At 53.6% G+C, this 70599-nt stretch overlaps 1 protein-coding gene across 1 annotated transcript; it reads right to left on the bottom strand.

Moving 5' to 3' along the window:
- Nucleotides 1-23372: 23372 nt before the first annotated feature.
- LOC148218057 (uncharacterized) lies at nt 23373-66202 on the bottom strand. Its single transcript, XM_088158041.1, has 4 exons — nt 66144-66202; nt 62199-63372; nt 54410-54418; nt 23373-23962 (listed from the first exon to the last, which is right to left on the bottom strand). Exons 2-4 carry the CDS (start codon nt 63343-63345, stop codon nt 23373-23375), a joined length of 1746 nt encoding a protein of 581 aa, XP_088014167.1. The 5' UTR covers nt 63346-63372; nt 66144-66202.
- Between the last annotated feature and the right edge of the window lie 4397 nt (nt 66203-70599).

The following is a 70599-nucleotide window of genomic DNA, read 5'->3' as shown; positions in this document are numbered from 1 at the left end:
AGTGAGTAGTGTGTACCTGCTGACCCCACAAGCTGAGCACTGCTTTTGTGGAATCCATCCACATGAAGTGGAATTACTTTGCTCTAAGATCCACCAACAGGCAAGGCCCAAGAAACAGGAAACAAGAAATCCCTCGAGGCAGCCAAACTGCTGGACCAGATGCTGAGTGATCTGCAGAGACGCCGTGGTGGGTGCATTTCCCTCAGCCTTCTCCTGACACTCAGCAGCCGGGGGCTTTCTCTGCACATCTGGGCACGCCGTGCCCGGCACAGCGGGAAGGGATCCATGGCAGCCTCGCTGTCCCACTGCTGCTGTCACAGCCTGCAGGGCTGTTTCCCAGCCTGGCCTGGCTGCAGCTTCTCCCCAGCCTCTGCAGGAAGGCTTTTGGCATCATCTGACAGGGATCCCAAAGTGTCCCACAGGCCATGCACACCCTGAGATCCCTGAAATTTCCTGGCCTCAGGCTAGATCAGGAGGGGTGGCTGTTTGGAGGAGGGAGGGCCCCGTGGCAACCCCAAGAGCCTGGGCCTTTTCCTGATCCTTATCCATGTCTTTGACAAATATTACTTACTGAAGATGCCCCCTCCCCAATGGGGAACGGTTCCATCTGATCCAGCTGCGCCTCTTCCTTTCTCCAGAGGTGGACCAAAAGGCCTTGGTGAAGGCAGCGCTTCCTGGAGGAAGCAATGGCTCCGTGCCACCCCCTGGTACACAAAGGGAGGAGATGCCAGTGTCAGGAAAATTAATCCACAAACACCAGAGGTTTATGTCCAAAAAGGAGACAGAGGAGTCCTTTTTGCTTTTTTCGAATAAAGGGAGAGGCCATGGGACATTCCCCTGCGATCTCTCAAATTTTTGCAGGACGCAGCCTCCTTTTTATCCTATTTTCCCGGCCGCATTTCCCTCTTTCTTTCCCCATTGGCTGAGGTACTTGAGAGGCACAGACTTCCCGGAACGCCTGATACCTGAAATTCCCCTCTAATGTATAACACTCCCTTTTAATTTTTAATTCTTATAGAATTCATAGTTTTCCCTCCCATTGCTTCTTTCATCTTTCGATATCCAATTTCATTTATCAGCAGCCCTACAGTTTGTTTGTAAAGGCAAATATCTTTTTCCATTCATCAATCAGTGGAATCCATCCCATTGTTTCTTTTATCTCTCAGTGCTAGCCTTATCTATAGGCTGATCCACAACTCATTTGTAAAGACAAATTCAACATTCCTCGCAGTTGTGAATATTCAACCTCTTTCAAAACTGATGCTTCAGCTGTCATCACAATTCCTGCAATATAAGCTGAATCTGTAACCAAATTAAAGGGATCAGAAAAATTTTTAAAAGCGCTGACAACAGCAGCTAGTTCAACAATTTGGGGAGACCCCTCAACTGTGGACACATCTGATTTCCGAGCACCAGGTGAGGGATTTCTTCCATACCACCACTGATTTATGAGAGCGACCATAACCATCTGTAAATACTGTTAAAGCTTTAAGTGGGACTTCACTTCTCTTTGGTTTTTCTATCAATTGGAATAAAGGGGTTAAAAGCTTATGTTTTGGTGGGTGTATTGAAATTTGCCCGCTGAATTCAGCAAAGGCCATCTGAATAGCCTCAGATTCCTGAAATATCCAATCCAAATAAAAGGTGGTAATAGGCATGTAAATAGTGGAAAAATCCACTCCTGCCAGGGAAGTTAGTCTCTGTCGGGCTTTAACAATCAGCTGTGCCATCATTCCATGTTGGGTACTGATGGCTTTGGTTGCTTGGTGTGGCAAAAAAATCCATTCCATGATAAACAAAGGGTCTGGTTCATCGGAGTCCCATTGAAGTATCAAAGCATGAGGCTGTTTAGCTGAGCCCAAAATTATGAAAAGAAGTGCACATAGTGCAGCTTGCCGTTTTGCTAAGCTCTGCCCTGCAGGGCTTGATGAGTTTGTGAATTGAGTCTTCTAGGTGATAAAAGGTCTGAGTCTCCTTTTAGCAGTTCAAACAAAGGACTCAGCTCTGCATTTGTGTAAGAGCCAGAAATGAGGGATGCGGGGCTCCAGGTGGCTCTTTCAAATGCTGTTTATTGTATCCAGATGATGCAGCAATTCACGGGTCATGGAGCCTTTTCAGCCACAGCTGTAGGTTCGTCTGAAGCATCTCTAGTTCTGGTTACAATGCATTCTATACCTTTCATTACAGAGCATCTCAGTACATGACACCCAATCGATACCTTTACTCTTACCTATAGCCTGTCCTTACTACTAACATAACCATATTCATGTTACTATTGTCCAATCACAAAAGGTTACTATGTTACAGTTTAAGCTAGAAGTTCTTTTTCAGTTTTCTTGCAGTGGAAAATTCTGAGATATTTTCTCTACTTGCAACATTGGCTTTCTTGTTTGTCTGTGAAAATCTTTTTGCTTGGTAAAAACTTTTTAATCCAAAATCTTTTGTTTGAGGTGGTTTATCCTTTGCTCTAAATCATAAAATCCCCCTCCAACTCACTTGCTCTTTGCCTTCGAGTTACCCAGTCAGACTGGCTCAGCAATTCTTTCCTTCAACATCAAAATTTGCTATGATTTTCATTCCTACTTCAGATTCTACATTCAAATACCTTTCTGTTATACATACATATCTGTGAGACCTTCCTGTCAAATCCTTATCCTTTCCAATGCCTGTCGCTTCTCACAAGTCCACTATTATATTTTTTATTTTAAAATGGTAAAAGTGAGCGTCCTTTCTCACATGCTGCACTGCCGGGGTAGGAGGTGCAGCTGGAAGGAGAGAGGAGTGGGGGAAAGCTGGTTTGAAGGGTCTTCATTTACTTCTCATTATCCTGCTCTTGAGTTTTTGGAATTTTCTTCCAAAAATCTCTCCCGTCCACTCATCCACAGGGGTTTGGGGCAGTTTTCCCTTTTGGGGGGAAATTAAAGCCATGCACAGACGGTCCTAATTAGGGGTAGCGGTAGTGAGGCTCCAGGGCTTCCCGCTGAGCCGGAGCCAGCGAACACGCGGGGCTGGGAAAGGCGTGCCGGGAGCTGCGGAGAACTTTGTTTGTGTTTCCAGGCCAATGGCGGCTCGGGCCCGGGCCCGTTCCAGGGCTGTTCCTCATCTCCGCCTTTGCCCTCCCACAGCCCGGGGGGCCCTGAGAGCGCGGGCCGAGGCTGGGCCGTGTGCAGAGCCCGGCCCTCGCTGCCATTGGCTGATTGTGCCAATGTCACTCCTGGTTGTCGCGCGCTGATTGGGCAGAGCAGCAAAGGCGCCATTGTGGCAGCGTCTGTGCGGGCCCGGCAGCGGCGGCAGCGGCCGGAGCCCGGGGAGGCGGCGGCGGAGCTCGGAGGCGGCCCCAGCGCAGGTGGGAGCCGCGCTCGGTTGTGCGGGGGCTCGGGGCTCGCTGCGGGCCGAGGGGGCGGCAGGGGGCTCTGGCGGGTTGGTTGTGCCGGTGCCGGCCCGTGTTGGCGCTGGGCTGAGGGCGCTGCGGGAGCGGCTGCCCGCGGTCTCCTTCCCGCTGGGGCCTCGGCAGGAGCCGGTGCCGGAGCAGCGCTGGCTCGTCCCGGTTGCTGTGGGTGGCACAGAGGTGTCTGCCCTGTGTCCGGGGCTGTGCGGGAAAATTCCCGTGGCCAGAGGTTTGTGTGCCCGCAGGAGACAGAGGAGTCCTGTAAAAGTGACTTTATTGATGAACAAAGAGAAAGGCCATGCGGCATTTGCCATGCGGTCTCTAAAGCGCCGCCTCCTTTTTATCCTCATTTTCCCTTCTGCATCTCCCTCTCCTATTCCCTACTGGCTGAGGTACTTGGAGGGTTCAGACTTCCCGATCCACCTACTGCATGTCCCTCCTAATATGCACTCCTACTACGATATTAATCTTACTGCTTTCAATCCCTCCTTCTCTCATTTTTTCAAGAATTGCCTTTACTAACTTTTAATTTCCATCGACTCAATCTCTTTTCCTGCATCCTCTTTGACGCAAGGTGTCGTGCATGGTAAAAAGCTGAGAGTTTCTGCAGCACGTCAGAGGAGGAGCAGCATTCGTTTAAGCCATGGTCTGCCAGGAAACCACGAAAACGTGTCCCATTCCCTTCCTTTCCACATTTGACCGGAATATGAGCTACTTTCTCACTTCCTTTGTTATCTGTTTCACCACTTTTCCTTTGTGATCTGTTTGCAAACAGCAGTTTGAGTCATTTAATTTTCCACAAACTTCTCCACTTTCTGTTAATAGATCATCTGATTCCATTCCATCGGGAAACGTTGCATTCCTCATCTGAGTGGATTGGTCGGGAAGAAGGTGAGGAGCTGGAGCTGTCAGGTTGGGTGTTATTTTGAGGACATTGTGTAATCTAATTATGCCATCGAAATGATAAATGACTTCTCTGTCTCCTGATATGAATTCGTTAGGGCTCCCAGGGGCTGGTCCATGGTGGTGTAGGATTTGTTCTGGTGTCTGTTCATCTTTTTTCCAGTTTTGGGGTGCTCCCTGCAGCCAGGGCTGCATCAATTGACCACGTTAATCTTATGAAATCATCAAATACTTGGATCCCCAACTGGTTTCTCTGGATTAGCAAAAACACCCCAGTGCTCTGGAGAGAGGGATGATTCCCCACACACACTATTTTTCATGAAGGTTGCACAAAATTCTGCGTTTGCTGTTTCCCTTTGCAGCTTAACCAATTTCTGTTGCAGTCAGATATCCTCACTATGGGCTCTGCCTTTAGTTGTGCAAATTCCATCTGTGCAAGCAGGCAGAGCTTGGGATGAGGGGCAGATGGAATCAGCCCAATTCCTCCCCCAGGCTAGAAGAGTTTGGTACATCTTGCACACATTGCCCTAGCAGTGTTAGTTTGCATTTCTAATTAAATCGCCACATACTCGAATTTCCAACTCATTTCCCTGAACTTGTGGCTGCAAAAACACCCCAGTGCCCCAATACACCCTATATAACCTGGACAGTGACAGCACAGGTTGGAGTGAGGAGAGGGATGATTCCCCCCCGCTGTTTTTCATGAAGTTTTCCCAACATTCTGCGTTTGTTGTTTCCCTTTGCAGCTTAACCAATTTCTGTTACAGTCAGATATCCTCACTATGGGCTCTGCCTTTAGTTGTGCAAATTCCATCTGTGCAGGCAGGCAGAGCTTGGAGTGGGGGACAGAGGAAATCTGCAAAATTCCTCCCCCAGGCAAGAATAGTTTGGTAAATTGTCCATACATTTCTTCAGCAGAGTTAATTTGCATTTCTAAAGCTGCTCTCCTGACTCTGCCTGGAATGAATCTTATAAAAGTAGGATTATTAAGAAAAAACCTTCTAATGGTGTAGTCTTGTCACCAAAACTGCGGGAAGAACTAAAACTCTTCAACACCATTTCTACTGTTAGAGAATCAAGGAATTGCTTGATTCTGGCCAGGATATGTAGCAGAAATCATTTCATCCACAAATAGCCCGGGTGTGCAGAGAAAATCATTCCATGACACGTGAGTTTTACTAGATTTTCCCTTAACTTTTTACAGTTTGAACCCATAGAAATCCATTGGTTTAATGTTCATTGCTTCCAAGTTGTGTAGTTGTTACTATTTAATTTCCTATCGGACCCAAATTTCTTCCCCTCTATATTAATAAAGTCCGCACTCCTGGATTTCCTTCTCAGCCTTTTGCAGACCAGGCATCTCCAACTATGCCAGGGGCAGTGTCTGGGGTGGGTGTTCCTTGATGTTTGCTGATGGCCTTAAGGGTCGTTATCTTTGTGAGTATCTTTTGGGCTATTCCCAGTCTATTGAGATGTTAAACTCATCTCTGTTGAGTTTAAGGAGGAACATTCCTTAGAAATCTCTTTCAAATTCGTTTCCCCAATGCAAAGCACATGAAGCCTGAGTAGAGAAATAGATTTTTAAAATTACACTCGGTATATTTTCCGACCATGGAATCCCCGGCAGCCCAGTGTGTGAGTGTAACTGAGGGGCAGAGTGGAATTGTGCCGTTGTCTTCCCCAGCAGCTGTGGCAGTGCAGGCACAGAAAGCAGCGAAGCTCCAGCAGTGGCAGCAAGGATTGGCCCCAGTGTGTGGAGATGCCAAAGGAGGGTGCCCAGGCAGAGGATTTCAGCAGAGGATCTGTGGGCAGGCCCAGGGGCTTGGCCCGATGTGGAGCCCTGGCTGCTGCTGCATTGCCTTCAGTGCAGGGTCAGTGGTGCCCTCCCATGCTGCTCCTGCAGCCGGGAAGTCCAAATTCCTTTGGCATGGCCCTGTTTAACATCCACATCCCATTCCAATTTCTTTTCTGAGTCTGGTAGAGCCATGGCTGTGGCGTCAATCACTTTGTTTTTTCATTTTGTCAAGTTTTGTTCTTTTTCTTATGTCCATACCATAATACTAGGGCTGTCTGGGTTTAAAAAGTCGTACAATATTCGGGCTGGAACAGAGAATCCTCAATGCAGGTTCTGCAAATCCCTGTTAATCCTCAGAATTGTCCCAGCTGTTTTTTAGTGCTGGGTAATATTGCTTCTGAGATTCCCTGGTCCCTCTCTGGGTTAATACACCACAAACCTTGAGTAAAAATATGTCCGAAATATTTTATTTTTTCTCCACCATTTGCGCTGTTTTTTCAAATAATCAAAAATATTTTTTAGCCTGAACATTCAGCCATTTCACAGAGGCTTCTTCTACCACTTCTTGTCCTCCTGATTGCAGCAAGTCATCCACATCCTGCATTAACCCAATCCCTGGGGGTGGGGTAAATTCTTGTGATACTTTCTGCAAAGCTTGCTCGAATAAGGCTGTTCCTTCCCTGCATCCCTGCAGATGGACTGTCCATGTCTTTTCCATTTTTCCTTCTACCTCTTGTTCCCACTCAGAGGCAAAATCCAGTTTACCATCCTGTGTCAGTGGGCATCCCCAGAAAGCATCTTTGCCATCAAGGACTGAATGGTGTCAGTGTGAGGAGGGCACCTGGTTGAAGATGGTGTAAGGATGTGAGAGCCCCTGGGTGCTGGGGCCCCCTTGGGCCCTGGGGTTCATCCCTCAGGGGCTGTAGAAACTCTGCCATGACCTTTGCATTCCCATTGGCCTTTTCCTCCTCCCTTCTTGCATTCCCCTGCTGTGTCTTTGTGACCAAGTGCTCCAGGGGCTTCTTCTGCCCCTCCTGCAGCCCCCTCAGTGCCTGGGGGTGCTCATCCTCTGACAGCTGCTGAGCTTTCTGCTAAATCATTCCTTTCTGCAGTGACCCAAGGAAAACGCTTAAAAGCTAATCTGGATGCTTGCACGTCCAATGCCCATTTCCCAGCTGTTCCTTCGTGCTGCTCCTTGTGCTGTGGCTGCCGTGGCCAGCCCGTATCCCAGAGCCGGTGCCTGTCCTGCCGCAGTGTCCAAACGCGGCCCCCCCGGCGGGCAGGGCCGGCAGCTCCACGGGGCCGGGCAGCGGCCGGGGCGTCCCGCAGCCTCCTGGGGGCCGGGGGCCACTGCCGGGCCTGCAATTGCCGGGGGGTGCTGGGCTCAGGCAGCGCCCGGCGCTGAGCCCCGGCTGCCCCACAGCCCCGGCCCGGCCCCGCAGCTCCCCACAGGCCCCCAGCCCGTGCTCCCGGTGCCGCCCCTCTGCGCCCGCTCCTGCCGCTGCCCAGCACAGAGAAACCCCCTGCAATCCTGACCTCCTTGTGTGCCTGTCCTGGCAACCGGGGATAGAAAAGATGTGAGTCAGCTGGCAACTTTCCTTCTTCTTGCCGGAACCATATTCCTGCACACTGCCCTTCACCCAGTCCCTTTCTAGCACACCAATAGCATCCATCCCCTGTTGTGTAAATCCCTTCTGGACTTCTCTTCATGCCTCCCTGGGTGTCCCTGACCTTGATTACGTCTGGGAGAATGTGCAAACTCTCTCAACATGCTCCCAAGGGCCCCTTGAGAGATATTTTGGGATCATCAAACCTTTGGTCAGGAGCCCTTCCTGGCTTTCACTTTCTACCCTCCACGGGTGCCCTGCCATATTTAGTCCCCGAAGATGCCACTGTAGTCACTGCTGAGATTTTCAGTGCTCTCTGGCTGCCGACTCTTCCCGGCCCCCCCCCCCCCCCCCGACCTGTCACTCGTCTGTCTCCTGGCCCCAGCGCCCCCCGGCAGGGGAATTTGGGGAGGTGGGAGGGGGGGAGCGCCAAGGCCGGGCCCCCCCGCGCTGTGGTGGCGGCAGCGGCTGCAGTGGGGAGCGAGTGCGGGCGGGAGCGGCCGAGAGCCCAGCGCTGCCCCAGCCCGAGCTGCCCCAGCTCCATCGCTGCCCCTGCGCTGGGATGCTGTGGGTTTGGGGGGAAGAGGGAGCCTGCAGTGGGTGCTGGGCCTGGGGGCAGCAGGAGAAGGGAAGGAGAAGCAGGGTTGAACAAATTGGTCAAATGCTGCACGTGGGAGGAGCAGGTGGGATTGTGCAGGAGAAAGAGGACTAATGGGAGGAAGAGGAGTGTGAGGAAGAGTAGGGACACCAGAGGAGGAGCAGAAATGGGAAGCGGCACAATGTTCCACTCCTCCCTGTATCTGCTGCCTCTCCCACAGCCCCAGGAGCGTTGCTCCCCCCACCTGCAGCAAGTGACTGAAGATGATGATCCATGATTTTCACAGGGGTGAAACTTGGTGTTTGTGAGTTCTATAGGGCTAAATGTTGGTGCTTTTGTTTTTGCAGGGGCTGAATCTTTATATTTTAGAGGAGATTTGGGCTGAAACTTGCTTTTTGGGGAGGTTTTGATCTGTGTTTTGATGTTTGGATAGTTTTTTTGCTGAATCATTGTGTTTTGGAGGTTCTTATAGACACAAGATGACCAATGACTTCCTGAGATGAACTTTGGAAGGAGGAACCCCCACCCCAAGGTGCTCTCTTGTGTTTTCCCCCAAACCAGGATTTGTCATTCCAAAGGCGTGGGTGGATGGAGGAGGAAGAAAAGCCTCGGAGATCTCTCACAAGGAGGGGCTGCAAACCCAGCACAGGGGGCTGCAAGGAGGAAAGACCCTCCCTGAGCCGGGAAGGCGGCCGGAGATCCAGGCAGAGCTCAGAGCTGGTGGAGAAGCCTCATGGAGGGGAGAAGCCCCAAAAGTGCTCAGAATGTGGGAAGGGTTTCAGCTGGAGGTCTGAGCTGATCCGACACCAGAGGATCCACACTGGGGAAAAGCCCTACGAGTGTGGGAAATGCGGGAAGAGTTTCAGCACTATTTCTTATCTGATGCATCACCAGGTGATCCACACAGAGGAACGGCCCTACACCTGCTTGGAATGTGGGATGAGCTTTGGGTGGAGCTCTGCCCTGAAATACCACCAGCGCATCCACACTGGGGAGAGGCCCTACGAGTGTCCCAAGTGTGGGAAGAGGTTTCACACCAGCTCCAATCGCCTCAAACATGAGCGGATTCACACAGAGGAGAGGCCCTTCCGCTGCCCCGACTGCGGGAAGGGCTTCAAGCACAAGTCCACCCTCATCAGGCACAGGCGCATCCACACTGGGGAGAGGCCCTACGAGTGTCCTGAGTGTGGGAAGAGCTTCTCACAGAGTTCAGCCTTGACCAAACACCAACAGAGGCACCACTAAGGGAAGCCCTGAGAGTGTCCCGAGTGTGGGAAGAGCTTCGTGCTCTGTTCCAGCTCCATCCCCCATGGGAAGATTTGTGTTGGATGATTCCCCAGTGACCCCCATTGGGCAGAGCCCTGGTGAATCGTGGTCCTGGTTATCCCCGTTTGGTGGTGGAAGTGGCTGGAGAGATTTCTTTCCCTTCTCTTGGTGCTGCTGTGATTTGGTTAGTAATAAATTCCCTCGCTGTGCCCAGGCTGGCTCTGTTGTTCCCGTGCTGGTGCACGAGGCCCCGGGGATGGGCACAAGAAGGGCTGACGTGTCTCGGGTGATTCCCAGGGAGGTTTTGAGGGGCTCCAGGGTCATTCCCAGGGCAGGGCCCGAGGGGGGGACACGCTCTGCCCCACGCTCACCTCTGCGCTCCACGAGGAACGGGCTGGACAACTCGTAGTTGTGCCGGCAGTGCCTGTCCACCGCAGCCCGTCTGTACTCCATCCATTGCGGGTCGCTGTTCCAGTGCCTGGCAGCCTTGTCCCCAAAGGAGGTGTCCCCACGTGCAGCCCCACATCGCTGCCCAAGTGCAGGAACTGCTCCCGGTTGGAGATGTTCCTCTCCACGAACCTCAGCCGGTCGGTGCCGTGAATGAAGTGACACTCGGACTAAACCATCTCCTGGAACAGCTCTGTGTGTGCAGGACACAGGTCCAGGGCCCCCCCCAGCAGCCCACAGTAGCCAAGAGCTCCGGGGCAACCCCGACCTTGCACCCCCAGTGCCCCACGGCCGCCATGGGACCCTTCTTCCCGCAGTCCCAGTTCCTCTTTTCCAGGTTTCTCTGTATTTTCCTCCCCCTTTCCCAACACTCCCCAGTCACCAGCCCTCCCCAACATCTGTTTGGGGGTTCCACCTCCCCATTTCCCTTTCTCTCCCCACCGTTCCCACCACTTCCCTTCCCGCCCCTCCCGCTCACCCGAGAGCTCTGCGCCCCCAGCCCGGGGGGCTCCCAGTGGCACCAGTAGGGCCCCAGCTGCCCCACACGCCCCATGGCCAGCGCCGGGCAGGGTCTGACACCTCCCCCCTGCTGGAACCCTGGAAACTGAGGGGTTTGGGCTTTCTCTGCTGACAGGCATTGAACCCCAGGAAAACACTGCTTTTGACCTGAGGCCGTGAAAAAGGCTTCCAAAATTGAGTGATAGAACTGGAATCACTGGTGTGTAGTTTGAATAGAAGTGTGTAATGTCCCATGGTGGAAAATTTAGGGCTTGGGGTTTTAGAATATATTAATATATATATATATAAAGCAAGATAGAGATTTCAGGGTGGCGGATTCTTTCTTCTTCACGGGTCTAGGTGGTACTTTTGTAATTGGATAGATAATTCCCCATTTCAGGTCACAGCTGATTGATTGTTGGGTTAATAGTAAAAAGAATTTAGGTGTCTGTTCTTAATTGGACAGATTGGCCCTTAAAAGGCCTTGTAGAGAGAGAGAGAGAGATACGTGTCCATTTTTAGCCTGTTATCTGTAAGTGCTGTAGAACTCACTGTAATATAGATAAGAATTAATAAACATCTGAGTCCGAACACGAAATTCCATGTCTAGAGCATTTAATCCTCACTCTGGAACAACAAAAAAGAAGATAATACACGATATCCCCCCTCCCCAAATTCTCCTGGCGGGGGGCGCTGGGGGCGGGGCGCGGGTGGAGTCCAGGTGAGGAGCTCTGGGCGCTCTGGGACTGCCTGAGGAGTCGTCAGCGCCGCGCGCTCTGATTGGCTCAATTATTTTGGTGCCTTCTCTGATTGGCTGAGGAGAGGCCCGGGAGTTGAGAGGAGGACCGGGAGAGATCCTGCCCCAGGCTAGCGGTGGAAGAACATCCAATTAACAAGGCATGCAGATCATTTCCCAGCGGTGCCCACACTCCTGTAGGAACTAAATGCACCGAGGATCTCACGAGGGTCACCAACTCTCTGGCGGCCAAATCCAGCCCTGCGCTCCCTGCGGGTGCGGGCACTCTGGGAAGGGCTCAGCTGCGGGTCAGATGGCCGGAGAGTGGCTTGGTGGTCACCTCGTGTGTGAGGCAGTGATGGGCTGGGGAGATGCGTGGACACCACATGATCAGAGAGCTGACTGGGTAAAGGGACACGGCAACAGCGACACCGCAGTGACAGGCAGCCAATGTGGGCTTGTTTCAGTAAAGTTTGGGTTAAGTTTGGGTTAAGTTTCGAGTATAAAAAGCCTCAGTTGGTTACAATAAACGATCTTCTTCGGAGCAAGCAATCAAGTCCGTGTGTCTTTGTTCCTCATTGCTACACATGACCATGAGATGGCCATGACGATGACTCAGCTGTGATCCTGACATGACCATCATATGATTGTGGCCATGAGTTGACCACAAGACGAGCACAAGATGAGCATGACCATGAGATCACCATGACTTGGGGGTTGGCTTTCTCCTTTCCTCTCTGCCTATGGATTTTTTTTCCCATAGACATGCCAACAAGCACTGATGGCTAGGTTTCAGCAGTGATGGTTAGTGACAGGGGGAGGCAGAGCCTTCTTGGTATTTTGGGGGTTTCTCTTGGAGTGCCAGGGGAGACAGGGGGGAAGGAAAGGGGGAACACTGTGGAATTAGAAGCAGGTAAAGGAGGGTGGGGGGCAGTTGCTGGCTCTCGCTCGCTTTTGGCTCTCGGAGCAGAAAGGTCATTGCTACCCCCCCACCATCCCAATGCCGGGAGCTGCCTCTCTGTTTTGGACCCTGCAGCCCTGCTTGGACGCCCTCCTGCTTCAGCTTGCTGTTTTCCCAGCATCCTGCCTCTCCTCCATCCCTTCCCATCTGGGACACAGCTGCCATCACCCCAGTGCCCCTGCAGCCGCACGGGGATCGTCGCACCTGCCCATCAGGAGCCTGCCAGAGCTCACTGCCAGCTGTGACAGCAACTGCACCAAAGGGGAAAGTGCCCGTGGCCCAGAGACTGGAACTGGGCTCCTGTTCTGTTTGTTGTTAATTTCATAGTTGCTGTTATTCCTATTTCCATATCATTGCCTGAGAGCCCCTTAATTTCAAAATTATACAGAGTGTTTATGACCCTCTAAAACTGGTGGAAAGCAGCAGGATCTTCCCTAATATCGCCTTCTGTGCTAGTTTCACCTGGGGAGAAGAAACTCAAGAGAGAAATTCTCTCTGTGAGAACTCCCTCTGGGAGTTGATGGGACCAATTGGAGGCTGGTTTGGTTACTGACAGCCTGAACAACCAATTGGAGAAAGTTAGTTCGCTCGGTGAGCACACATTTTGAAGGCGGTAACCCGGGAAAAAACTCTCATTTATTTCCGGTGGCTGAGCAGGTAACAACGGCCCAGCCCGGGCTCCCTCCCATGTGGGGGGAGCTCGGGAAGCCGCTGGGCCCCGTTTGCAAACCAGGGAACCCGATGGCCGGGGGGAGGAAAGGCTCATTGATGAGACCTTAGCCCGGCTTCCTCCCCTACGAGCCCGCGGCTCTGGGGGGGCCCGGCTCCTGCTGCTGGCCCGGAGCAGCTTTGGAGGGGCCGAGCCCGCCCAGCCCCCGCACGGCCTGGGGGAGGCAGCCGGGCCCTGTCTGGAAGCAGGGGTGGCCATGGGCAGTGCGGGGCTGCAGCAAGCTCCAGAAAAGCTGATTAACATCTCAGCCGCCCCCACACCCAGCGCCGTGACTTCTGTGGGAAACTTTAACTCTTTAGTGCTCAGGTAAGATTTTGCAGACCTCCGGCTTTCCTTTGAATATGAGAGGGTGAAAAGGAGATGCTCCAAAGTCAATGAAGCAAGAGCTAAGTTTCTTTAGAGGGAAGGAGAATGAGGAGATGCTGTGAAGATGGCTGAAAAATCCTTTTGTAAGATTGTAGGTATGAACTGATGTACTGAATATTCCTATAAACCATGGAGAAAGACATGGGGGGTTGGAGATGTTCCATTTGATAGATTGTTAATCAAAGGCATCTGTGTTGAGAATCCTTCACCCCGAGGAGAAAAGGGGATCTCTTTTTCTGGAGATGAAACATGAACAGAGAGAAAGAGAGATAAAGAGAATTTTAGTTTGGAACAGTTAATTCTTAAAACTAAATACCTCATGGGTTTAACATGGCCCATAAGCACAGCTTTGGGAAAGCTGTGAAAATGGGAGGAACTTCACGACTTTGCAAGTTTTTTCCCGGGCGGATGCAAATCCTGAAAGTGAAACCACGAGAGGACTGGTTTTTTCCCTTCTTGTGGTGAAGTCCCTATGGCCTGACAAGAGGAAACTTCTCTCTCCAAAGTGAACTGAAAAGGACTATTTAAGTTGGGAACTGACTGAAGTAGTTTTTTGTATGTTTGTTTTGTTGTTATGAAGGTTGGGAGAGGGAAGGAAGGAGTGGTCTGAAGATATTCTGAATTTGCTTTTCTTTCTCTTTCTTTGTGTAGTTAATAAAGTTTTTTATACCCTTTTTAAGTTTTAGTCCTGCCTTGCTCTTTTGCTCCTGGTTCTGTCTCACAACAGAAAAATGAGTATATTTAAATTGGCAAGTCAAAACTATAACAATGGAGCAGAGTGTCAGCAGCTGCAGCTAAGGGCTCGTGTCCCATCAGAGTCTCTAACGATGGCACCAACGCTGCTGCCTTGCAACAGCCGACTCTGGAAGGCGAGTGTGCCCTCGAGCAGAGCCGCTGAGGTCAGTCAGGGGGACAGGCTGCAGCTGAAGCTGCCAAGCGTTGCTGTGATTCTGGCAAGTCAAGAGAAAACCATGGTGACCACTTTCCCTTAAACCCTTTGCCAAGCCACGAAAAATTGTGCCCATAGCATCCCCTCTTTTGGCATCTTGTCTGGTGTGGATGTCTTCCTGAGGAGGTACAAGCCTTCTGGGTGCTGCTGTTCCTGTGCACACTCTGGTCATTTTTCTCTGGTGTCCAGAGCCACGTTGACAGCAGCAGCTCCACAGGCCAGCTCCAGGAGACATCGTTCTTGCCATGGTGGCAGCAGCTCTGTGGGTCCCGAGCTCAGTGTCAGGGGAGTCTTGGCCACACAGCACAGTGGCCTGGACAGCTCTGGGGACCCGGGCTGATCGCCAGCGCTGCCACTTCCCACTGCTCCTCGCCTGCAGCAGCCAGTGGCCGTGCTCCAGCAGGGCCTCCTTGTCCCTCCCTGCCCCTCCTTGTCCCTGGCCAAAGCAGCTTGGGCACCTCGGGGCTGTCCCCACCGTCCTGCTGAGGCCAGGCCTCGAGGGCTTCTGCCACGGGCACCAGAGACGCGTCGGGGAAGCGCCAGAGCAGCCGGCTGGCAGGAAGAAGGTGGCTGTCTGGGGGCTGCTTATGGCCTCTGCCACCCAGTTCCTCAGGGCTTCCCACCAACCCATCCACACAAGTCCTCCTGGCCCATCACAGCCTCCCGCCACCCAGCGCCACACGCATCCCCCTCACGCCTTCCCACTGCCTTCTCCGGGCAGGCCTTGGCAGCACCGCAGCCCTTCATGGCCTCCCACTGTCCCGTGCCCTCCACGCCTCCCCCAGGCCTGCCTGGCTGCTGAAGGAGCTCCAGAGGAGCCGCATCAAGAGGCACCTCAGAGCCCTCAGCAATCCAGCCAGCAACACACGGGCAGGACACAGATGGCGCTTCCAGGCTGGCAGAGGGGTGCTGGCCATCTCCAGGGACCGGTCTCTCAGGGATCCCCGCCGCAGCTCCGGCCTCTGCCCGCCCGCTCTGTCGGAAGCCTTAAGGCTTCCACAGAACCACCAAAGGCCAAGGGCCTTTTGGCCACTTTCCCTTCCACTCCGCACGCTTGGCCAACTTGCCCAGCACAAGCACCCTTTTTGCCCTCTTCCCCATTGGCCTGAAGACTCTGGGCACCAAAAGAAAGCTCCTGGACCTCTGTGTATGACAACAGCAATTTACTAATCCTACAGTGGGGTGAAATAAAGTCCTTGAAGTGCAGAGGTGTTCCCTGCAGGCTCAGGTGACCCCAGCAGACGCAGCCTCCCAGATCAGTTCTCCACAGTGCTCACACAGGACAACCAGCCCCTGCGACACAGGGAAGGCCGTGACTTCCAGAGCCGGCGGAATCCATCTCGCATCTGCTGGAGTCGGGAGGAGGGAATGCTCTGTACAACTCTGTTGATGTACAGAGTCTGAAGAGCCAGGCATGAGATGGCAGGGCTGGTGTCATCTGTCATGTCCTGAAGGGCTGGAAGAGAGAGGAACAGAGCCACAGTCAGAGCCTGCATCTGCAGGGACCTGGGGAGACCCTCCTGCCCCATCCATCCCACACGGCAGCTCTTGCCATGGCCTGGAGGAAGCAGGAGACAGCGAGGATCAGCTGGAAGGCGCTGGCCACGAATGTCCCTCCCGCAGGCCCCTGGAAGGTCTCTGTGCTCTGCCCACGCCGCCCCTCGTGCGCGCAGGGAGCAGAGCCCTCCCAGCCGGGGCAGGGAACGCAGCTGCCAGCGCCAGCCCCCGCTGACAGCCCGCTGGCCTCACTCACCCCTGCACATGAGCTGCAACTCTCGCTGCTGCTCTCTCAGGAACCGCCCGGCCATCCCTGCCAACACAGAGCCTGTCACGGCCCCAGCCGCACAGCTGCCCCGCAGCGGCGCTGCCAGCCCTGCGGCCACAGCAGCGCCTTCCCCTGCAGGGCTCAGGCCCGGCCCTCGCCGCATCCTGACGCCCAAGGACACGGCTGCGAGAGGGCGGCAGCGGCGCCGAGGGCAGGCGGGGCTCCAGAGCCCCGGCCCGGATGGCGCTGCCGGGGCAGCAGGCGGGGCTGGGGCCGAGCTGCGGCGGGGCGGGGAGGGAGCCGGGCTTGTGGCTCACCAAGAAACCTGACGGCCGCCTCTCGCAGGGGCTCCTGTGGGCTCCGCAGGTACGGCAGCGCCTGGCGCAGCAGTTCGGCCGCTCGGCTCCTGTCCTGTGCCAGCTGGAGAGAGCGGCAGGGCACGGAGGGAAGGGTTGGCGCGGGCTCTGTCCCTTGGCCCCGGCCTGCCCTGCCCGCACAGCCCTGAGCGGGGCAGAGGGCCCGGCAAGGCGCGGGCTTGATGGAGCTCGGGGCTCCATCAGCTCCGGCCCTGGGGCCAGAGGAGCCTGGAGAAGAGCCCGCGTGGGCAGCCCAGGGAAGGGGGAGCAGCGTTCTTACCAAGCACTCGCCAAACCTCCACATCTGATCCGCCATCAGCAGGTGCTCAAGATCTCTCCTCTTCAGGAAGCTTAGTGCAGAAAGCAGCGTTTCACAAGAGGCCTGCAGAGCAGCAGAGACCCAGAGATGGCACTGCAGCCCAGGGCACAGGAGCTGCCTCCCTGTGCCAAGGCCAGGAGTAGGCTGGAGCCCATGAGGTGCCCGGGTGCAGGGAGACAGCTGAGCCCCCTGCCAGGAGGACAGCAGCGCCTAGGAGTCCTCACCTCTGCCACACGCATGTTCTCATCGTGGCAGTTGAAGAAGAGTGGCAGCAGGCTCTTGCTCACAAGCATCTTGAGGGGCTTTTTACCCTTGGCCGCTACCAACCTCATCACCTCTTGGAAGAGGCGAATGGAGAGCAGCTGCACATGGCGGTTGTCCTGTTGGAAAGGAAGCAAAAGCCCTCCACATCAGCTGCTCCAGGCCCCTCTGTGCACAGGCCCAAAAATCCATGGGGCCCCACACTTGGGGGCAGCACCCAGTGGCCGTGGCTGGGGGCACAGAGCCTTACGTTGTCCAGCAGTGGCCAGAGCGCGCCAGCCAGCCGCAGGGCGATGGGGCTGGGTATTGCGAGGTGTCTGTGCGAGAGCAGAAAGCTGAGCACCGCGACGGTCATCTCAACGATGTCTTCATCTGCATCCCGCAACAGGTCCACAAGGCTTTCTGTCAGGCTGTACATTCTACTGTTCTGCACGGAAGACAAGGCAGGGCAAGCCCACGCTGCTGCTGCTGCTGCCGTGGAGCCCAGGGGCCGAAGGGCTGTCCTGAAGCACTCGGGCAGCTGAACAGCAATGCAGGAGAGCTGGGAGCAGCTGACACAGCTCCCAAAGCCCAGCCAAGCCCAAGGGGCTGCTTTCCCCAGCCCCACGCTGCCAGCACAGCTTCAGCCGCTGCTGTCTTCTCACCATCGAGGGGTCCTTGCTGAGCTGCACGAGGCCTCTGAGCACCAGGCGACGCATCTCCCTGGACGTGCTCTGCAGGCGCCTTGCCATGATCTCCAGGAGGCTGTCACCCCATTTTTTGATGTCCAGGAGGTCCAGGACCTGAAAGGCACAAAGCAGTGACCGGGGTGCCCAGCTGGCAGGAGCTCAGAACTGCACAGGGCTGAGCCAAGGCAGCAGCACAGGGCACGGGCACCGTCCCAGGCAGCTGCGGCTGTGAGAGGGCAGAGAGGTGGGAGGCAGCTCAGCTGTGCTGCCCATGGGGCTCACCTCCACAAGGAACGCCATGGCGGGCAGCTGCCAGTCTGAAATGTCTTGGCTGAGGAGCTCCAAGAGGCAGGAGATGAAGCTGCAACACCAGATCATGGAGACACAGCGCATCTCCCTGGTGGGGGGGAAAAGGCATCATTGCCCCTGAGCCGAGAGGGCAAAGCTCTCCCAGGAGTGACCCACGGAGCTCTGGTCTTTTCCCAAGCCCCCCGTGGGCGCTTTGGGAGGCGGCTGTTCCCGGGCACCCTCCTGTGCCAGCCTTTTCCAGTCTGCTCGTCCGTCTCTTTGTGACAAAGCCCTCTCACCCATGCCCATGGGAACTGTGTGGGGCACCCTGGGCACAAGTGCCGGGGGCAGCAGGGAGAAGGGGGTCTCACCTGGCCAGGAGTCCCACTGCATAGTGGTGGGTGTCAGTACAGAGCAGCGTGTCCCAGCCAGCCTTGCCTTCCATGGCTACCACAACACGCTCACACTGCACTCGGCAGAGCAGGACCTTCAGGGTCTGCACCACAAACCTGTGTGCAGAGCAAAGCCCAGGTGATGCTGTCAGCCCTGGCTCCTGCCTTGGAAGGGATGGGGAGACTGGGAGGACTGGGATGGAGCACCTTTGGGGGTTGGTGGCAAGGCCCAGTTGCTCCTGGCACCCCTTCCAGAAGGTATCAACCTCCTCTGGCGTATCCAGTGCGCTGATGTAAACTTGGAAGAGCAGACACAGAAAGAGACGGGGAAAATACTCCAACACTATAGGTGGGCACCAGGTCAGGTTGAAGACCCTCCACAGTGTCACGGTTGCCTGGAAAGAATGAACCACCCAGAGACAACACTCAGTGCCAAGACATCCGTGTGGCAGGGTCCGAGCATGCCACGGAGAGGCCGGGGGAGACACCTCGGGGGCACCCAGCCTGGTGCCCCTGAACCTTGCCCCTAAGGCAGGTTTCAGCGCAGTGCCTGAGGCAGAGAGATGCAGCTGGGGGAGGACAGAGAGCTAGCTGCTGGAGAGGTGGCCTAGGGGCAAGCCAAGGTCAGTTGCAGGAACTCACAGCCAGGGCAAAGACTCCTGTGCTGTCCCCATCGGAGGTGTACACACTGTCCACTGGCCAGGCGTTCAGCACATTGAGGAGTATCTGCAGCGCCGGCTCCGCAGTCCCAGTGGAGGACATGATCACTCCCCACATGGCCGTAGCAGCTCTGTGGGGTCAGAGCTCTGTGTCAGGGGGGTCTGGGCCACAGCACTGTGGCCTGGGCTGCTGCAGGGGCCCGCGCTGGCCGTCAGCCCTGCCTCTGCCCACCGGCCCTCGCTGGCAGCACCCAGCCAGCCCACGGGGGTGCAGGCATCTTGAGGGGCAGGGAGGGAGCGTGGCAGCACGCTCAGGGGCTGACATGGCAGCACTGGCAAACGGAGGAGCCAGAGGCTCCTGGAACTGTCCCCCTGTCTGGCAGTCACCAGGGACAGGCTCTACAGGGTAATGGGCCGGGGAACCCTAAATCCTTAAGGCAGGTGGGGCTGCCGTACCTGTCACCCGATGGGGCCCAGCGCAAGAGAGTCATCAGCACATCGCAGGGGTATTCCCTGGTCAGCTCCAGAAGGGCCTTGTCCAGCCTGTGCCCAGCAGACTCATTGGCCGTGAGCCACTTGTGGATGTACCTCACCATGGCTGGCACCTGCAGAAGGCCCGGGGAGACTTGGACACCTGCCCGAGCAGCAGGTTCCCCAGCTTCCCCTGAGAAGTGCTGCCCTTCCTACCCTATTGGTCTGGGCCTCAAAGACTGAAGGAACCCAGCAGAGCTGGCTTGAGGCGCCACACAATTCCTGGCCACAGGCTGCTTACTTGCTTTGGATTGGAGACACCCTTCTCCACAAGCAAATCCAGCATGGCAGCCCCGGTCTCAGCAGTGAAGAGGGGAAAGTTTGCCAAGAGCCCAGTGCCCACACCGGTGGTCTCTTCCCACCAAATGCACATGATGAATTCATAGATCATCTGCAGGAGAAGGGCAGGAAGAGAGGGAGAATCCATGGAGTGCTCCATCACGGTGCTGGGCTGAGCAGTGACAGCAGGCCCAGCCCAGGTGGGGATGGCTGCAGTACCTGCGCTGCTCTGCGGAAGCGGCCACGGGCAGGGTCCTGCTCTTGTGTCGGGTCCATGGCGGCACCTGGCAAAGAGCGAGCGCAGCCAGGGCTGAGGGGCTGTGGGAGAGGCCGGAGAACACAGCCCAGCCCTGCATTCCCAGGCAGGGACAGCCCTGGGATGCTCCAGGGATGGGGTGTGGCTGCCTGGGCGTTCAGCCCCAGCCCCTCTTCTGTCCTATCCATGGGCATGTTGGGATGGGATGGGATGGGATGGGACGGGACGGGACGGGACGGGACGGGACGGGACGGGACGGGATGGGATGGGATGGGATGGGATGGGATGGGGCTAAGCTGGCTGCAGGCACCAGCTCTGTGGCCCAGCTCTGCTACTCACCCTCTTGCAGCAGCTGGATCTGCTCCAGCTCTTCAGGCTGCTGTGCTGAGGGAGCTGCAGCCTCCTCCTCCTCCTTCACCCAGGCCAGCTTGGGCACTCTGGGTGGTGTCTGCTCCATGTCAGTGTATGGAGTTGGGACTGCTTGCAGGAGAGATGTCTTGGAAAAGCTCCAGATGAGCAAGTGCTGCAGTTGTGCCTTGTAGGCACCTGCAAGAGAGAAGCTTTGGGAAGGCTACAGGACACCGTGTCCTGCAGTCTGTCCTCGAGGTCACCTGCAGAGGAAACGCTTTGGAAAAGCTCCGGGTCAGTAGGGAACAAGCTGGCTGTGTGGGGGCTCCTCAGAGCACCGCTCTCTCCGTCCTGTCCCGACGAGTGCACCGAGCACTGTGGTGTGGCCGTGTCACCGCCAGCACCTATGTCACGACGTGTCACAAAGGGTCACCCTTGTACGCTCTGTCCCTTTCCTATTGCACGGTGACCACGGTGCACTGTGTCACAAAGAGCCCTAGGACACACCTCCACGTGCCCTGGGGACACCCCCACCCCACCTCCCACCCCCCCAAAGTGGCCCAGCTTGCAAGGAAGACGTTCCCCCAAGGTTCGAGGACAGCCCAACAGGAATTTTAGGAATGGCTCAAACAACAAGCAGATGCTCCTCTGCTCTGCCTGCTCAGGGCAGCAGAAGGAGCCCCCACGGTTGCCGATGCAGCTGCAGCAGGAAGGGCATCGGGGCCTTCCACAGCAGCTGCCAGGGCCGCTCGGGGACAAGACCCGGTGCTGGGTGGCCGTCACACACACAGGAGTGTGACACAGACACGGGACGTATGGCCCAGGGCACGAATGCTGCTCTGAGCCCTGGGAGCAGTGAAATCAGCAGGTGTGGCAGAGTCCCTGCCAAAGGAGACCTGCCGCCCCCAAGGCCTGCCAATGCTGGTGCCTGCTCCTGCCACAGAGACCTGTGTCCCCTGGGGACTTCTCTGCCAGAGGACAGCCAAAGCCCACGTGCATTGGTGTGTGTGCTCCTTTCTGCAGGCGGCTGTTGGCAGGAGCACCTGGGGGCAACACTTGGTCTCTGTCAGAAGCTGTTACTCCTTCCTGGAATGATTTTTGCTTGGAAGTGATGATCTGCAGTGTCCACGCATCTCCCCAGCCCATCACTGCCTCACACACGAGGTGACCACCAAGCCACTCTCCGGCCATCTGACCCGCAGCTGAGCCCTTCCCAGAGTGCCCGCACCCGCAGGGAGCGCAGGGCTGGATTTGGCCGCCAGAGAGTTGGTGACCCTCGTGAGATCCTCGGTGCATTTAGTTCCTACAGGAGTGTGGGCACCGCTGGGAAATGATCTGCATGCCTTGTTAATTGGATGTTCTTCCACCGCTAGCCTGGGGCAGGATCTCTCCTGCTCCTCCTCTCAACTCCAGGGCCTCTCCTCAGCCAATCAGAGAAGGCACCAAAATAATTGAGCCAATCAGAGCGCGCGGCGCTGATGACTCCTCAGGCAGTCCCAGAGCGCCCAGAGCTCCTCACCTGGACTCCACCCGCGCCCCGCCCCCAGTGCCTCTTGCTAGGAGAATTTGGGGAGGGGGGTATCACGTTTAATCTTCTTTTGTGTTTTTCTAGAGTCAGGATTAAATGCTCGAGAGACGGAATTTCGTGTTTGGACTCAGATATTTTATTCTTATCTATATTACAGTGAGTTCTACAGCACTTCTAGCTAACAGGTCAAAAATGGACAGGTATCTCTCTCTACAAGGCCTTTTAAGGGCCAATCTGTCCACTTAAGAACACACAGCTAAATTCTTTTTACTTTTAACCCAACAACCAATCACCTGTGACCTGCACGGTGGAATTTTCTATCCAATTACAAAAGTACCACCTATACCCGTGAAGAAGGTGAAAAAGAAAGAAAACTCCACCCTAAAACCTCCATCTTGTTTTATATATATATATATATATATATATATATATATATAAATATAGTCTAAAACCACAAATTCTGAATTTTCCACCATGGGACATTACACACGTCTATTCAAACTACACACCAGTGATTCCAGTTCTATCACAATTCTGGAAAGCTTCTTCACAGCCTCAGGTCAAAAGCAGTGTTTTCCTGGGGGTCAATGCCTGTCAGCAGAGAAAGCCCAAACCCCTCAGTTTCCAGGGTTCCAGCAGGGGGGAGGTGTCAGAGCCTGCCCGGCGCTGGCCATGGGGCGTGTGGCGGGGGCCCGGAGCCCTTGGCTACTGTGGGCTGCTGGGGGGCTGCTGGGGGGACACCCCCGGACCTGTGTCCTGCACACACAGCGCTGTTCCAGGAGATGGTTCAGTCCGAGTGTCACTTCATTCACGGCACCGACCGGCTGAGGTTCGTGGAGAGGAACATCTCCAAGCGGGAGCAGTTCCTGCACTTGGGCAGCGATGTGGGGCTGCACGTGGGGACACCTCCTTTGGGGACAAGGCTGCCAGGCACTGGAACAGCGACCCGCAATGGATGGAGTACAGACGGGCTGCGGTGGACAGGCACTGCCGGCACAACTACGAGTTGTCCAGCCCGTTCCTCGTGGAGCGCAGAGGTGAGCGTGGGGCAGAGCGTGTCCCCTCGGGCCCTGCCCTGGGAATGACCCTGGAGCCCCTCAAAACCTCCTTGGGAATCACCTGAGACACGTCAGCCCTTCTTGTTCCCACCCTCGGGCCTCCTGCCCCTCACCCCAAGTGACTCCGGTTGCTCTCCCAGTTCATCCCAGTCTCTCCTGCTGTCCTTACAGTCCGTGTCACCAGAGTATCTCCCATTTCCTCTCAGTCCACAGCCATTCCATTCCCTGTCCACTCCCCGAGCAGAAAAATCTCTCCAACCCCTTCCTCCCACCCAATGGGGATCACCAGGACCACGGATCACCAGGACTCTGGCCAACGAGGGTCACTGGGGATCATCCAACACCGATCCTCCCATGGGGGATGGAGCTGGAGCAGAGCACGAAGCTCTTCCCACACTCGGGGCTCTCACAGGGCTTCCCTTAGTGGAGCCTCCGTTGGTGATGGGTCAAGTTAGAGCTCTGTGAGAAGCTCTTCCCACACTCAGGACACTCGTAGGGCCTCTCCCCAGTGTGGATGCGCCGGTGGTCAGTGAGATGGGAGTTGCGGTTGAATCCCTTCCCGCAGTCGGGGCAGCGGAAGGGCCTCTCCTCTGTGTGAATCCGCTCATGTAGGAGGAGATTGGAGCTTCTCTGAAACCTTTTCCCACACTTGGGACACTCGTAGGGCCTCTCCCCAGTGTGGATGTGCTGGTGTTGTCTCAAGTCGCACCTCCACCCAAAACTCTTCCCACATTCCAAGCAGGTGTAGGGCCGTTCCCCAGTGTGGCTCACCTTGTGCCGCATCAGGCTGGAGCGCTGGCGGAAGCTCTTCCCGCATTCCCCACATTCATAGGGCTTTTCCCCAGTGTGGACCAGCACATGCTGCATCAGATTAGAGATCGTCATGAATCCCTTCTCACATTCCCCACATCTGTAAGGCCGTTCCCCAGTGTGGATCCTCTGGTGCCGGATCAGCTCGGAGCTCCAGCTGAAACCCTTCCCACATTCCAAGCACTTGTGGGGCTTCTCTCCTCCAGGAGACTTCTCCACCAGCTCTGAGCTCCGCCTGCATCTCCAGCCTCCTTCCTGGCTCGAGGAGGGTCTTTGCTCCTCACAGCTCACTAGGCTGGGTTTGCAGCCCCTCGTCCCACGGGATCTCCGGGGCTTTTCTTCCTCCTTCATCTGTTCACACCTTGGGAACGTAAAATTCTGGTTTGGGGAAAAAAACAAGAGGGGAGTGCCTTGAGTTGCGGGTCCCTCCTTGCCCAAATGTAAACCAGGAAATTATTGGGCATATGATGCCTGCAAGAACCTACAAAATACCAAGATTCAGCCTAAAAATCCTCCAAAACATCATGACACAGATAAGAAACTCCGCATAACAGCAAGATTTACCCAAAACCTCCTCCAAAATATAAGCATTCAGCCCCTGCAAAAAATCCAAAGCACCAACATTTAACCCAGTAATGCCCAGAAACACCAAGATGCACCCCTGTGGAAATCGTGGATCCCCCTCCCCGGTCGCTTGCTGAATGTGGCGAGGGCAATGCTCCTGGGGCTGGGGGTTCCTCCTTTCAAAGTGCAACTCAGGAAGTCATTGGGCATCTTGTGTCTGTAAGAACCTCCAAAACACAACGATTCAGCACAAAAATTATCCAAACATCAAGACACAGATCAAAAACTCCCCAAAAAGCAAGTTTCAGCCCAAATCCCTTCCAAAATATAAAGATTCAGCCCCTGCAAAAAATCAAAGCACCAGCATTTAGCCCTATAAAGCTCACAAACACCAAGATTCAGCCCTGTGAAAATCATGGATGGTCCTCTTCAGTCACCTGCTGCATGTGGGGGGAGCAACGCTCCTGGGGCTGGGGCAGAGGCTGCAGATACAGGGACGAGTGGAACATTGTGCTGCTTCCCATTTCTGCTCCTCCTCTGGTATCCCTACTCTTCCTCACACTCCTCTTCCTCCCATTATTCATCTTTCTCCTGCACAATCCCACCTTCTCCTTCCACAGGCATCCTTTGACCATTTTGTTCTTCAACCCTGCTTCTCCTTTCCTTCTCCTGCTGCCCCCAGGCCCAGCACCCACTGCCGGCTCCCTCTTCCCCCCAAACCCACAGCATCCCAGCGCAGGGGCAGCGATGGAGCTGGGGCAGCTCGGGCTGGGGCAGCGCTGGGCTCTCGGCCGCTCCCGCCCGCACTCGCTCCCCACTGCAGCCGCTGCCGCCACCACAGCGCGGGGGGGCCCGGCCTTGGCGCTCCCCCCCTCCCACCTCCCCAAATTCCCCTGCCGGGGGGCGCTGGGGCCAGGAGACAGACGAGTGACAGATCAGGGGGGCTGGGAAGAGTCAGCAGCCAGAGAGCACTGAAAATCTCAGCAGGGACTACAGTGGGATCTTCGGGGACTAAACATGGCAGGGCACCCATGGAGGGTAGAAAGGGAAAGCCAGGAAAGGCTCCTGGCTAAAGGGATGATGATCCCAAAATATCTCTGAAGGGTCCCAGGGGAGCATCTTGAGGAAGTTTGCACATTCTCCCAGAGGTAATCAAGGACATGGACACCCAGGGGGGGCAATAAGGGAATTCGAGAAGGGATTTAGACAACAGGGGATGGAGGTGTTGGTGTGCTGGGAAGGGACTGGGTGAAGGGGAGTGTGCCGGAATATGGTTCAGGCAAGAAGAAGCAGCAGGAATCTATGTGGGAAGAAAAAGGATGATGACAAAGACAAAGAAGAGAAAAATACTGAGGATGGGGATGTTTTTCAGCAGGATTTTATCCTCTAAAGGTGGCAGCTGCTGCAGATCCTTTGTATCCCCGGTTGCCAGGACAGGCACACAAGGAGGTCAGGATTGCAGGGGGTTTCTCTGTGCTGGGCAGCGGCAGGAGCGGGCGCAGAGGGGCGGCACCGGGAGCACGGGCTGGGGGCCTGTGGGGAGCTGCGGGGCCGGGCCGGGGCTGTGGGGCAGCCGGGGCTCAGCGCCGGGCGCTGCCTGAGCCCAGCACCCCCCGGCAATTGCAGGCCCGGCAGTGGCCCCCGGCCCCCAGGAGGCTGCGGGACGCCCCGGCCGCTGCCCGGCCCCGTGGAGCTGCCGGCCCTGCCCGCCGGGGGGGCCGCGTTTGGACACTGCGGCAGGACAGGCACCGGCTCTGGGATACGGGCTGGCCACGGCAGCCACAGCACAAGGAGCAGCAGGACAAAGGAACAGCTGGGAAATGGGGATTGGACGTGCAAGCATCCAGATTAGCTTTTCAGCATTTTCCTTGGGTCACTGCAGAAAGGAATGATTTAGCAGAAAGCTCAGCAGCTGTCAGAGGATGAGCACCCCCAGGCACTGAGGGGGCTGCAGGAGGGGCAGAAGAAGCCCCTGGAGCACTTGGTCACAAAGGCACAGCAGGGGAATGCAAGAAGGGAGGAGGAAAAGGCCAAGGCGAAGGCAAAGGCCATGGCAGAGTTTCTACAGCCCCTAAGGGATGAACCCCAGGGCCCAAGGGGTCACTGTTTTCCCAAGGAAAATGGAAAAGACATGGACGGTTCTTCGACAGGGATGCACGGAAGCACCAGCCTTATTGGGGCAAGCCTTGCAGAAAATATCACAAGAATTTACCCCATCCCCAGGGATTGGGTTAATGCAGGATGTGGATGACTTGCTCCAATAAGAAGGACAAGAAGTGGTAGAAGAAGCCTCTGTGAATTGGCTGAATGTTCAGGCTAAATAGCATCTTTGATTATTTGAAAAAAAAAGTGCAAATGCTGGAGAAAAAGATTAAATATTCGGGACATACTTTGACTGAAGGTTTGTGGTGTATTGACCCAGGGAGGGACCAGGCAACCTCAGAACTAACACTACCCAGCACTAAAATGGAGCTGGGACAACGCTGAGGATTAATAGGCAATTGCAGCACCTGCATTGAGGATTCTCTGTTCCAGCCACAATATTGTATGACTTTTTAACCCCGGAGAGCCTTAATATTATGCTCTGGACATAAGGAAAAGTACAAAACTTGAGAAAATGAAAAAACAAAGTGACTGAACCCCTGCCATGGCTCTACCAGACTCAGAAAAGAAATTGGAATGGGATGTGGATGTTAAATGGGACCATGCCAAAGGAATTTGGACTTCCCGGCTGCAGGAGCAGCATGGGAGGGCACCACTGACCCTGCACTGAAGGCAACGCAGCAGCAGCCAGGGCTCCACATCGGGCCAAGCCCCTGGGCCTGCCCACAGATCCTCTGCTGAAATCCTCTGCCTGGGCACCCTCCTTTGGCATCTCCACACACTGGGGCCAATCCTTGCTGCCACTGCTGGAGCTTCGCTGCTTTCTGTGCCTGCACTGCCACAGCTGCTGGGGAAGACAACGGCACAATTCCACTCTGCCCCTCAGTTACACTCACACACTGGGCTGCCGGGGATTCCATGGTCGGAAAATATACCGAGTGTAATTTTAAAATCTATTTCTATACTCAGGCTTCATGTGCTTTGCATTGGGGAAACGAATTTTAAAGAGATTTCTAAGGAATGTTCCTCCACTCAACAGAGAGGAGTTTAACATCTCAATAGACTGGGAATAGCCCAAAAGATACTCACAAAGATAACGACCATTAAGGCCATCAGCAAACATCAAGGAACACCCACCCCAGACACTGCCCCTGGCATAGTTGGAGATGCCTGGTCTGCAAAAGGCTGAGAAGGAAATCCAGGAGTGCGGACGTAATTAATATAGAGGGGAAGAAATCTGGGGCCGATAGGAAATTAAATACTCAGAACTACACAACTTGGAAGCAATGAACATTAAACCAATGGATTTCTATGGGTTCAAACTGTAAAAAGTTAAGGGAAAATCGAGTAAAACTCACGTGTCATGGAATGATTTTCTCTGCACACCCGGGCTATTTGTGGATGAAATGATTTCTGCTACACATCCTGGCCAGAATCAAGCAATTCGTTGATTCTCTAACAGTAGAAATGGTGTTGAAGAGTTTTAGTTCTTCCCGCAGTTTTGGTGACAAGACTACACCATTAGAAGGTTTTTTCTTAATAATCCTACTTTTATAAGATTCATTCCAGGCAGAGTCAGGAGAGCAGCTTTAAAAATGCAAAATAACTCTGCTGAAGAAATGTATGGACAATTTACCAAACTATTCTTGCCTGGGGGAGGAATTTTGCAGATTTCCTCTGTCCCCCACTCCAAGCTCTGCCTGCCTGCACAGATGGAATTTGCACAATTAAAGGCAGAGCTAATAGTGAGGATATCTGACTGCAACAGAAATTGGTTAAGCTGCAAAGGGAAACAGCAAATGCAGAATTTTGTGCAACCTTCATGAAAAATAGTGGGGGGGGGGGGGGGGGGGGGGGGGTAGGGAATCATCCCTCTCTCCAGAGCACTGGGGTGTTTTTGCTAATCCAGAGAAACCAGTTGGGGATCCAAGTATTTGATGATTTCATAAGATTAACGTGGTCAATTGATGCAGCCCTGGCTGCAGGGAGCACCCCAAAACTGGAAAAAAGATGAAGAAACACCAGAACAAATCCTACAACACCATGGACCAGCCCCTGGGAGCCCTAACGAATTCATATCAGGAGACAGAGAAGTCATTTATCATTTCAATAGCATCATTAGATTACACAATGTCCTCGAAATAATACCCAACCAGACAGCTCCAGCTCCTCACCTTCTTCCCGACCAATCCACTGAGATGAGGAATGCAACGTTTCCCGATGGAATGGAATCAGATGATCTATTAACAGAAAGTGGAGGAGTTTGTGGAAAATTAAATGACTCAAACTGCTGTTTGCAAACAGATCACAAAGGAAAAGTGGTGAAACAGATAACAAAGGAAGTGAGAAAGTAGCTCATATTCCGGTCAAATGTGGAAAGGAAGGGAATGGGACACGTTTTCGTGGTTTCCTGGCAGACCATGGCTTAAACGAATGCTGCTCCTCCTCTGACGTGCTGCAGAAACTCTCAGCTTTTTACCATGCACGACACCTTGCGTCAAACAGGATCCAGGAAAAGAGACTGAGTCGATGGAAATTAAAAGTTAGTAAAGGCAATTCTTGAGAAAATGAGAGAAGGAGGGATTGAAAGCAGTAAGATTAATATCGTAGTAGGGGTGCATATTAATGAGGACATGCAGTAGGCGGATCGGGAACTCTGAACCCTCCAAGAACCTCAGCCAGTAGGGAATGGGAGAGGGAGATGCAGACGGGAAAATGAGGATAAAAAGGAGGCGGCGCTTTAGAGACCGCATGGCAAATGCCGCATGGCGTCTCCCTTTGTTCATCAATAAAGTCACTTTTACAGGACTCCTCTGTCTCCTGCGGGCACACAAACCTCTGGCCACGGGAATTTTCCCGCACAGCCCCGGGCACAGGGCAGACACCTCTGTGCCACCCACAGCAACCGGGACGAGCCAGCGCTGCTCCGGCACCGGCTCCTGCCGAGGCCCCAGCGGGAAGGAGACCGCGGGCAGCCGCTCCCGCAGCGCCCTCAGCCCAGCGCCAACACGGGCCGGCACCGGCACAACCAACCCGCCAGAGCCCCCTGCCGCCCCCTCGGCCCGCAGCGAGCCCCGAGCCCCCGCACAACCGAGCGCGGCTCCCACCTGCGCTGGGGCCGCCTCCGAGCTCCGCCGCCGCCTCCCCGGGCTCCGGCCGCTGCCGCCGCTGCCGGGCCCGCACAGACGCTGCCACAATGGCGCCTTTGCTGCTCTGCCCAATCAGCGCGCCAGAACCACGAGTGACATTGGCACAATCAGCCAATGGCAGCGAGGGCCGGGCTCTGCACACGGCCCAGCCTCGGCCCGCGCTCTCAGGGCCTCCCGGGCTGTGGGAGGGCAAAGGCGGAGATGAGGAACAGCCCTGGAACGGGCCCGGCCCGAGCCGCCATTGGCCTGGAAACACAAACAAAGTTCTCCGCAGCTCCCGGCACGCCTTTCCCAGCCCTGCGTGTTCGCTGCCTCCGGCTCAGCGGGAAGCCCTGGAGCCTCACTTCTCCTATCCCTAATTAGGAGCGTCTGTGATTGGCTTTAATTTCCCCCAAAAAGGGAAAACTTCCCCATAACCCCTGTGGATGAGTGGGAGAGGGGAGAGATTTCTGGCAGAAACCTCCAAAAACTCAGAGCAGGATAATGAGAATTAAATGAAGACCCTTCAAACCAGCTTTCCCTCATCCCTCCCTCCTTCCATCTGCACCTCCTACCTCGGCAGTGCAGGGTGTGAGAAACGACGCTCACTTTGTAAAATTTTAAAGGTTTATTAAATCTTAGGAAAAAAAAAATACAACAAAAGACTGAATTAGGAGAAAAATCAGCGCTGGTAGCACAGGACTAAAGCAGCTGACCCGGGTGTGATTTGGGGGCCCGGGGGCTCCCCGGGCCGCCCCCGCTCCTCCCCCCCCCCCCCCCCCCCGATCTCGGCCAACGGGTGCGAGCGGCGCGGCCCCGCTGCTGAGCACTGACCCCGCCCCGGGGGCCGCCGAGACCCCCCCGAAAAAACCCGCACCTGCACCCCCCCTTCAGTCCCTCCGACCTTCCCAGTCCTGAGGGAAAAGGGGGAAAGGGAAGGACATAGGCCGGGATCACCCGGAGACCCCCGGGGTGAGGAGCAGGAGGAGGGGGGGGTGGGCTCCCGCTGAGTGGGGGGTCCCGCGCTAGGATTTTGGGAGGGTTCGCTCGAGGAATTTTGGGGGTCCTCGTGCGACAGATCCTCGTGCAAAGGGCTCCTCTCGTGCCACCGTATCCTCGTGTCACCCAGACCAGTTTGGGGAGCTTTTTATGTCACCCAGAGGAATTTGGGGGCTCCTCGTATCACCGAGAGCCCTGCGAGTGACACTGAGAGCCCTGTGTCACCAAGGGCCCCTCAAGTGCCCCCAGCTCCTTGTGCCACCAGGAGCCCCTGGAGTGCCACCAGCTCCTCGTGTCACCCAGACCCCTCGTGCCACCAGGACCTCGTTCCAGAGAATTTGGGGAGAGTCTCTGTGCCACCCGGAGCCCCTGAGTGTCACCAGCCCCGTGCCAGGGTCCCCAGTGTCACCGGGGTCTCTCTCTGTGTCACACACCAGGAACCGACCCCCCCTCCGAGCACCAGGACCCCCGAATTTAACCGTCCTCGTGCACCGGGACCCCCTCAGGACCCTCGAGTTTCCTCTCTCCCCTCCTCATTCACCGGCATCACCGGACCGCCCCCCCTTTCCCGAGGAATCGCCGGAGACCCCCTCCATCAATCACCGGGCACCGGCACCACCAGAGGACCTCCCCCATCAATCAGCACCGTCACCGTGCACCGGGACTCCCCCCCACCATCGAGCAGTGACACCCCCTCATCGTGCACCGGGACCGCCGGACCTCCCACCAAAACATCGCCAGCCTCGGGCACCGAGATCACCGGAGACCCCTCCATGAGTCACCGGGACCCCCCCGTCATCCACCAGGACCACCGGAGACCTCCCCAGGAATCACCGGACACCCCCTCACGAATCACCGGGCACCGGGACGCCCCCTCGGGCACCGGGACTGGACCCCCCCCCTCGTGTACCGACCACCCTCCGGTGCACAGGGCCCGGACCCCCCTTTGTGCCCCCCCTGCCCATCCCGGGGATTCTGCCCCTCCCCTTTGACTTCTCCCGGGAACAGGAGCGGGAATGGGGGGGGGGGCTGTGAGCTGGGGGGGCACCGGGGTGTCCCCAGCACCAGGGGGAGTCCCTTGGGGCTCGCTCCTTTCCCCCCCCCTTCCTCCTCCGGTTATCACCAGGGACCCCCCCCAGTTTACCGGGGTTCCCCCTATTCACTGCCCCCCCGTTCACCAACCCCCCCAAAGCGCTGGGACCCCCCCGGATACTTGGGACCACCCCAGGGCGGCAGGACCCCCCCCTCACTCACTGACCCTCCCACATCCATGGGACCCCCCCCCCCACTCACCGCTCCCCCCCCGTCACCAGGACCCCAAAATCCATGGGACTCCCCCCACACTCATCAAGACTCCCCCCAAATCCATGGGACCCCTCCCTCCCCCCCACTCACCACCCCCTTCTCAGCACTCCCCGGGCCCTCCCCATTGATCGAACGCCCCCATGCCCCCCCCAGCCCCTCGCCCTCGCATTGGGCCCCCCCGGGGCCGAGGCAGAGCCCTCCCTGAGGGACACCCCTCATCCCCGGCCTGCAGCCGCCCATGGAGCCGCTGACCACAACTCCCTGCCTGCGTCCATCCGGCCAATTCCTCTGGCCCCGCACAGCCCAGCCTGCAAAGCCAGGCCTGGCACTGTGGGGCTCGGGGGGGTCTGTCCTGGTCCACTGGGCCTCACAGGGCTCTGGGCACAGCAGCGCTGTCACACACTGAAATGTTATGGGGAATGGCTTAAACGCTGCCAGGAAGGAGATTTGCACATTATGGCGAAACTGAATAAAGAGGCTGAGACCACCCCAGCCCAGCCCTCCTTCACCTGACTGCAGCTTTGGCCTGGGACTTGAGCGGCCTGACAGCACCTGAGGTACCATCAAGGTGACACCATTGATCAATTGCCTCTGGTCTAGGGACAAGGACACGAGACTGAGGCAGGAGAATGTATCCAAAGAAAGCCAAAGCCAGCAGCTGTCCTGAAAATCAGCTTGGGCCAGGCTGGGGCTGGGGGAGGCCGTAGCCCACAGGCTCATCTGCTGAGGCCACGTTTGCACACACTGCCCACAGCCAGCCAGGGAGGAGGAGAGTTCTGGGGCTGTGGGGGAACCTCTGCCCACAGGCACTGAACACCCATCCTCCCTCACACAAACTGGCTCCGCTGGAAAATCCCCAGCCCGGGAAGGCCACATCCACGGCACATTGCCGTGAGGGGCAGCTGAGGAGGTGCCAGAATCCATCCAAGAGCCCCAAAGCGCTGCCCAGACTCACTGCTGAGGCCTTGCAGCAGAGCACTGCTCCTGATGCAAAGGGATGCAGCAGAGCCAGAGGCTGCTGCCAGAGCCTGTGTCAGACTTGTCCCTGCCAGGGGAGGAACCTGGGCCTTCCCACCTGCCCCCAGTGTGTATGGACCCCCTGAACTCCGTGTTTGTGGGGGACCCTGAGCACCAAGAAGACAGAGATGTAGAGCATCCACAGGAAGCCACTGGGATCCACAGAGTGGTGAGGTTTTCTACTTAATCTGTCTCTGTCACTCTCTTTCTCATCCCCCACCTCTATTCCATTTCTATTTTTCTCTCTTTGTCATTCTCTCTGCCTCTCATTTACTCTTCTTTAAACCCACACTATTGACTTTGGCACATGGCCTCATTTGCGATAGAAACAGATTCTGCCCCCACATGCCTTGATGGAATCAATGTGCACTGTGAGCCAGGGTTGACCAAGGCCTCATATTTTCGTGGTTCTGATGTGCCAGACCAATGAATTCGCACAGTCCAAAAAACCTGGATTTCCTCAGCCTCTACCTGGCTAGAGGCAGGGCCCCTCTAAGCCTGGTTATTCTTCTTTCCTGAGCTATGTCTTGGAGGTTCCTTCAAGGGGATTGGACATGTCATCAGCATCATCATCATACCTGGCAGTTTGACTACCGGCAACTGGAGCTGCTTCCTTTTTGGTGAAGTTTGGTGAAGTTCCACCTTTTTTTGTGGAAATCCCTCTCTGCATCTCACTGTCCTGCAATTCAAGCACCAGTTTTACCAGAGCAACAGTGGATTTTCCATCCCACTTCTTCATGTTTTCTCCAGAATCACGCAGCAAAGACCACAGCTCAGCTCGTGAGAAGGGTCTTCTCTCCCCATCTGGGGAATGTTTACGTTTGGGGCCAGAACTTTTGATCTGTACAGCCAAGATTTGGAAAAATCCCTCTTTCATCTCCTCCCTGAGTTTCCTGTGGTTCTCCTCTATCTTATCTTCTCATTTCTGTAGAAGTGTTTCCACAGCTGAGATTCTGGCATGTGTTGGGCCATGCACAGCATCTGCATATGCTCAGAGCTTCTTCTCCATATCGAGCATACATACAGATGTACATGGTACCAAGTCTGAATTCTTAGTTGTTAGGTCATCTGAAAAAACAATCTCTGCCACTGCCATTTCTCTCAAGCGTTGAACCCCTTGTTCTATGTTCTCCCACTGGGTTTGCTGCATACAGAGATCATCTGCACACAGATATCTTTATGCCACACTTCCCAGGACCCGTGCCCAGAGACTCTGAGGATTAGCCCCCCTCACCATTCCTTGGTCAATAACGGGATCATGTGACAGGGATCCCAAATGCCTGGCTTCAGTGCCATCCAGAATTGTGGCCTCGCCTGCAGCATCCCAAAGACGGACCAGCCAGCTAATTATAGATTCATCAGGTCATCGGGTGTGATCCTTTCTCAGGCCACGAAGGTCTTTCAGGGATAAGGACTCAATATTGGCTCCTGATCCTGTCTCAGTTGCTCTGACTTCTGATTTTGTACCAGGAGCTCACTTTGAGGATCCTTCCCCTGGATCATCATCACCCACTGGCCGATCAGTTTTGCTGCTGTGCTTCCTCCCCACAGCAACTGCCCGTGGCTTAGGCTCACTGTCTGGTTTAGCTACAGCCTGAGTGACTGGGGTATTGGCTGATTTATCTCCCTGCCCCCCTGCCTCTCTCTGCTGCCCTACAGTATCTAGCAGTGTGCAATAAGCATATGCTAGGGCCCAGCTTATTGCAATGATCTTTTTCTCATTAGAATCATCATGGCACTTCTCTTCCAGATATTTCCCCACCTCATCTGGGTTCTGAATTTGTTCACGTGAAAATTCCCAGGCTGGGCGATCAGAAAATTTATTCAGGGTTCTGCCCATTCTCTCCCATTCCCCATCCCACTCAGAATTTTCCACGCCTGGGCCTACTCCTGGATCAGGGGTCCCATCAGCTCCTCTGGACATCTCAGCCCTCATTCTAGAGAGGCTGCAGACTGTGCAGAGGAAGCTTACCAGATGAAATACCAGGACAGTGGTATCCTTGACATTCAGGGGAAACTGAACATTCTCAACAAATGTCTAAACATATTCAAGGGAGAAGGAAAGGCTAAAAAGCCTCATCCCGTGCTCCTCCTCTAACAAACTGGATGCAATTACTAATGAACTCCAAAAACATGCTATTGGAAATGGGATGCAGGGTAGGACGAAGAAACCATAAACCATAAATACTTGGAACAAACTCCAGTAGCTTTATAAACTTTCTATAAATCATAATCACTAAGCCCAGCACAACAGCTATTCTAATTCGTGCTCCTCTACTGAAAAAGTTGCATGTTAATGACACTACTGGAGCCATCTCCAGATAAGAAAATAAGCCTAGGGACCAGAAAGGTATTAAAACCTCAAAAAAGCCTGGGGACCCGAGACACATAAAGGCCTCCACCCCTCCAACCAAAATGCAATCAGAACAGGTTTTCTTTTCCACTTTCTTGCAACGCATTGGGTGCCAAAAAAGTATTTGTGCTCATTTAGGGCAAATTTGGTAGGAAACCTCTGAATGGGGTCCCTCTATGAAACAGATTCAAGCCGTCCCTCCCCCAGCCGGCTCAGGAAAAAAATATTCCCTCGGAGAGAAGTGGAAAGAGAAAATACTGTTTATTCAACAGGCAATACACCTCCCAGCACAAAAATGAACAAAACCAAACAGCAAAACCCCTCGCTGTTCCCAAGAGATGACAGATTTAGAAGATTTCTTTCCCTGGGCTGCCCGGCTCACTCAGTCTGTTCTCAGTCCCTCCTGTGCTGGGAAATGCCATGGCCCAGGCCAGGCCTGGTGGGCCACAGGTGTGAGCTCCCGGTGCCCTTCTGGGTTTTCAGTCCAGAGCAGGTTCAAACAGTTCCAGGAAAAAGGAAAAAAACCCAAAACACACAGTCCAGGGAGATTCTCTGCCTCAGCTAGGCAGAAAAATTAACCAAAAGCAAAAAAAGAGAGCTCTCTCTGGCTGTCCACTGCAGACAACACAGTCTGTGAGCAGGAATGTGGGGGAGCCTGTGCAGTCTCTGATAACAAACTCTGCATTTCTTCTTTCCCACCCTTCACTCCTGGAACCAGTCTTAAAACTGCAGAATTCAATATCCAACACCAGCAGAACAGACGATTTGTGGGTACAGGCATCATACAGTCACCCCAAGACAGGGGTCCCCACTATGACGTTCTGGGGGTCCCCCTTGTCCTGAATGCCCTGGATCCTGCATATATTTGGAGTTCCCCCCTCTGCAGGGTGTCCCCCTGCTCCAGGCTTCCCGGGAATCCCAGGGGTCCCCCCTCTTTGATCTCCCCACTTTGGGATTCTGGGGTTCCCCCTTCTCTGGGCTGCTGAGGGTCCCATGGGTGCCCCTCTCTGGGTGGCACTAAGGGATGCCGAGAGTTCTGGGCTCCCAGGGGCGCCTCCTCCCCTGACTCCCTGCTCCGGCCTGCCAGGGCTCACAGGGGTCCCCCTCTCTGGGGTCCCCACTTTGGTGTCCTAGGGGCTCCCCGTCTCCAGGCTCATCCCTTCTCCGGGCTGCCCCTTCTCCAGGCTCCCCTCACTCCCGGCTCTCGGGGTCCCCCCTCTCCAGGCCCCCATTTCAGGCTCCGGCACTCCCGGGGCTCTCCCCTTTTCGCTTTCCCCCCCTCAAGGCTGCTCCCCTCGCCCTGCCAGTCCCGGGACATCGCCACGGGGCTCCGGGGACCTCCATCCCCCACCCACCGCCGGGGCTCTGTCTGCAGCCGCCACCCAGACATCCCCAAAAAACCACCCGGGGACCCAAAAGGGGATTTCGGGACAGCTTTGGAGCCCTGCAAGATACAAACATCGCTCCGCCTGCCTCCTCCCGAAATACACAAACAGGGAGACCCAAAGATACTTCGGGTGAGCTCCAAATATCCCTCTCCTGTTCAAAAAAAACCCTGCCAGGACCGCCCAAGATATTGGGGGCGAGGTCCCTCTCCCCGGTCACCTACACAATACGGGGGGGCCGATACTGCGGGCGCGAAGGGGCTGCAGATCCAGCGAGCGATGGACGCACGGGCTGCCGCCTCTCGCTGCTCCTCCTCCTCTTCTTGCTCCTCCTCTACCCCTCCTCTTCCTCCTGATCCTCCCTCTCCTGCTCCTTCTCCTCCATCTCTCGGCTGCCGGCCTGGAGCTCTCTCGGGTGAGCGGGGCGGGAAAGGGACTGGTGGGAAAGGGGTGGGAGAGGGGGTATAAAGGGAGATGGGACAGGGGGAAGAGGGTTCCCAGGGAGGGTGTCCACGTTAAGCCCAGGACCCCCAATCCCCTCCGTGTCCTGCCAGCCCCTCCCGGCGCTGTGGGGTCCGGGCCGTGCCCCAGTGCCGGCTCAGGGGGTGCTCCAGGCTGACGTGCTCCACCTGGAGCTGGAGCTGACCCCGTGCCGGGGGGGTTTCCAGCAGCACCAGGAGCTGGTAGAAATCCAGTCCCCACTGGGGACCAGGTCGGTGGCCACCACGTGTCCCGAGAGCTCCTGCTGGCCCTGGAACCAGCTCAGCTGGATGTGGGCAGGGTAGAAATCCATCAGGGAGCAGAGCAGGCAGCCGGGGCCGGGCTGGGAGCTCGAGGGAAGCAGCGAGATGGACACACTGGGATGGGCAGGGGGCCCCTCCAGTGCGGATCTGCCCCCCCATCCAATCCGCAGATAATCGCTCCAGGGATCGAGTGCTAAGGGACAGGGAACCACCTTTCTTCCATCCCAACTCCACCTTTCCCTCCGCTCTCCCCCCCTTTCTCATCATTCCCCAAATCTACTGACCCCTCGCGACTCAATGTGGGTTTCCCAGCCCCCTCCCCCAATCTTTGGGCGTCCCAGCTCCCTCTTTTCCCCCATTCTTTGGCCCATTCCCAATCATCACTCCAACATCAAACTCCCTGCCCCGTGCTTGCTTTTGAGGGTTCCAGGCCTCTCCTGCTCAATCTCGGGTTCCCAACCCCCGCTTTCACTCCTTTTGGACAGCTCCTGGCAGCTTTTTCCTGGGAGGAATCCCTGATTTTCAGTATTTTTGGGGTGTAGTTTCAAAGAGGACAGCTCCAGGTCCCTCCTGCTACCTCTGGGGATCCAACCCCCTTTTCCCCAATTCAAGCACCTCTCGAAAGCCCATCAGGTGACTCACATATTCTCTCCCTCCTCTCTCTCCTCCCCCCTCCCGCTGCTTTTCTTTTTTATTCTCTTTTTAAAACAATATTCTATTAAATTATACAGGGCTTTTGGTTTTGCCAAATGCAGCCTAAAGGTGAACAGTGAACATTACAAATTCCATACCAAAATTTTGCCATCACTAATAGCCACTCATAAACATACACAAAAAATCCCCAAAGGAATAAAGATTTTTTCTGCTTATTCCCCTAACACTAAAATGTGGTTCTCACACCTTTGGCTCAATCTTAACTGAAAATATAAAAGTAGGATTATTAAGAAAAAACATTCTAATGGTGTAATCTTGTCACCAAAACTGCGGGAGGACCCAAAACTCTTCAACACCATTTCTACTGTTAGAGAATCAAGGCATTACTTGATTCTGGCCAGGATGTGCAACAGAAATAATTTCAGCCATACATAGCCCGGGTGTGCAGAGGAAATCATTCCAAGAGATGTGAGTTTTACAGGATTTTCCCTTAACTTTTCACAGTCCAAAACCTATAGAAATCCATTGGTTTTATGTTCATTGCTTCCAAGTTGTGTAGTTCTGAGTATTTAATTTCCTATCGGCCCTGGATTTCTTCCCCTCTATATTAATTAGGTCCGCACTCCTGGATTTCCTTCTCAGCCTTTTGCAGACCAGGCATCTCCAACTATGCCAGGGGCAGTGTCTGGGGTGGGTGTTCCTTGATGTTTGCTGATGGGCCTTAATGGTCGTTATCTTTGTATCTTTTGGGCTATTCCCAGTCTGTTGAGATGTTAAACTCATCTCTGTTGAGTGGAGGAACATTCCTTAGAAATCTCTTTAAAATTCGTTTCCCCAATGCAAAGGCACATGAAGCCTGAGTATAGAAATAGATTTTTAAAATTACACTCGTTATATTTTCCGACCATGGAATCCCGGGCAGCCCAGTGTGTGAGTGTAACTGAGGGGCAGAGTGGAATTGTGCCGTTGTCTTCCCCAGCAGCTGTGGCAGTGCAGGCACAGAAAGCAGCGAAGCTCCAGCAGTGGCAGCAAGGATTGGCCCCAGTGTGTGGAGATGCCAAAGGAGGGTGCCCAGGCAGAGGATTTCAGCAGAGGATCTGTGGGCAGGCCCAGGGGCTTGGCCCGATGTGGAGCCCTGGCTGCTGCTGCGTTGCCTTCAGTGCAGGGTCAGTGGTGCCCTCCCATGCTGCTCCTGCAGCCGGGAAGTCCAAATTCCTTTGGCATGGCCCTGTTTAACATCCACATCCCATTCCAATTTCTTTTCTGAGTCTGGTAGAGCCATGGCAGGGGCGTCAATCACTTTGTTTTTTCATTTTGTCAAGTTTTGTTCTTTTTCTTATGTCCATACCATAATACTAGGGCTGTCTGGGGTTAAAAAGTCGTACAATATTCGGGCGGGAACAAAGAATCCTCAATGCAGGTTCTGCAAATCCCTGTTAATCCTCAGAATTGTCCCAGCTGCTTTTTAGTGCTGGGTAATATTGCTTCTGAGATTCCCTGGTCCCTCCCTGGGTCGATACACCACAAACCTTGAGTCAAAATATGTCCCAAATCTTTTACTTTTTTCTCCACCATTTGCGCTGTTTTTTCAAATAATCAAAGATGTTTTTTAGCCTGAACATTCAGCCATTTCACAGAGGCTTCTTCTACCACTTCTTGTCCTCCTGATTGCAGCAAGTCATCCACATCCTGCATTAACCCAATCCCTGGGGTGGGGTAAATTCTTGTGATATTTTCTGCAAGGCTTGCCCCAATAAGGCTGGTGTTTCCGTGCATCCCTGCAGAAGGACCGTCCATGTCTTTCTCATTTTCCCTTCTACCTCTTGCTCCCACTCCAAGGCAAAATCCAGTTTACCATCCTGTGTAAGTGGGCATCCCCAGAAAGCATCTTTGCCATCAAGGACTGAATGGTGTCAGTGTGAGGAGGGCACCTGGTTGAAGATGGTGTAAGGATGTGAGAGCCCCTGGGTTCTGGGGCCCCCTTGGGCCCTGGGGTTCATCCCTCAGGGGCTGTAGAAACTCTGCCATGGCCTTTGCCTTCCCCTTGGCCTTTTCCTCATCCCTTCTTGCATTCCCCTGCTGTGCCTTTGTGACCAAGTGCTCCAGGGGCTTCTTCTGCCCCTCCTGCAGCCCCCTCAGTGCCTGGGGGTGCTCATCCTCTGACAGCTGCTGAGCTTTCTGCTAAATCATTCCTTTCTGCACTGACCCAAGGAAAATGCTGAAAAGCTGATCTCGATGCTTGCCCGACCAATGCCCATTTCCCAGCTGTTCCTTCGTGCTGCTCCTTGTGCTGTGGCTGCCGTGGCCAGCCCGTATCCCAGAGCCGGTGCCTGTCCTGCCGCAGTGTCCAAACGCGGCCCCCCCGGCGGGCAGGGCCGGCAGCTCCACGGGGCCGGGCAGCGGCCGGGGCGTCCCGCAGCCTCCTGGGGGCCGGGGGCCACTGCCGGGCCTGCAATTGCCGGGGGGTGCTGGGCTCAGGCAGCGCCCGGCGCTGAGCCCCGGCTGCCCCACAGCCCCGGCCCGGCCCCGCAGCTCCCCACAGGCCCCCAGCCCGTGCTCCCGGTGCCGCCCCTCTGCGCCCGCTCCTGCCGCTGCCCAGCACAGAGAAACCCCCTGCAATCCTGACCTCCTTGTGTGCCTGTCCTGGCAACCGGGGATACAAAGGATCTGCAGCAGCTGGCAACTTCTGAGGATAAGAGCCTGCTGAAAAACATCCCCATCCTCAGTATTTTTCTCCTCTTTTCCATTATCCATTTTCTTACCACATAGATTCCTCCTTCTGCTTCTTGCCTGAACCATATTACTGCTAACGATGTTTATGGCTCTGTTAAGTCTTCGTTTTTCTTCTGGAAATTCGTGAATGTAGCAGGACCTTGGCTGAGCAGCAGCCTGTGTGGTCAATTAATAACATTTTCTGACCCTGATGGCTTCTGCTGTCACTTCCTTATGTCCACGTCCCTGTGTCCAAGCGGATTCGCAGCATGTGTTTGTAGAGACCCTTTGCTGTTGTTCCTTGCATGGGGGTCCCCCGTTTTGGGGCCATCCCCCCTGGAGCAGGGTGTCCCGGCTTGGTGCAGCCCCGCCCCTCGGGCAGCGCTGAGCCAATGAGAGCGCGCGGCGGTGATGACGCAGCAGCGTCCAGGCAGAGCCGCAGCTCCCAGCGTTGCCCACCTGGAGCCACCTGCGCCCGGCCCGGGCCCCAGCGCCCCCCGGCAGGGGAATTTGGGGAGGTGGGAGGGGGGGAGCGCCAAGGCCGGGCCCCCCCGCGCTGTGGTGGCGGCAGCGGCTGCAGTGGGGAGCGAGTGCGGGCGGGAGCGGCCGAGAGCCCAGCGCTGCCCCAGCCCGAGCTGCCCCAGCTCCATCGCTGCCCCTGCGCTGGGATGCTGTGGGTTTGGGGGGAAGAGGGAGCCGGCAGTGGGTGCTGGGCCTGGGGGCAGCAGGAGAAGGGAAGGAGAAGCAGGGTTGAAGAAGAAAATGGTCAAACAATGCATATGGGAGGAGCAGGTGGGATTGTGCATGTGAAGGAAGAATAGTAGGAGGAAGAGAAATGTCAGGAAAAGCGGGGTCACAGAAGAAGGAGGAGCAGAAACGAGAAGCAATAGAAGTTTCCATCCCTCCTGTGTCTGCAGTCTGCCCCCCGCAGCCCCAGGTGCATTGCCCTCCTCCAAATACAGTAGGTGACCAGAGAGGGGGATCTATGATTTACTGAGGGGTGTGTCCTAGGGTGATGTTATGGTGTTTGTATCTCCAATCGTGTGTCCTGATTGTGTTTGGTATTATGTCCTGTGCTTCCAGGACTGACTCTGAGAGTGAAGCTTTGTTTTGTCTTGTTATCAGCCGGCTCACCTCCCCCATGGTCTATGTTTAGGAGAGGTTTTAGCTCTGCTTGCCTGCTTGCTCGCTTCTGCCTCTTTTTCTTTCCTTCACTTTGCCCTTGCTTTTTGCTTATTAGTTAGTTCAGCTAGGCAGTCCAACTTTTCCCTGGACTGTTTTCTCTTCCACCCCGTCCCCTCCCTCTCCTGGATACCATCTGAACCTGTTCTGGACGGGGACCTGGGAAACCCCAAGAAACACCGGGAGTCTACACTCTGTCACCTGCAGCAGTCATCCCCAGCGCCGGAGACTGATAACTGAGCGACCACTCGCCAGAGAGACTGAACTTGTCATCCCTTCAGAACGGTGAAAGAGTTTTTTTGTCAGCTGGTGGTGTTTTTATTCCCTGTGCCGGGAAGTGTCTTGCTTGTTAAATAAACAGGTTTTTTCTCCCACTCTTCTCTGAGGAAATTCTTCCCGAACCCGGTGGGGGGGAGGAGTCGTGGGGTTTGCTGTCTGGGGGCTCCTCTTGGAGGTTTTCCCCCAAATTTGCCCAAAACCAGGAATCTTGGTGTTTGAAAGGTTTATTGGGGTAAAAGTTGGTGCTTCATTTTTTTTCCGAGGCCTGAATCTTTATATTTAGGAATGAGTTTTGGCTGAATCTTGCTTTTTTGGGCGTTTTGGTATGTATATTGAGGTTTCGCGGATTTTTGGTCTGAATCTTGCTGTCTTAGAGGTTCTTACACACACAATATGCCCAGTGATTTTCTAAGATGAATTTGGGCAAGGGGGAACCGCCAGCTCAAGGCACTTCGCTCTTCTTTTTTCCCCAAACCAGGATTTTTCATTCCCAAGGCGTTGGCAGATGGAGGAGGAGGAAAAGCCCCAGAGATGCCTCTCGAGGAGGGGCTGCAAACCCAGCCCTGGGACCTGCAAGTAGGAAAGACCCTCCCTGAGCCGGGAAGGCGGCCGGAGATCCAGGCAGAGCTCAGAGCTGGTGGAGAAGCCTCATGGAAGGGAGAAGCCCCACAAGTGCTTGGAATGTGGGAAGGGTTTCAGCCGGAGCTCCCATCTGATCCGGCACCAGAGGATCCACACTGGAGAAAAGCCCTACGAGTGTGGGAAATGTTGGAAAAGCTTCAGGGACAGCAACTACCTGATGCAGCACCAGGTGATCCACACAGAGGAACGGCCCTACACCTGCTTGGAATGTGGGAAGAGCTTTGGGTGGAGCACTGGCCTGAGAAGACACCAGCGCATCCACACCGGGGAGAGGCCCTACGAGTGTCCCAAGTGTGGGAAGAGGTTTCAGACCAGCTCCCATGTCCTCCTACATGAGCGGATTCACACAGAGGAGAGGCCCTTCCGCTGCGCCGACTGCGGGAAGGGATTCAAGCACAACTCCACCCTCATCAGGCACCGGCGCATCCACACTGGGGAGAGGCCCTACGAGTGTCCTGAGTGTGGGAAGAGCTTCGCCAGGAGCTCTCACTTGACCCAACACCAACGGAGTCACCACTAAGGGAAGCCCTGTGAGTGCCCCGAGTGTGGGAAGAGCTTCGTGCTCTGCTCCAGCTCCATCCCCCATGGGAGGATCGGTGTTGGATGATCCCCAGTGACCCCCGTTGGGCACAGCCCTGGTGATCCGTGATCCTGGTGATCCCCATTGAGTGGGGGGAAGGCGTTGAAGAGATTTCTCTCCCTTCTCCTTGTGCTGCTGTGATTTGGTTGGTAATAAATTCCCTCGCTGTGCCCAGGCTGGCTCTGTTGTTCCCGTGCCGGTGCTCGGGCCGGGATCTCTCCTGTTCCTTCTCTCAACTCCCGGGCCTCTCCTCAGCCAATCAGAGAATGCGATGAAGAAGATTCAGCCAATGAGAGAGAGCAGCTGTGATGACTCACCGGTTGCCGGGCAGACCCGCAGCACCCAGTGTTCCCCACCTGGACCCCACCCTCCCCACCCAGTCACGATCCCCCCGCGGGGTCCCCCCAAGTCCCTCCCCAGTCCCGCCCCACAATAAACGGGACGGGGCGAACTGGGTAACTTTACTGGGAACACTGGGAGCAGCCAAGCTGGGGCAGAGTGACAGCAGGGCTGGGGGGAACACACGACCCCCCCAAAATCAGCGTGGGGACGGAGCGGGGGGTCCCGGCCGCACCCGAGGCCATGGGGAGGGGCTGCAGCCGCTGCTGGGTCGGGAGCTCTGTGGGCAGAGAAAAGGGGGCAGCACCTGACTGGGGGCCCCATGGGGAGCGCACACGCTCCGGGGTCGGAACACGACCCCGGGACCCTCCCCTCACCCTTCTTGCACAGGTAGAAACCGAGCCCCCGATCCCCATCAGCACCTTGCTGCGGGCGGTGTCCGGCGGCATCTCTGGGGCTCCACAGGCGTCAAGACCTCCCAAAATCTCTCACAGACACCCCAAGCTACTCCAATTACCCTCCCAGTCACCTCTAGCCCACCCAGGACTTCTTGAATCCTCCTCCCAGTCTCTTCCCAGCCTCCCCAGGACCCACCAATGCTCCTGCTTTCCATCTCAGCATCCCATAACCCCCTCTCAGTTGCCCCCCACCACCACAGGACCCCCAAACCCTCTCCCAGTCCCTACCCGGTCTCACCAGGACTCACCAGAACTCCTCCCAGTCTCTTCCCATCACAGCCAACCTAATTCCAACCCTTGATTTCCAGCTCCAGATCTTTCTCTATCCCCTCCAGGCTCACTCAAATCCCTCTGTTCCCCCAGGTGATCCCAGTGTGTCCCCACTCTCTCCCAGCGCTCCCCAGTGTCCATCTCACTGTGGCCCTCGAGCTCCCAGCCCGGCCCCAGCTGCCTGCTCTGCTCCATGGATTTCTACCCTGCTGAGATCCAGGTGAGGTGGTTCCAGGGCCAGCAGGAGCTCTCAGGGCATGTGGTGGCCACCAGGACCAGGTGCCCAACAGGAGAGGGCTGGTGTGGCACTGAGAGGGACTGGGAATGAAATTGGAGAGAATGGAGGAACACTGGGAAAGAGTGGATTGGATTGAGGCAACTGGAGAGAGAGTGGAGGTTTGGGATTGGACTGCAAAGGACTTGGAAAGGACTGGGAAGAACTGGGGGGTCATTGGGGGAGAAGGGAGAGATTTGGAAGGGCACTGGGAGAGAGGATGGAGGTTTGGGAGTGGAGTTAGAAGTACTGGGAGTGGACTGGGAATGGAATGTCTGGGGACTGAGAGGAATTGGGAGAGACTGGGATGGACTGGGAGAGCCACCAGAGTCACTTGGGGTGAGGGGGCAGGAGGCCCCAGGGGTGGGCACAGTTCTCCTACCAGAATAGCTTGTTGTGTTAATTGTTTTCATGCTTAAGATTGTTTTCACATGGGAACAAGCAAGTAACTTAGCTGCACATAGAAGAAGTGACAGGCTAGCTATTAATTTAGCAGAGAGCAAGACCTGATTTTATGAGGCCTTTCTTTTATAATTTGTCTACCTGACTGCAACATCTCACCCTTTTTCATTAACTCAAAGAAGGCTCATATGTTCTGATGATAAAATAGCTCTCTCTTGTGAGGGTGTTATCTCATTAAGGTTATCACTGGTTATCTCCTAGACATGGGATAAGATACACAAAAGACAGATTACAATCAACAAAACTTAGCAAATTCTATAATGTCATTGACACAGGGTTTCACAGCATGAGAAAACAAAAGAATAATGTCCAGTGTGTCCTAGGGAAATGGGAATAAATGACCATTGTTTCAAAGTCCAAACACTCCGTTAGCTGGAAATGTTGATCTTTGACATCACTGAATGTGCTCTTGGATCCTGGAACAGGGAATAACTGAAGAAGGTTAGTAGGAACACTATACCATGATGATGACACAAGGCTTTTGTTGGCAATTTGCCTGGAAATTTCCAGACACAGCCATGTCTTGGCAGTCTTGCTTCTGGTTTTGTTCTGGCCACGAAGGCTGCATGGTGATTAGGTTCTTTTTCTTCTCACTGGGCTTCATTTTCTTGGAGGCAACTGATGTTTGGCTGAATGAACAGGTGACTACTTTGAAGTTGTTGATGATAAAAACACATGCATACCTTCTCCTTAAGTTAATGAATTAATTTGACTTTGTCATTGTACATTCAATTCAAGAGCCTTACATAAAAATAATTTACTTTTTTGGTGCAAATATTGCAAAAAAAAATTTATAAATATACAAATTTAGGAGCTAATTCCCCCTTCCTTGTTTTAAAAACAGCATGCATGACTCTTGCCATGAACATGAAGGGAAGTTCAAAACAAAACAATACATATAGTAAAACCAAAAACTTAGAGTAATTGGGAATAATTCTGATACAACAATCCAAAACATTTCCGACAAGAGATATAATTAATAACACTTGTGAAATTAGATGATTCCCAGTCACTACAACATTGTACCATCATCCCCGTGTCTGCAACAGCTGATAAACCTCAAATCAGTGAATAATTGGATAAGCGTCTGTTGGGGGTTGTTTTTTCCTTTCCTGTCTGCCTGTGGAATTTTTTTCCCATTGACATGCTAAGAAGCACTGATGGTTGGGTCCCAGCACCAGGGAGAGGTTCCCTGTTTTTTTGGGAGTTTCTCTCGGAGGGCGGGGGGAGGGAAAGGGGGAACACGGTGAGATTGGAAGCAGGTAAAGGAGGATGGGGGGCACTTGCTGGCTCTCGCTCGCTTTTGGCTCTCGGAGCAGAAAGGTCATTGCTACCCCCCCACCATCCCAACGCCGGGAGCTGCCTCTCTGTTTTGGACCCCGCAGCCCTGCTTGGACGCCCTCCTGCTTCAGCTTGCTGTTTTCCCAGCATCCTGCCTCTCCTCCATCCCTTCCCATCTGGGACACAGCTGCCATCACCCCCAGCCCCCTGCAGGTGCCGGGATCGTCACATCTGCCCCGTCCACCGGGAATCTGCCAGCGCTCACTGCCAGCGGTGACGGTGACTGCAGCACAGGGGAAAAGAGCCTGAGGCCCAGAAGGACTGGAACTGGGTTCCTGTTCTGCTTCTTGTTAATTCCAGAGTTGTTGTTCTGTCTGCCTTCTTAGATATACTAGTAAAGAACTGTAATTCCTGTCCCCATATCTTGGCCTGAGAGCCCCTTAATTTCAAAATTATACTCATTCAGAGGGAGGGATTTGCTTTCTCCATTTCAAGGGAAGGCCCTGCTTTCCCTAGCACACACCTGTCTTTTATTCAAACCAGGAGTGATTTTGGCACCCAACGGTGGAACCTGTGGGCATTGAGTGGAAAGGCTGGAAAAGCAATAACAGTTCTTGAGTGACCTGATTTTGTGTTTTAGGTGGCACCATGTTGTCCAGCTTACCCTGGTTTGGGCTGCACGTGGTCACTGCTACATCTCTCCCATTTGCAGGCCCTTATTTGAACATGGGTCCTATCACTAAGGCTACTGTGACTATTATCCAGTTCATTTTGTGGGTTGATAAGGTGAGGAATTCATGGGCTTTTATCTCTCTCTGGAAGGCAGGTACATGGATTCAGAGGTATCACACTCTAACTGTGTGTTTTTGGGGTTACTTCAATAATGGTACTTACTGTGAGGAAGTGACAGTAGGGGCAATTTTCTCCCAACCCATCACCCAGTTGTTTAGGTCCACCCCACCAGTTTTCAAGGGGTTCAAATCCAATCTAAATGCTAATGATATCATAGAGTGGCTGGTGTTGCTAATCTGCCTGTTCTGTTTAACATTCAGAGATAAGGGGACATTGACTTGGATAACAACCCCAGGAAACTGGGATGCTGCTGCAGAGACTGACCCTGTTCCAGAGTCTAGGGATGTTACCCAAAGCCTAACCCTGCCCCAGAGCCTGACCTTGCCCCATAGCCCACTCCAGAAAGAAACCACCCAGAGTAGGTAGGGGTTACACTGAAGGAGATATGTGAGATGAGCCAGATGCTGAAGGAGTACCTTTCCCCAGCTGGTGAAAACCTTCCCCCTGCCTTAAAGAGGGAGAGTCTGATGGTGCAGCAGTGGAACCCACAGATGTTACATCTGTCCAGGTTCCAAATGTACTGCAAGGGCACTTGTAGCCAGCAGCAGTCACCCTTGTGGAAGCAAAGAAGTCTAAGATGAAAACAAGGTACCTAGAAAATAAGGATAAGAAAGGAGGGCCCTCACAACCAGCAGGGGAGCCAGAGGTTGAGTTTATCACCGAGTCCCTGTCATATGAAAGTCTCTGTAATCTGTGAAAAGACATTGTATGATGGGGCTGTGAGGCTCCTAAAACTTGGTTACTTTGGGTCTGGGACCTTATGGGTACAGGCATCCAACTGGATGGTACTGAGGCAAGGAATTTGGGACCCTTGACCCAGGACTCAGGTGTGGACCAGGTATTTGTAAGGGAGCCAGGCCTCCTTTCCCCCTGGGAGCGACTTTTAATGAATGTGAGAGAGAGGTTTGTCCACAGAGAGAGAATGCAGGAGCACCACCATACAATGCCTTGGAAAACCCTTGAGGAAGGGATCCAAGAGCTGAGAGAAGTGGCAGTGCTGGAGGTGCTTTTTGGGAGGTATGGACAGCATGACAATGACCCTGACAAGGTCAGGTGCACAGGGCAGATGTTGTGGAATCTGGCAAACCTGGGCCATCTCAATACACCACCTTTATTGAAACAATTAATGTTAAAAACAACCGAGAGACAGTGGGTTCTGTCACCAGCAAGTTTAGAAATTTTGGAAGTATGATCAATGGCTCGATGCAGGCTCCTGTCTCTGCCATGGTGTCCTGTTTTTGGGCAAATTTGGGGGAAAACCTCCAGAAGGAGCCCCCAAACTGCAAACCCCACGACCCCTCCCCCCGCCACACCACCGGGTTCGGGAAGAATTTCCTCAGAGAAGAGTGGGAGAAAAAACCTGTTTATTTAACAAGCAAGACACTCCCCAGCACAGGGGAAAAAAAAACAACACCAGCTGACAAAAAAAACTCTTTCACCGTTCTGAAGGGATGACAAGTTCAGTCTCTCTGGCGAGTGGTCGCTCAGTTATCAGTCTCTGGCGCTGGGGAATGACTGCTGCAGGTGACAGAATGCAGACTCCTGGTGTTTCTTGGGGTTTCCCAGGTCCCCGTCCAGAACAGGGTCAAATGGTATCCAGGAGAGGGAGGGGACGGGGTGGAAGAGAAAACAGTCCAGGGAAAAGTTGGACTGCCTAGCTGAACTAACTAATAAGCAAAAAGCAAGGGCAAAGCGAAGGAAAGAAAAAGAGGCAGAAGCGAGCAAGCAGGCAAGCAGAGCTAAAACCTCTCCTAAACATAGACCATGGGGGAGGTGAGCCGGCTGATAACAAGACAAAACAAAGCTTCACTTTCAGAGTCAGTCCTGGAAGCACAGGACATAATACCAAACACAATCAGGACACACGATTGGAGATACAAACACCATAACATCACCCTAGGACACATGGTCAAGGGCCTCCAAGAGAAGATGAGGGAGATGAGGGAGGAGATGAGGAAGATCAGTGCAGCACCAGTGCGAGTCACAGGCACCAAAGTCAGAGCCCAGTATCCCCCAGCTAGAGAGAGGGTACAGCCCATGAGCTGACCTGTGGTTCTTTCTGGGTGGCCATGGGGAAGACATGAGAAGGTGGGATGGGAAACCCACTTCTGTCCTGGCAGCACGGATGCGTCAGCTGAGGGGAGGAAAGACAAACCGAGGGAGCTCTGATAAAGTGAAGGTAGCCTCAGCCTCCCATGACTGAGGTGTTGGGTATTACAGAAGGGAGGATGATCTGTCGGATCCCCTTGATGGAACCTCCAGCATGTATTCCCAGGAAAGAAAAAATAACCAGGGCTAGAGGGGCCTTGCCTCTAGCCAGGGAGAGGCACAGGAAAAACAGATCATTTGGAAGGTGTGCATCCGATGTCCTGGCACATCAGAGCCACAGAAATATAGATGTTAGTTGATCCTGGTTGACAGTGTACCCTAATGCCATTGGGACATGTGGGGACAGATCCTGTTTCCATTGCCGGGGTGGCGGGAGGATGGCAGGAATTGGCTTTGCTGGAGGCTGAGGTGAGCCTGACTGGGAAGGAATGGCAGAAACATCCAGTTTTGACCGGCCACTTCCCTGGTGGGCGTTGCCCATGGTGTCTCTGCTGCAGCTCTTGCAGCTGTGTCCAGTCCATGGCTCTGAGCCCCTTCTATTTCTTCTCTGGAAAATCACATTCCTGTATCTCCATCTGCTTCTTCTTTTTGTAAGAATCTTCTATTTACAAGGGTCCCCAGCAGGTTCTTCTATTTACAAGGTCTGGACCTCCACAGCTCTCGACTGCTGGCAGCTCTTCCCAGTCACCTTCCCCCACTGGGGTTCCAACTCCACCACTATCCCCACAGCTGGGCTATTGCCTATCACATCGGGGTCACCACTCATTGCAGGTGAGACAGAAGTGATGACAAAAAACTCTGTGTTCGTGCAACAAAAACCAACTTTTATTGAGGGCTGTTCTCCCTATATAGCCTTTGAAGTCTGCACGGTTAGCTCTGCTTGGCTAAATTAGTTGCCACCTGGCTAACTGGCCAATGGCTGCCCGTGTCCCAGATGGCCTAGACCTGCTCCCCAACAGCCCAGACTGCTCAAGTTATATCATTACGGTAGTTATAGAATTATTTACATTATAAAATTACAATTGGGATTAGTTATAACTGGAAGGCCTCCAGGCCAGCTGTTAGCTACTACAGGTTTAGTGCTGGCCAAATCTTCCACTAGAATTATTTACTCATTTCCTGCTGTGAGATAGTTTTAGGAGGAAGGCAAAGCCAGCTCAAACCTTAAAGGGTATAAAGAAAGAACTTTATTAATAAAACTAAAAGAATTATAAGAATCAGAATAAAACCTTCAGAACACTTCTCCTCCCTCCACACCTTCTTTTCTTTCCTACTGACAGAGTGCAGGAACAATTCAGCCAGTTTACCATCTCTAAAATAGTGAACTTTTTCCAGTTCACTTAGGGAGAGGAGTCTCTCTTGTCATGCTATGGAGACTTCTCCACAAGAGACAATTCTCTCGTGGCTTCAAAGTCACAGTGCATCAGCTGCCCAGGAAAATGGAAATCTCATCACTGTGTAAAAGTCTCTCCACTCGGCCTACAGCTTTCCCCACAATTGTTTTTGAGGGTTCAATCTTTGGCTAATGGGGTACACTTTTAAGGATGAGGTGTTCAGAAGCAAAGATTCTCTTCATCTGTCTCTGAGATCATCTTCATCTCTGGGAACAGAGGTTCTCTTCTTCTTCCCTGGGGTAAAGGGTCTTCATCACTCTCATCTCTCTCTGTTCAAGCTACTTCAATAACTGTTTGTTCAGCATGGATGCTTTTGCTCATGTCTACAATTGAAACATTTCATTCTTCATGTGCTTTTCAACAAGCTACAGGGAAATAGAGTCTGACATATCAACTTTATCTTTCCCATAGACTTACAAGAGGATTTCAGCCCAAGAGTGAGGCATCTCCTCAATCCCTCCCATCTGGGACCTGAATTCTACTTCTCTAACCTTGGGGTCCACATGTTGTTCCTCTACATGTCTTCACTCTGTCCTGTTGTCTCACTCGAGAGAGAATTGAAGGTCTGCAAGTCTCATCTGTACAGTGAAAGAGATAATATCTTGTTCCAAGGCCTGCAGATAATCATATGATCCCTGCTGGTGGTGGCCAGAGCTGTTTACAGTGGAGAATTCTGGGGGGCTGTGCCAGGATTTTTAGGGGGCCCAGCCAGAACAGTGTGGCCGCTGTGGCTGCACAGCTTTTTCAGTGGTTTAACAGGTTGTCAGTTCTCAAAACTAATCACTGATTAGATTTTGTCAGACATAGAGGAAGCTCTTAGCAGCTCCTGTCCAAAAAAAAAAAATAAATTTCTGGGGGTGGCTTCTTCCCTCCTCACAAAATGTCAAATGTGCAAAACCAGCACAGAGGGTCCCACCTTTCTGTTGTGAGGTCTCGTGTTGTCACCCTTGGCTCCATGAGGCCCTGTAAAGTCAAAATAGATCCTTTGCTCCAGGAGACCCCACAGTCTCATAATGATGTCTGGACACCGTAAGGCCCTGAGGCATCACAATGGCCCCTTGGTTCCAAAAATCCCCACAGAATCATAGGGGCCTCTGGATTGCATGAGACCCCACAGTGTCACAGAATCCCTTTCATTCCCTGAAGCCCCAAAATATCACAAAGGATTCTTGGTCCCATGAGGCCCCACAGAACTATAAGGGCCTCTGGATTCCACAAGACCCCAAAGTGTCACAGAGTCACTTTCTTTCCTCAAATCCTGAATGTGTCACAATGGCTTCTTGGATTCAAGAGACCCCACAGTGTCACAGTGTCCCCTCAGTTCCATGAAGTCGTGGAGAACGACAAGGCCTTGTGGGATCACAATGGATCCTTGGTTCCATGAGGCCCTGCAGAATCACAGGGGCCTCTGGATTCCACAGGACACTGGAGTGTTACCGTGGCCCCATGGTTCCATGGGACCCCTGAGTGTCACAATGGCCCTATGGTCCCACATGTCCCCTCAATGTCACAATGTCCATTCAGTTCCAGGAGGCCCTGCAGTGTCACAATGGCCCCACAGTTCCATGTGTCCCCTCAGTGGCACAATAGTGCCAGCGTGCCATGTGACCTCTCAGTGTCACAATGGTCCCACAGTTTCAAGAGGCCCTGAAGTGTCACAATGTCTCACAGTTCCATGTGTACCCTGAATGTCACAATGGCCCCATGGTTCCATGTGTCCCCTCAAAGTTACAATATCCCCAAAGTTCCACGTGTCCCATTAGTGTCACAATGGCCCAGGGTCCCATGTGTCCCTTCACTATCTCCATGGTCCCACGGTTCCAAGAGAACCTGCCATGTCACAATGGTCCCACGGTTCCATGTGTCCCCTCATGTCACAATGGCCTCAGGGTTCCATTCGTCTCCTCAATATGACACTGGCCTCAGGATTCCATGTTTCCCCTCAGTGACACAATGGCCGCAAGTGTTCATGTGTCCACCAGTGTCACAATGGCTCCACAGTTCCATGTGTCCCCTCAGTGTCACCATGGTCCCACAGTTCCAAGAGCCCCTCCTGTATCACAATGGCCAAATGGTTCCGTGTGTCTCCTCATGTCACAATGACCTCAGGGTTCCACGCTTCTCCTCAGTGACACAATGTCCCCAGGCTTTCATGTGTCCCCTCAGTGTCACTTTGGCCCAGGGTTCCATGTGTGCCCTCAATATCACAATGGTCCCACGGTTCCATGTGTCTCCTGAGTGTCACAATGACCCCACGGTTCCAGGAGGCGCTGCAGTGTCACAGTGACCCCACGGTTCCATTTGTCCCCTCTGTGTCACAATGGCCCAAGAGTTCTCTGTGTCCTCCCAATGTCACAATGTCCCTACAGTTCCATGTGTCTCCTCAACATCACAATGGCCCCAGGGTTCCATGAGTCCCCTCAGAATCACAGTGTCCCCATGGTTCCATGTGTCCCCTCAGTGTCACCATGGTCCCAAGGCACCAAGAGACCCTGCTGTGTCACAATGGCCCAATGGTTCCATGTATCCCCTCATTTCACAATGGCCTCAGGTTTCCATGTGACCCCTCAGTGTCACAATGGCATTCATGGTTCCACGTTTTCCCTCAGTGTCACAATGGCCCCAGGCTTTCACGTGTCCCCACAGTGACACAATATCAGCACAGTTCCACGTGTCCCCTCAGTGTCGCAATGCCCCCACACTTCCAGGAGGCTCTGCACTGGCACAATGGCCCCACAGTTCCATGTGTCCCCTCAGTGAGACAATGGCCTCAGGGTTCCATATGTCCCCTCAATGTCACAATGGCTCCAAAGTGTCATGTGTGCCCTCAGTGTCACAATGGCCCCACAGTTCCACCTGTCCCCTCATTGTCACAGACGAGCAGCACTGCAGTGGGAGCAGCACCACTGGAGGGGTTGCAGCTGCACTGGAACAGGAGCAGTGGCTGTGGAACAACAGGGGAGAAGCTGTGGAACACAAGTCCTGTGAGGAGCAGCTGAGGGAGCTGGGAATGTTTATCCTGGGGAAGAGGAGGCTCAGGGGAGACCTCATCACTCTCTACAACTCCCTGACAGGAGGGTGCAGCCTGGTGGGGGTCAGGCTCTTCTCTTAGGGAACAGGGACAGGAGAAGAGGACACAGCCTTAACTGCACCAAAGGAAGGTTTATCCTGAACATTAGAAAGAATTTATTCACAGGGTGATTGGGCATTGGATTGGGCTGCCCAGGGAAGTGTTGGATTCACTTGTAAATGGGGTAACTGCACCACCTAATTAGTGCCTTGTCTTCATTTTCTTTTGGTTTTAGTCAGAGACAGGATTAAAAACACAAAGGAGGTGAATTTTCTTGAATTTGGGCTTGGTTGTTTAATGAATCTTAATGTACAGAGAGTTCTGCAACATGTCTAGCCACCAGCTAAAAGCCAGCAAAATAGAGGCGTATCAAGCTAGATACAAGGATTTTAAAGTTAAAAAGTTCAATTAAGAACTAACACCTATATTATTTATACTTTTCACTAAATAACCAAACTGCTGTGACCTACTGTGCAGCAATAACTGTCCAACCAGAATCTACTACCTGAAACCATGAAGAAAGAAGAAGAAGACAGAAAGAGACAACAATTAAAGCCTTCCGTCTTGTTCCATACTGTCCTAGGGTGATGTTATGGTGCTTGTATCTCCAGTCATGTGTTCTATTTATGCTTGGTATTATGTCCTGTGCTTTCAGGACTGAATCTGAAAGTGAAGGTTTATTTTGTCTTGTTATCAGCCGGCTCATCTCCCCCATGGTCTGTGTTTAGGAGAGGCTTGCTCGCTTGCTCACTTTTGCTCCTACTTTTTTTGCTTTTGCCCTTGCTTTTGCTTATTAGTTAGCTCAGCTAGGCAGTCCAATTTTTTCTCTGGACTGTTTTTTTTCTCTCCCTTTCCTGAATACCATCTGAACCTGTTCTGGACGGGGACCTGGGAAACACCAAGGAACACCGGCAGTCTGCATTCTGTCACCTGCAGCAGTCATTCCCCAGTGCCGGAGACTGATAACTGAGCGACCACTCGCAGGAGAGACTCTCTGAGTTTGTCATCCATTCAGAGGGGTGAAAGAGTTTTTTATCATCATGTCTTTTTTTGTGCTGGGGAGTGTTTTGCTTGTTAAATAAACAGGTTTTTTCCCACATCTCTCTGAGGAAATTTTTCCGGTGGTGGGGGGAGGAGTCGTGGGTGTTTGCTTTCTGGGGGCTCCTTCCAAAGGTTTTCCCCCCAAGTTTGCCCTAAACCAGGACATATAAATTTTACTATATTCTAAAAACCCCAAATTCCAAACCCTTCACCATGTGAAATCACATATTTTATTCCAATAATACACCTGTGACTCCAGCTCTATTATTCAAATTTGGAAGCCTTCTCCAAGGCCTCAAATCAAAAGCAGTGTTCTCCTGGGGGTCAGTGTCAGAAAGCACAGAAAGTTCAAAAGTACCAGGTTTCTGGGATCCAACAGTCACCATCCCTGGAAGTGTTTAAGGAAAGACTGGATGTGGCACTCAGTGCCATGGGCTGGTGACAAGGTGGTGTTGGGTCATTGGTTGGACTGGATGATCTCAAAGGTCTTTTCCAACCTCAATTCTGTGATTCCGTGATTCAGTGGAGCATCAATGGCAAATGGGTGGATAAAGAGTGGAACAGGCCTGGCAGCTGTTCTGGGAGCAGTGCTGGAGATGCCGAAGGGAACGGCGGCGGAGCGGGAATGGAGCGGCGCCGGAGATGCCGAAGCTGCGGGACACAGAGCGGCTCCGAGCGCTGTGTCCTGCAGGAGCCAGCCCTGCACACCAGAGCCGAGCCCGTCAGGCTGACCCAGAGCAGGGGGCAGAGGCAGGAATTGCTGCTGGGCCATGGGAGCTGTGGATCGAGTGCATTTAATGGTGACTTGGGGGTTTGAGTCTTGTCACTGCAGCCACATTCTGTGGTGCCAGGACCCTTCCAGTTCATCTGAAGTCATGAAATCAGGACAAAAGCAGAACAAAAGGAATCCAACGGCCTTCTCAGCTGCAGGGGAACACATCTTGGTTTAATGATTTCTGATACAGGAGCCAAACTGGGTCAGTTATTGGCCTGTGGTTTTTTTTAATCCAGGAACAATTTGCAAAGTACTGACATTTGGCATTAAAAACGAGCAATATGCCTCATCATCTGAATATTGCATATGGAGTACAGAGCTATTTCTGGTTGTTAATATTGCATTTTGTCTTCTTTTTCTTCCTCTGCCAGAGTTAGAATTAAAAGCTCAAGAGACGGTATGTTGCGTTCGGACTCAGATGTTTATTAATTCTTATCTATATTACAGTGAGTTCTACAGCACTTCTAGCTAACAGGCTAAAAATGGTGATGTATCTCTGTCTTTACAAGGCCTTTTAAGGCCTAACTGTCCAATTAAGAATGAACACCAAAATTATTTTTAGTTTTAAACCAATAACCAATCACCTGTGACCTGCAACGAGGAATTGCCTATCCAATTAAACAAGATCCCACCTCGACCCATAAAGAAGAAGGTGAAAAAGAAAGAAACCTCCCTCTTGCCTTCTACATATTACTATATTCTAAAACCCTAAATTCCAAAATTTCCACCATGTGATATTACACACTTTTATTTAAACTTCACACCAGTGATCCCAGTTTTATCATTCAATTTTGGAAGCCTTCTCCACAGCCTCAGGTCAAAAACTGTATTTTCTTGTGGGTCAGTGTCTGTCAGCACAGAAAGTCTAAAACTCTCAGTGTCCAGGGTTCCAACAGTTATGATCAAGAAAACAACTGGAATTATTTTCTTTCCTGCTTTCACTTTTTCTTCCTCTCTCTGGGTTTAAGCCTCCACCACTCCCTGCAGGTCTGCTTTCCATAATCTGCTCCTCGGGAGTTGGGATGTGACAAATGAGCAGTGGGAAGAGGGAGGATAATGGATAATGGACCATTCCTACTGCAAACTCTGCTTTAGTAGCCACTGGATTTCCAGTGTTTAGAAATTCTCATGTTCTAAACTACCTGACCAAATCCCACGTTTCTCACTTTTGCCCTGGCTGAAATCCTTCCTTTGGCCTGATTTAGGAACTCACCCTCAGAAACACCTCATTGCAGACTCTTTTCTGTTGGGTTTGATAAGAGATGACAAGAAAATCAGCAGGAGGGGGAGGGATGAGGGAGAGGGAAGAAACAATTCCTTCCTTGTGTCTTCCTTGTGGAAAGTCTCCTCTAGAGGTTGTGCTGCAGCTGGAGACTTGGCCAGAGGGAAGTGATTGAGCTGAGGCAGCAGAGGCATCTCCTCCCTGGTTTGTAGCCCTGGGGCTGGGAGGGGACACAGGTGCCCCCCTTGCACCCCACAACCCCCTGGAATGGGGGATTCTCCCTGCCTCTGCCAGGTGCTCCTTATCCATGCCTGGCCTGGGTGCTCCTGGTCTGAGCTCCCTCCCATGGTCATTCCTGGTGGTGGGGAGTGGGAGGGAGGAGTTCAGTGCCAATCTGGGAGGTGCCAGCAGGGTCAGAGATGTGGGGAGGTGACAGTGACAGAGTGACAGGATGTGCAGATGGACACAGGGACAAGACAACACCTCTGGGGGAAACCTCTTGGAGATTTGGGCGGTTTTTGTCTGTAAAATACACACGGACACAGAGCAAAGCTTTGCTCAAAGGGTTTATTGATTATTCAGGGGGAATGGCCCTGGGCTCAAAGGGTTCAGGGGGTTCCTCCAGGGATGATCATCTCCTCATGCCACCAGAGGGGATCAGGACAATGGTGTCCCCACAGCTTGCAATCCTAAAAATCAAAACCCAGAAGGTGACCTCTGGTGCACACTGGGAAATGAGAGGGGCCCTGTCCCCACCCCTCTCCCTGCAGGCACGGCTCACCTAGGCACCCAGAGAGGCAGCCAGGCGCTTCTGCCGCAGAACAGCCTCCAGCTTCTCAACAAGAGGGGGCTGGGGACAAACACAGCATTAGAGACACACTGGGGGCACTGGGCTGCACTGGGAGCTGGGGGAAAGAACAGGGGTCATTGGGGAAGGGGCCTGTGGGGGGAAATGGGGGCAGGAGCTGCTGTGCTCCTGCCCAGAAGCCCTGGGGTCCTGCCAAGAGGCACAGCTGGGGCAGGGGCTGCGTCCTGGGTCACCCAGGGGGGTGCTGGGGGAACAGGGATGGGAATGCAATGGGGGCCTGGGAAAGGGGCGCTCTGGGGGGGATCTGTGGAGCAGGGGAGTTGTGTGGGATGTCAGTAGGGGTTCACTGGGCTGTGCTGGGACAAACTGGGATGGTCTGGGGTGTGCTGGCCATGCAAGGGGAGGGTCTGACACTGCCAGAACTCGTGGTACCCACCAGAGGCGTCTCCAGGATCACGACATCTTCTACATCAATCTGCAGAGAGACCAGGAGACCTCGCTGGGCACTGGGATGGCCCCGGTGCCAGCAAAGGATGGGGGGAAACAACTGTCCCCAAATTCCCAGAGGGAATGCCCTCCAATCCCAGCACCCCACTCACCTCCCGCAGATCATCTTGGGTTCCTTCCAGGAGCGCCTGGGAAACAAGAACAAAACTTTAACCTGGATTAGATCCAGTGGCGCTGTGGGGGGACAGGGAGCAGGGTGGAGGTGATGGGGTGGGAATTCAGGGCCTCCAAGGAGATCTGTTTGAGGTGGGGGGAGACCCAAAGACACTGAACTGGGGTCAATGGAGGGATCAAGGGACTGGGCTGGGTCTGGGGAAGGGGCTCGGTGTGAGGTACAGGGGAGGAGAAAGGAATTGCAGGGTAGGGACATGGGAATGCAAGGGAGGGGCTGGGTGGGGACAGAAGAACGAGGATGGGTGGGGACAAAAGCGACAGGACCGAGTGAGGATTTGGGAAGGGTGGGGGGTGACTCGGGGAACTGTTGAAGGGGACCCCGCTGCAGTGAGCAGGAAGAAAGGCAAAGGATTCACGGGAGGAGACATGGAAGGAAAGGCCTCGGGAATGGTCAGTGGGAGGCGTTTGGGGACCCTGGAGAGGACACAGAGGAGGAAGCAGGGACGGAATTCCTGAAGAAACCGAAAGGGTGGGATGGGAGGGGACAAAGGGCAGGGTGTGGGGACAGCGTTTGTCTGGTGCCTCACCTTGGCCTGTGCCGGGGGGCACAGCACGATGGAGAAGAGCAGGGCCACGCTGAGCACAGCCACCTTCATCTTCCTCTCGCACTGGGCAGTGCTGGCTGAGGCTGCAGCAGGGCAGGAGCACCTTTATCCCTGCCGGGACTCCTCCCTGCGCCCTCCCTGACAGCCCCCAGGCCAAAGCCCGGCTTGGCACAGCCCCCAGCCCTGGCCACAAGCCCAGCCCTGGCACAGAGTCCATCCCGGCTGTGGCACGGATCCAGCCCCGCTCCCCGCATCCCTGCAGCTTCCTGCACGGGGCAGCTGCCCCTGGAGGGGACCGGGCACCCGGGGGGCCGAGGGGGGCAGGCAGGGATCCAAAGGCAGCTGGGGACCCTGTGGGGACACCCCCACTCCAACACAATCCATCCTCCAACAGCCCCCAGCCCCACACCCCCCATCTCCCGGTACCCCTCCCCTCCAAGGGTTTTTCCTTCCAGACACCCCAGAGCTGACCCCAGCCACTCACCCAGTGGGTCTGAGCAGAATTGCCACTGTTCATCCTCCTGCCCCACGGAGAAACAGGAGATGGACTGACCCCCTCTTCTTGGGACAACGAGACTCCGGAATATTGGAAAATTGGGATATGATAGGACAGAGGTGTCATGAACCTGGGAAATAGCCAGGTGATTTGAATCTCCAGGCACTGGAGACACTGGAGAGAACTGGGAAATGATCACCTCAAGACAAGGCTGAAGCTTGAGGAATTGCTCAGGTGTGGCACTTCCCACATCCACACCACCCATTATTTCCACAGCTCTGGGCTGTCCCACGGGGAAAGCTCTGGGAGAAAACAGGCAGCGGGGGAATCACAGCCATGGACAGCTCTCAGGAACCACTTCTCAGGGGATTTTCACTTCTTGGATGCCCAAGATGTCTGAATGTCTTCCTGGTGCTTCAGGCCCTGGGTAAACAGGGCTTATCAGAGATTCTGACAGGACCAACATCCCTCCCCTGACTGGGCACCTCTGTTTGTCCAATTAGATCCCAATGGCTGCTCTAGGAGAAGTGCCAACTTCCCCATATTCCTTGGGATGGGCACATCCTGCTCAGGGCCAGTGCTGGCTTGGGCAAAGGCCAGGGCATTGCAGAGACCCTGTATGGGGACAAGGGCCTTGGGGAGCTGTGGGCAAGTCCCAGGCAGGGACAGAGCTGGAGTGGGAGCTTTGTTGGGGATGGGGTCGCTGGCCCCGGCTGCCTGCTCTGCTCCGTGATGGATTTCTACCCTGCCGACATCCAGCTGAGCTGGTTCCAGGACCAGCAGGAGCTCTCGGGACACGTGGTGGCCACCGACCTGGTCCCCAACAGAGACTGGATTTCTACCAGCTCCTGGTGCTGCTGGAAAACCCCCCCGGCACGGGGTCAGCTCCAGCTCCAGGTGGAGCACGTCAGCCTGGAGCACCCCCTGAGCCGGCACTGGGGCACGGCCCGGACCCCACAGCGGGGGGGAGTGAGGGAGGTATTGGGGGGACTGGTAGGGGAATTGAGGTGTGCTGGGAGTAACTGGGAGAGAGTTTAAGATAGCCTGGTTTAAACTGGGAGTAAGGCTGGGGGTTCTAGAATGGCTGAGGAGTCTGAAGGATGTTGGGGAGGGTGGGATGGGGTTCCGGGGGTCCTGGTGGGCACTGGGAGGGAGTCTGGGGATGCTGGGTGTAACTGGGAGGGATTTGAGTGAGCCTGGAGGGGATGGAAGATCAGGAATGGAAAAGCAGGGGTTGGAATGAGGTTGGTCGTGCTGGAAAGAGACTGGGAGGAGATTTTAAGGGGTCCTACGTGGGCTGGAGGCAATTGGGAGGGTGCTTAGAGGGGTTTCGGGTATCTGTGACAGGTCTGGGGGGGTTCTGACCCTTGTGAACCCCCAGAGATGTTGCCAGACACCATCGACACCAAGGTGCTGATTGGGATTGGGGACTCCGTGCTGGGCTTCATCTTCCTGGCACTGGAGTTCGGCTTCTACCTGTGCAAGAAGGTGAGAGGGGGTCCTAACGAGTCGTGGGCCCCCTCCTCCAGAGCCTGTGTGCTCCCCCTGGGGAACCCTGGCTCAGTGTTACCCCCTTTTCTCTGCCCACAAAGCTCCTGTCCCAGCAGCCGCTGCAGACCCTGCTGTCACCATCCGCTATTAATGCAGAGTGGGGGTCGTGATGGTTCTTTTGATCTCAAAGGTGCAAACAGGCAAAATGCAGGGGACAAAATCAGTTTATTCAACAGCAGAAAATCAGTTTATTCAACAACAGCAATGCATTTCATCAAATGCCAACAATTCAGTTACGGTAAAGGGGAGAGGTATAGGAAACAAAGTATAGGGAAAGGGGAAGGAAAGGAAGGGATGGGAGAATAGCTACCAACAGATGAGACGGGCGTCCTCACGGGTCATCCGATAGACGAGTCTTCGTCCGTGGGGAGATCTCAGGGGTCTTCTCCAGGGGGTCTTCATCAGTGGAGAGATCTCAAAGGGTCTTTCCCAGAGGGTCGCTCTTTTATAGTCCTTCTCCAAAGCGAGTGGCCTCTGGCCAAAAGGTGGGAAGTTTTATGGACCATTGTGTGGTGCTGCAGGAGACAAGTACGGACAAGCAGTCCTCAGTTGGTACAACACAGTCTCTGGTTGGTGCCACGACAGCACAGTCCAGTGAACACAATACACCAGCACACAGTCATGAGCATCCACCTGGCCCGGCCAGTAAACCATTGTCCAGAGTCAGCCTGGGTGGGGTCCTCGAGGTCTCCTTGCGACGGTCGGGAGGCAAAATCGAGGGGAATTTCGGACCGACCCTTACACCTGCCCAGGTGGGGAACACTGGGTGCTGTGAGTCTGCCCGGCAACCGGTGAGTCATCACAGCTGCTCTCTCTCATTGGCTGAATCTTCTTCATCGCATTCTCTGATTGGCTGAGGACAGCCCCGGGAGTTGAGAGAAGGAACAGGAGAGATCCCGCCCCGAGCACCGGCACGGGAACAACAGAGCCAGCCTGGGCACAGCGAGGGAATTTATTATAACCAAATCACAGCAGCACAAGGAGAAGGGAAAGAAATCTCTCCAACCCCTTTCCCCTATCCAACAGGGATCACCAGAGCTCTGCCCAACGGGGGTCACTGGGGATCATCCAACACCGATCCTCCCATGGGGGATGGAGCTGGAGCAGAGCACGAAGCTCTTCCCACACTCGGGGCACTCACAGGGCTTCCCTTAGTGGTGACTCCGTTGGTGTTGGGTCAAGGTTGAGCTCCTGGAGAAGCTCTTCCCACACTCAGGACACTCGTAGGGCCTCTCCCCAGTGTGGATGCGCCGGTGGACAGTGAGGGTGGAGTTCTGCTTGAATCCCTTCCCGCAGTCAGGGCAGGAGAATGGCCTCTCCTCTGTGTGAATCCGCTCATGTACGAGGAGATTAAAGGTGGTCTGAAACCTCTTCCCACACTTGGGACACTTGTAGGGCCTCTCCCCAGTGTGGATGCGCCGGTGGAGAGTGAGGGTGGAGTTGCGGTTGAATCTCTTTCCACAGTCGGGGCAGCGGAAGGGCCTCTCATCTGTGTGAATCTGCTCATGTCTGACGAGAGTGGAGCTTCTCTGAAACCTCTTCCCACACTTGAGACACTCGTAGGGCCTCTCCCCAGTGTGGGTGCGCCGGTGGTTTATCAGGCTGGAGCTCCACCCAAAGCTCTTCCCACATTCCAAGCAGCTGTAGGGCCCTTCCCCTGTGTGGATCACCTGGTGCCGGATCAGGCTGGAGCTGTAGTTGAAACTCTTCCCACATTGCCCACACTGGTAGGGCTTTTCCCCAGTGTGGATCACCTGGTGCCGGATCAGGCTGGAGTTGTCGGTGAAGCTCTTCCCACATTCCCCACACTCGTAGGGCCCTTCCTCTGTGTGGATCATCTGGTGCCGGATCAGGCAGAAGCTGTCTCTGAATCCCTTCCCACATTCCCCACACTCGTAAGGCTTTTCCCCAGTGTGGATCATCTGGTGCTGGCGCAGGTTGGAGCTGTTCCTGAAGCTCTTCCCACAATCCCCACACTCATAGGGCTTTTCCCCAGTGTGGACTCTCTGGTGCCGGATCAGGCTGGAGCTGTTGATGAATCCCTTCCCACATTTCCCACACTCATAGGGCTTTTCGCCAGTGTGGATCCTCTGGTGCTGGATCAGCTGGGAGCTGTACCTGAAACCCTTCCCACATTCCGAGCACTCGTGGGGCTTCTCCCCTCCAGGAGGCTTCTCCACCAGCTCTGAGCTCTGCCTGGATCTCCGGCCGCCTTCCTGGCTCAGGGAGGGTCTTTCCTCCTCACAGCTCCCTGGGCTGGGTTTGCAGCCCCTCCTCAAGAGGGATCTCCGGGGCTTTTCCTCCTCCATCTGCCAATGCCTTGGGAATGACAAATCCTGGTTTGGGGAAAAAACAAGAGAAGAGTGTGTTGGGCTGGGTGTTCCTCCTTGTCCAAGTGCAACTCAGGAACTCATTGGGCATCTTGTGTCTGTAAGAACCTCCAAAACACCAAGATTCAAACCAAAAATCCTCCAAACATCATGACGCAGATCAAAACCCCCACAAACACCAAGATTTAGCCAAAACCCTCTCCAAAATAGAAAGATTCAACTGCTGCAAAAAACCAAAGCACCAACATTTAGCCAAATAAAGCTCAGAAATACCAAGATTAACCCATGTGAAAATCATGGATCCCCCTCTCCGGTCACCTGCTGCATGCGATGGGGACAATGCTCCTGAGGCCTGGGGAGAGGCTGCAGATACAGGGAGGGGGGAACCTTGTGCTCCTTCCTGTTTCTTCTCTTCCTACTCCTGTGTCCCTACTCTTCCTCCTATTATTCCTCTTTCTCCTGCACAATCCCACCTGCTCCTCCCACGTGCATCCATGGCTGCTTTAGGAATACAATGGGACCTTCACAAGCCCTTGCACCCCCAGAGCTCAGGTCAGGTTGAAAGAACAAACAGGAAATAAAGAAACACCTTTGGAAGCTGGTGATAGAAGCCAAGATGCCATGGCTACGGCTTTTGCCATTGGCTTTGGCCAGAAAAAGTGCCAGATCCAGGGCAGATATTCCATTATCTCCCTTGGAATTGGTGTGTGAAATTTTTTACCCTGGTAATTCTCCATCTAGTGGAGAATAATCCTACTTTTGTGTTGTCAGTTAGGTTTGGGCCAAGGATGTGACAAGCAATTTTTACTCCTTGGAGAAGAAGTAGGAAAATCTTGATTGCATTGGAAATTTTTGTGTATATTTTTGAGTGGCTCTTAATGATGGCAACATTTCCATATGGGTTTTTCCATGTTCACGTTTAGGGTGGATTTTGCAATACCAGAAAAGCTTTAAAGGTGATGCTTCAATGCATAAACATTTAAGAAATATTGTTAAAAAGGAAAAAAAAATGGCAAAAAATAATGCAGATTGTGGGGGGTGCACTTGTGGATCACCCAATGACTGCTCTGGAATAGAAGCATTGGATCCAGGCACAGCCAGGAGAGGAGCTTTAGAAATGCAAATTAACACAGTTAGGGCAAAGTGTGCACAATGTACCAGGGTCTTGTTCCCTGGGAGAGGAATTTCGCTGATTTCCTCTGCCCCTCACCCCAAGCTCTGCCTGCTTGCACAGATGGAATTTGCACAACTAAAGGCAGAGCCCATAGTGAGGATATCTGACTGCAACAGAAATTGGTTAAGCTGCAAAGAGAAACAGCAAAGGAAAACGTTGTGAAAACTTCATGAAAAATGTGGGAGGGGGGAATAATCCCCCTCCCCAGTCCAACATGTGCTGTCACTGTTCAGAGAAATCAGTTGGGAATCCAAGTATTTGATGATTATTTAGAGAAAAGTGGTCAATTGATGCAGCCCTGGCTGGAGGGAGCACCCAAAAATGGGAAAAAGATGAACGGCCACCAGAACAAATCCTACAACACCACGGACCAGCCCCTGGAAGCCCTAATGATTTCGTACCAGGAGACAAAAAAAATCCATCCATTATTTGAGTGGCATAATTAGGTTAAAAACTGTCCTCGAAATAATAACTAAACAGACAGCTCCAGCTCCTGACTTTACTGCCCACCAATCCAAGGAAATGAAGAATGAGACATGTCACCATGGGATAGAATCAGATTATCTATTAAAAGAAGGAGAGGAGTTTGTGGAAAATTAAATGATTGAAACTGCTATTTGCAAACAGATGATAACCAAAAAGTGGTGAAACAGATAACAAAGGAAAGAAGAAAACAGCTCATATTCCAATCCAAATGTAGAAAGGATGGGAACGGGACACGTTTTCGTGGTTCCCTGGCAGACCATGGGTTAAACGAATGCTGTTCCTCCTCTGATGTGCTGCAGCAACTCTCATCTTTTTACCATGCACTGAGTGCAGCTCATTCAGCAGGTGAGCAAGGGGACGCAGGTGGCAGCCAGGCCTCCTGATCCAGAAACGGCTACAAAAGGACAGGGAATGAGGTCACTGAGAATAATCCCAAAATCAAAGAGGATCCAGGAAAAGAGACTAAGTCAATGGTAATAAAGTTAGTAAAGATAATTATTGAGAAAATGAGAAGAGGGTTTGAACAGAGTAAGATGAATGTGCCTGGAGACAGGGCCAGGAATTTGTACAAAAGGAAGTAACAAGACAAACCATCATTTTCAGAAAATTAATTGGTACGGACAACTGCTCAGCCAAGATCCTTCTCAATTCCTGAACTTCGAGAAGGAGAAACACTTAACAGAGCCGGGAATATCGGATGTTATACAAAAGGAGCGGTGCATATTAACGAGGGCATGAAGTAGGCGGATCGCGAAGTCTGAACCCTCCAAGTACCTCAGGCAGTGGGGAAAGGGAGAGGGAGATCCGGCCGGGAAAATGAGGATAAAAAGGCGGCTGCGTTTTAGAGACCGCATGGCAAATGCCGCATGGCCTCTCCCCTTGTTCATGAATAAAGTGACTTTTACAGGACTCCTCTGTCTCTTTTGTGCACACAAACCTCTCGCCACGTGAATTATCCCGTAGAGCCCCAGAGACAAGGGCAGCTACCTCTGTGCTACCCACAGCAACCGGGACGAGCCAGCGCTGCTCCGGCATCGGCTCCTGCCGAGGCTGCAGGTGGGTCTGGGCTCCATCCCGGACTCACCCCCAGCTCCCAGCGCCCTCAGCTCCCGCTCACCCCGAGCTCCCGGCGGTTCAGGGCAGCAGCGGTTCCTTGGCCTCCTGCCCGCTCCTCAGGCGAGGTTTCCGAGAAATGGCGGAGCTCGGGCAAAGGGAGCAGAGTCCGTGCCGCGTGCAGAGCCCGCCCCTCGCGGCGATTGGCTGATTCCGCTGTCACTCCTCGAATTCGCGCGCTGATTTGGCACAGCCAGGGAGAGCCCGGCCCCGGGGCCGCCGCCACCAGGAGACAAAGAGCGAGCGAGGGGGACGGGGCTTGTATGACTTAGAGCAAAGGATAAATCCATCTCAAACAAAAGATGTTCTTAACAAGCAAAAAGATTTTCACAGACAAACAAGAAAGCTGGCGTGGCAAGTAGAGAAAAGATCTCAGAATTTTCCAATGCAAGAAAACTGAAAAAGTACTTCGAGCTTAAAGTGTGTCATACTAACCTTTGGTGATTGGACAATAGTAACATGAATATGGTAATGTTAGTAGTAAGGATAGGCTATAGGTAACAGTAAAGGATGCTCTGTAATGGAAAGTATAGAATGCAGTGTAACCAGAACTAGAGAAGCTTCAGACGAACCTACAGCTGTGGCTGAAAAGGCTCCACGACCTGTGAATTGCGGTATCATCTGGATACAAAAAACAGCATTTTAAAGAGCCGTCTGGAGCCCCACATAGCTCGTTTTGGCTCTTACAGACGGGCACACACAGACACACAGACACACAGACACACACACACACACACCCCCACCCCAGCACATCCGTGCTACACACACACCCACCCAGGCACAGTCTCCACTAATGCTCACCTGCCCACAAGCACAAGACCTGTTGTCCTTAGAGAGCTCGTGCACACGAATACGTGCAGTGTCATTGACACACGGATGTCCCACACAGAGCCGTGCTCACCCTTGCGGAGCTGTGCACACCTACAAGCACAGAGCTGTGCACAGACTCCACACACGTGTACACAGCAGTGCACAGATGTGAACAGTGCTGTGCACACCCGCACACATGGACACTGTGCAAAGCAGGACGGGCACTCTTACATCTGGACACGCTAGAAAATATCCGTGTGTGCAGCTGTGCACACTGACACACGTGTGCACTTCGGTGTCTGTGTGTGCACACAGAGCTCTGCACACTGGCACACGTGTGCACTGCACTTTTCTAGAGCCCTCCTGGCCCCGACCCCCCTGTGGGTCTCTCTGTGGGATCATGACACGGTGGGGATGGGGACAGGAGAGGGGAGTATGGGTGGGACACTGTGGCACAGTTCATGCCTACAATTAGTTAAAATATGTCACTAGAAGTTCTTCTTACTTCCCCAACCCTCCCCCACACACATACTCGAAGACAGGTCCCGCATTCCTGCAGGCAGCACAAGGCTTCACAAAACCCGGTCTTTGGGGACAATTTCTTAGTTATTTCACTCTGGCGAGGCTCGGGGGGGGGGACAAGGGGACTGTTCCTCTCCTCACATGTTCTTAGGGACAACCAACCCTGTTCCTTTCTTCATCTCACTCTCTGCAGAGCTCTGCCCACCATCATTCGCCTTTAATGAAGAAACAAAAGACAACCTAGAAATCTCCTTCCCAGTGCAAACAACACGCAGAGAATCTGTGCTGGAAAGAGAACACCCGCGGTGAACAGTGAGCTTGTTCTGCACAAACAGGAAAGGCCAGGCCAGTGCCCACATGAGACGAGTCACATCCAGTGCTTGCCACCCTCCCAGGCAATATTCAACCTCTCAGCCACACAGACCTCTGTTCTAGTACTCCCCGTGGGGTCCTGGAAAGAGAATGGTGGCAACATCTACTGCCTGCTACCCCCCTCTAGGCAATATTCAAGTGTTTAGTTCACAGACTCATCTTCCAGCACTCTCAGTGGGCTCAGCAGAGCCACTTCCCACTGGTGGGGGCAAAGAGCACCCTCTGTGCCTTTGTGGTGGGAGCAGACAGTGTTGTCTCAAAGGAAAGGTCAGAGAGAGACCAAGCTGGACCTCTGCCTCCTGTCCCTCACCCCACAAGGGCAGGAGGGCACAAAGCTGAGCTTTTTTTTTTCTTTTTCTGTCCTGTCATTTCCGGGAGCTTGACTATCTCGAAGGAGAGGATTAGAAGGATTTCTTGAGGATCACTGCCAGTGCACAGCACACATGGCATCCCTCACCCCTTACATCATCATGGCATGGAGGGGTAGGAACCAACCACAGCCCTACCCCACTGCTCCAGAAGCCAAAACCCCCATGCAAGCATTTAGTTATGGCCTTCTTAGAGAACCACATTCCCACGTGAGAGCCCTCCCGCACAGCCGGGCTGGTTCTCCACCCTCGGCCGCGCTGTCCGCGCCACCTCTGGGCTGGCGAACGCCGGGAGTTGCTGGGCTGGGTTTGATGGCCCCGCTCAGCGCTTTCGGCCGCTGCTCACGCCGCACCCTCGCGATTTTCGCTGGCAATCAATGCAGATTGGCCAGGAAAATCCAGAAAGCAAAAAATGGAGACCAAGGGCATTCCAGAAGGGGTTTCCTGCAGCCAGACACACAGCAGCAGTTTCCAGGAGCTGTCACTTGCTAGTCCACGGCTTTAAGGATGCTGTGGTGGTGCTACAGGAGAAGACCCTTGGTGTTGTGCTGAAAAGGTTCCTCCAGAAGAAAAGGTGATGTTCCTATGTGCAGGGAACTCTGTGGCATCAGCAGTGGAGGAGCAGGGTGAGGAAGATCTCCAGCCTTGGGATATTTCTGCAAGAGCCTTCACCCCTGCCAGAGCCTGGGTGAGAGCAGCCAGAGTGCAGAGGGAGGCAGCCCTTTGGACAGGCGTCCCTGCTCCCTCAGAGCCACGGCTATGAGACAAACAGCCTCATCCCTGAGGATGCAGATGGGCAGAAAATGCCTGGAAGTAAAAAGGGGAGCCCAGCCATCTCCAAGAAGCTGTTCCCAGAGGCAAGTGTCCCAGCAGGAAGTGTCCTGGAGCCACTTGTGTTCAGCCTACAGTCAGTTCCCAGAACGCTGTCCCTGTTCCAGTGGGGAACCCCCCACGCTTTGCAGTGGGAAAGATTCACTTGAAACCAAGGAGGCTCTTGCATCTGCAGGAAGCTTCTCCCCTCTGCTAGTGAGATGGCCTCTGACTACCAGGAATGTGTTTACAGATTAAGATCTGATCTTCTTCGGAGCATTAGTGTTAAATACATTAGGATTTTCTCGGAGACTTGTCAGAATGTTCCCACTGTTTTGGATTTGACTGGTGTGATAATTGACAAAAGATTCGTGTTAATCACAAAAGCATTGGGGCTTGTATAAACCAGTATACTAAGCTCTGAAATGAAGCATGGACACTAGATAAAGGAAATTATATGATAAAATAATTCTGTTTAAAATCACCTTGTTATGTTATATTATGTTGTATTATCTTACATTATAATATGTTATGTTATGTTTTTCAAATAAGTTGTATCGGCTACCCGCTTGCAAAATCAGACTTCCCAAAAAGCCCTTCCTGCCTTTGTCTAATCAATACTGCCTATCTCAAGGACCAGACTCCAAGAACTTCTCTGGTGATTATCTACAAGGACCGGATGGCTATCTGTGACTGATTATCACCCAAAGGCTTTGTGAATTTGTGTACAACGAGAACCCACAGTATAAGAAGAGGCTGCAAACCAAGGTTGGGTGGAGCGTGGAGTGGGCGGTGACCCCTCACGTTCCCCAGCGCTGCTTGCTCTTTCTTTATCAAATAAAGCAATCTAAATTTTGCTGAATATCGAGACTTTTGTCTCTCATTTATAACAACTAGAATATGTACTACTTCTCTGGCCTCTAAGATCTTTTACTCACTAAAAGCACTTAAAACTTATTCCATTTACTTACTTATTGCTCCCTCGTTCTACAACCTAAACCTTCACCTCTGCTTTATGTGTGAGAGGCTTAACATATTTCAATCCATCTCAAGAATTTCATTCAATCCGTGCACTCTGATCTCTCTCTGGAGGATTCAGACAAACTCTTGACTTACTCACTCCAACACATCCCCACACTGATTTTAGAGGAGTCGTGTGTCCCACACCCAGCCCCGCTGTCATTCTGCCCAAGCACAGCTGCTCCAGTGTTCCCAATAAAGCTTCCCAGTTCACCTCGGTCCCGTTTATTGGGGGGAGGGACCTGGGGGGACTCCAGTCCTTACAAACAGAAAATCCTGGATTTGGATGAAACACTGGCTTGGGGTTTGCTTTCTTTTCCTCCTCCTTTTTGCCAACTCCTGCTCTTTTCTGTCTCTCTGTGAATGCTAATTTTTGCTGTACATTTTCCCTCAGATAATTGAACTGCTTACCATATCAAATGTAACAGTTGTTCTTCACCCAAATTTAACACGAGCAGGTACTACTTCTCTTTCAGGTTAAGATCAGAGCTTGAATGCAGGGATTTCAAAGTGAATAAATTACCTTTCCCTCTTTCAGTCTGAAATGAGCTACTGCCA

This window comes from Sturnus vulgaris, unplaced genomic scaffold (genome assembly GCF_052056855.1).
Source record: "Sturnus vulgaris isolate bStuVul1 unplaced genomic scaffold, bStuVul1.hap1 Scaffold_195, whole genome shotgun sequence".
Taxonomy (NCBI): Eukaryota; Metazoa; Chordata; class Aves; order Passeriformes; family Sturnidae; genus Sturnus; species Sturnus vulgaris.
The sequence above is the reverse complement of the archived record's forward strand: the minus strand, read 5'-3'. Positions and strand labels throughout refer to the sequence as shown.

Excerpts from the sequence above, each read along its gene's own strand:
- LOC148218057 (XM_088158041.1), bottom strand. The coding sequence starts at position 63,345 with ATGGAGGAGGAAAAGCCCCGGAGATCCCTCTTGAGGAGGGGCTGCAAA.